This window comes from Rattus rattus, chromosome 18 (assembly GCF_011064425.1).
Source record: "Rattus rattus isolate New Zealand chromosome 18, Rrattus_CSIRO_v1, whole genome shotgun sequence".
Classification (NCBI taxonomy): Eukaryota; Metazoa; Chordata; class Mammalia; order Rodentia; family Muridae; genus Rattus; species Rattus rattus.
This window is the reverse complement of record NC_046171.1, coordinates 5,021,261-5,090,482: the sequence shown is the minus strand read 5'-3', so window position 1 is coordinate 5,090,482 and position 69,222 is coordinate 5,021,261. Positions and strand designations below refer to the sequence as shown.

The following is a 69,222-nucleotide window of genomic DNA, read 5'->3' as shown; positions in this document are numbered from 1 at the left end:
AGAAGGGCTGGGGTCCATTTCAAATAAAGCCTTGTACATTGTGAACCCCCAAATCCTTTCAGACAACCTTTCCTCAGTGGCCCCCAGTTGTCAAGTGGAGGGTGGCTTGCCTCTGGCTCTGTGGCAGGCAAGGACAGACTGACAGATGTAGCTGGGGACCCGGGGTCTAAGGCTGGAGCTGAGGTCCACAGTCCCAAGAACCTGGAAGCTCAAAGGCTTTTCATCCCCTCCCCCCTCTTGACCCTCAAGATTTGTTAGTTGGAAGTGGGTCCGTTCACCCCGAACCCCAAATTTGGGAACAAGCTTACCTTGTTCTCGGTCTGGGTCCCCCCATACTGTTTTCCTGCCAGCTGGGGCCACCTTTTGTAGCAGAGGGTGACCTGGATGGGGGACCTGGGTAACTGAGACCCTGAGGATAGGGAAGAATGGTGGGGACAGTCCAGCCTCACTGGTGACCCTTTCTCCAGGTCATTGGGCTTCTGGATGTCTACACACCGGCCACTTCCGTTCGAAACTTCCAAGATTTGTGAGTCGGGCTGCACTGGGGTTGGGGTATTGGTAGATCTTAATGGTGACTTGGAACTACTTTGGGGCAGAGTATTCCAGGTGGAAAGGGCCCTCCCCCCCCAGCCTGCCCCAGCAGTTCTTGTGCCTCCCTAGAGAGGTACGTCGGCTGGGGATGGAAGGGCTGTAAGGTATCTGCCCAGAGCTGTCTACACTACACAGCTCCTACACTTGTTACCAGACCCTGGCACCAGGAAGAACTGCTGGCCCTCGAAGGGTGTGTACTGACTCCCCTCACAATTCCGGGCAGTCAGGTGTGACTTTGGACCTCATGATACCTAGAGAGTTTGGTTTTGTTTTTCCTAGAAGGAAGTGAGGGCTGGGTAGCTCTGTACCGTCTGGGTGATGTGGTTTGACTGTTACAGACAAGCAGAACATTTAGTTGCAAGTGTCAGGTTTTGCTGGCGAGAGCCTGGATAAGGATGCTTGTTTGGGTGATACTGAGAATTCCAGGTGTGAGTGGCAGCAAAAATGGCTTCCTATAAGTTAAGCTTCTTCTTCTCATCCTACCACAATGCCACTGGGGCTGCGGGAGTGTTTCGGTGTCTTGTCTCTTTAAATTGGACCTCTCATGTAGCCCAGGCTGACCCCCAACTACCTATGTAGCCAAGGATTGCCCTTGAACTTCCCATCCTCCTGTCTCCAATTCCCAAGAGCTTGGTTTCCAGGCCTTGGTGCCGGGAACCGAACTCAGGGTTTTGTGCATGCTAGACAAGAGTTCTACCAGCCTAGCCGCATCCCCAGCCCACAAAGAATGGAAGTCCCAAGCAGGGTGTTGATACTGTCTGTCAGATTTAGAGGACATGGCCAACAGCTCTGAGAAAGGAGCAGAAGTCCCTGGGGAGAAACAACAGTGTTGAGGACCCGGACTTTGATCTACATTACAGTGTGGGATCCCCAGGGTAGACCTGAGGCCAGCTCAAACCAAGCTGACAGGAACTATGCCATCTGTTTGGACGTGGTGGCTGAGGGAGGTTGATACAGGTGACTAGGAATCCCAATCCCTGCCTGGCATTTGAGGAGGAAGAACGGACCTTGAGGAAAAGATAATGAGCTTGACCTCGGGTCCCTGACTCATCCAGAGCCCGTGAAATCACAGGAGAGGGGAACAGGGATGTAAACCAGGCTAGTATCCTCTTTGCGGGTGATAGCTGAACCCCAGGGACAGGACATGATAAGACGGGATACAAGGATGTTGATCCAAAGTCTACATTTGCTAGAAGGCACAAAGGGTGAGCTGGTGGAACCCGGAAGGAGAGGAGGGCTGGCAGGTTACTGTGAGGGAGCTGTCACTCAGCAGGACGACACAGTGGAAGAGTCACTGTGCTTGAGGTGGTGACTGGGACCTTGATCCCAACAGTTTAGGACAAACACAGGTACTAGATTGTGAGAAACAGTGTATGAAGGCAGTGAGGTAAACTCTGTGTGTGTGTGTGTGTGTGTGTGTGTGTGTGTGTGTGTGTGTGTGTGTGTATGCAAGTCCTTGAACGAGCCCCTGAAATCAAAGACAGTTATGAGTTGCCTGATGTGGTTGCTGGGAATTGAACTTGGGTTCCCTAGGAAGACCAGCAGGTGCTCTTAAAAGCTGAGTGATTCTTCTAGCATCCAGCAGTAGCTTTCAGAAGCAAAGTCCATGGAAGGCAAGGTGGTAGAAACATGCAATCCCAGCACTCAAGAGGCAGATGAAGCTCTGTGGGTTCGAGGCCACCCTTGTGTACATTGAGTTCCAGGCCAGGCAGGACCTTATAATGAGGCCCTGCCTCAAAATAAAAGAAAGAAATGTGTGCCTGCGTGCATTCAAGTGTGTGTGAGTGTGCGCTCATGTGCGTGCCTGTGTGCGCCTGTGTGCATGCCTGTGTGTGTGTGTAATTGCATGTGCGTGTGCATGTATGTGTGTAACACACACCTTTTATTACCTATTACCTTTGTTTCTAGCTCTGCTGTTACCTTGAGTCACACTTCCGGGTTGCTGACCCTGGCCAGTTTCTCTTGAGTGCTTAACAGCTGGGGTCTCTTCTCCACCCTCTGAGGATTGTTTCCTGTTTCCTTCCGGGCAGGGCCTCTATACTGTAGTTAGGGGAGCCAGCTGGGGTGGGCGTGGCCCTCTGCAGGAGAAAGTTTTGGATAGAGGTAGGAATGTGGGCAGAGGCTGCAGGCTCACAGCTGGTCGGCTAGAGAGGAGGGCATAGCCAGGGAACCTTTGTATGAATGCAGGCTTGTGTGAAACCCACCCTGAGTTCTACCAACCAGGCTGCTGTGGCAGACGTGCCAGGAGCCCAGGCTGGGCACTGCCGATTCCTCATTATCTTGTTTTGTGTGCGTGTGTTCATATGAATGGAGCTGCATGTGTGTGTACTATACAAGTATGTATGCATTGTATGTGGGTGCTGAGGCCTGAACTTCTGTCCTCTTGTTCTAGTCATACATGTGTGCATATGTGTCCGTTTATCTGGGGGTCAGAGATCAACCTCCTATGTTGTTGTTCCACATGTTCTATCTACCTTGTTGGTTCTTGTGATTGTAGGTGTGTGTGTTTGTGTGTGTGTGTCCACCTGCGCGAGCGCTCTATCCCCTGCACAGTGAGTTTTGCCCACTGCATGCATGCAGTTCCCACAGGGGCCAGAAGAGGGCACCAGATCCTCTGGAACTGGAGTTACAGGTGAGCCTCAGGATTTGGATGCTTGGAACTGAACCTGAGTCCTCTGAAAGATCAAAGCCATCTCTCTCTCTCTCTCTCTCTCTCTCTCTCTCTCTCTCTCTCTCTCTCTCTCTTTCCTAAAGATCTATTAATTTATATGAGTACACTGTCACTTTCTTCAGAAGAGGGCACCAGATCTCATTAGCCACCATGTGGTTGCTGGGAATTGAACTCAGGACTTCTGGAAGAGCAGTCGGTGCTCTTAGCTGCTGAGCCATCTCTCCAGCCCTCAAAGCCATCTCTTTTTTTTTTTTTTTTTTTTTTTTTTTTTTTTTTTCTCGGAGCTGGGGACCGAACCCAGGGCCTTGCGCTTCCTAGGCAAGCGCTCTACCACGGAGCTAAGTCCCCAACCCCTCAAAGCCATCTCTTATCCCCTTCCCTGTTTTCTGAGGCAGAGTCGCTCACTGGCTTGCCAATTAAGCTAGGCTTGCCGGCTAATCTCAGCACTAGGATTAGAACTGAACTCCACTACACCCAGCTTTTATATGTGGGTGCTGAGACCTGAACTCCAGACCTCCTCATGCATCTGAGCACTGTGTCAGCTGCACCATCTCTCCAGCCCCCAGACTCACCATGTAGCCCAGGCTGGACCTTAACATGTGGCAATCCTGCCTTAGCTCTCCAAGTGTCCAGATTACAGGCATGAACTATCACACCTGAGTCTTCTTACGCTTTCTTGCCCGGTGTTGTCTCCCAGGTTCCTGTTGTGCCCTACTTCTGTCCCCACCTCTCTGAGGTCACACCTGGGCCCATGGGAGGCTGGGAACTGTGCTAAAAAAAGCCTCCTGCCTTCCAGCTACCTGGTGATGCCTTTCATGCAGACCGACCTGCAGAAGATAATGGGGATGGAGTTCAGTGAGGAGAAGGTCCAGTATTTGGTGTACCAGATGCTCAAAGGTCTAAAGGTGGGTGGAGCCCGCATGGCAGCCAAAGGCCACCTCGGTGTCAAGAGCCAGCTCACTGCGATGGGGCAGGGGGGGTTCCGAGACGCTGGTGTGGAAGCTGGTGCCTCCCATTCACCTCTCTCTCTTCCTTTCAGTACATCCACTCAGCTGGTATCGTTCACAGGGTGAGTGCTTTCTCTGCCACGGTGGTCCCGGTCCAGGGGGAATGTGTGCTGGGGTGGGAACTGGGTACTCTGGTGGCCAGAGAATTGGGTGCAGCAGAGAGAGTGACAGTTCTCAGGAGACAGAGGCTGTGAGTGTTTCAGGGTTAATGTGGTAGAATGTCTGGGTTGAGAGGTTGGGGGAGACACCTAGGATGGAGGGTGTGTGTGTGTGTGTGTGTGTGTGTGTGTGTGTGTGTGTGTGTGTGTGTGTGTGTGTGCCCCTGAGCCCCTGAGCCAATAGCTGGCGCTTCAAGCTCTGAGGATAGGGGTGGTGGAAAAGGATGTAGAGTCCGATGTCATTTTTACACAGGAAGAAACTGAGGCCTGAAGGAGAAGTGAACTGACCCAACTGTTGTTGCAGTGTAGGGAAGGATGTGTGTGTGCATGCACACATGTGTATGCACTGTGTGTGTGTGTGTGTGTGTGTGTGTGTGTGTGTGTGTATGAGAGACAGACAGACAGACAGACAGACAGACAGACAGATCTGAGGCCACCTGCCGGCTCTGCATCAGTTTGATGTCTCCTCTCTGCCCCCCCTCCCCCAACCCTCCCAGGACCTGAAGCCAGGCAACCTGGCCGTGAATGAAGATTGTGAGCTGAAGGTGGGTCACAGCAGGTCCACCCAGGCTTGGGGAGGTGGATGGAATTTTGGGTGAGGTAGGTTCTGTCCCTCAGAACCCCGTTCCTCAGCCAGCTTGTTATCCCTGTGTCCCTTGAGCCATAGATCCTGGACTTTGGGCTGGCGCGCCACACGGACGCGGAGATGACTGGCTATGTGGTGACCCGCTGGTACCGGGCTCCTGAGGTGATCCTCAGCTGGATGCATTACAACCAGACGGGTCAGTGCCCAGCTGCCCTGCAGGCCCTGGTGACCTACACTGGAGAGCATCAGATGGGCCAGACAACACCCCTCTTTCCTTACAGTGGATATCTGGTCTGTTGGCTGCATCATGGCTGAGATGCTAACCGGAAAGACACTCTTCAAGGGTAAGGACTGTATCCTTTGCTGGAAGTGGATGACGGCTATCTGGGGACCCCCTTCCCTCAGCAACAATATTTAAATGCGTCTCGCTGTGGCAGCCAGACAGGCCCCCTGAAGGATTATTTATTGCCTGTAGTTTTATTTTTCAGACAGCAGACCTGGCTGGCCTAGGACTTGCTATGTAGGTCAAGCTTGCTATGTAGGTCTCTACCTCCCGAGTACCAGGACTAAAGGTGAAACCGTGGTCTCCTGTGTCCCAGCAAACGTCTCAGGCTCATTATGTAGCCAAAGACGACCTTGAACTGCTGCCTCTCTTCCTGTCACCTCCCAAGTGCCGGGGTCACAAACGTGTGTCACTATGCTGGGGATGGAACCCAGGGTTTCATGCTGAAGCCCAGCCCCTAGAATGGTTTTTTTTCTTTTCTTTTTTTTTTTTTTTTTCAGAGCTGGGGACCGAACCCAGGGCCTTTCGCTTGCTAGGCAAACGCTCTACCACTGAGCTAAATCCCCAACCCCCCTAGAATGGTTTTAAAGATTTATTTTTATTTATGTGTACGTCTCTGTGAGTGCAGGGTGTGTGTGTGCAGATACTCTGAGAGACCAGAAGAGGGCGCCAGATCCCCTGGAGCTGGAGTCATGGGGTTTTTGGTTTTTGTTTTTTGTTTTTAAAGTCACGGTGCTGGGAACTGAACTTGGGTCCTCTAGAAAAGCACCAAGCACTCTCCGGCCCCACTAGAATGGTTTAAAATGCAGATATCAAAAGATAAAAATGAGTCTTTCCTGCCCCTACCTCTGCTAAGAAACCGAACATAAGCACGTGGGGGATCCCTCATGAGCCAGGCAGGAGAAGGGACAGGGGCATCCCACTCAGCTCAGAATGAAGAGAGAAAAGGGGAGGGGAATTTGGCGGGCTGGGTCTGGGTAGCCTGGGCAGCCTCCTCCTAACCTGGGCTGTCTGTCGGGAAGCCCTCGGGAGACCTGCTCCAGCCGTGCCAAGAGCCTGCTGTGGTTAGGTGGGACTGGAGCCAGGAGTGTCTTCCAGGCTGCCGGGAACGAGGCTGGAGGTGGGGCGGGCGGGCTCCGAACACCGCAGAGAGCAAGGCTGTGCCTTAACTGAGTGCCAAGACCTGGACCAGCTGACCCAGATCCTGAAAGTGACTGGGGTGCCAGGTGCCGAGTTCGTGCAGAAGCTGAAAGACAAGGCGGTGAGTGGCTCTGACTGACACCTTCCCATGGGGTCCCTCTACACGGCATCGCCTCTTTTCCTCCGACGGGGCCTTCAGCCATACTTTTCTCCCCCTCGGGCCAGTGCCTGAAGATATCCTATGTTTTTCTGTCTTCCAGGCCAAATCCTACATTCAGTCCCTGCCCCAGAGCCCCAAAAAGGATTTCACACAGCTCTTCCCACGCGCCAGCCCACAAGGTGAGACCTGGCTCCGATCCCCAGAGTGCCTGCAGCCCATCCCAACAGTCATCTGTCCCACGCTGGGTGAGGCTCACCTTGTGGTCTGTCCCCGCAGCTGTAGACCTGCTGGACAAGATGCTGGAGCTGGACGTGGACAAGCGTCTGACCGCTGCTCAGGCGCTCGCCCACCCCTTCTTTGAACCCTTCCGGGACCCTGAGGAGGAGACAGAGGCCCAGCAGCCGTTTGATGATGCCTTAGAGCGGGAGAAACTCACCGTGGACGAATGGAAACGTAAGAGATGCCCCCATCCTCCCTCCACCTGCCCACCCTCCGGGCCTGAGGTGACACACCTGTCCCCAATAGCTGTCCATCTCCTGTGGGCTTTTCTCCTTGAGCTGGTTTCCACCGTCTGAGGGTGGGCTCTCCCAGGCGCACCCTAAAGCGCACGCGCTTTCCACAGAACACATCTACAAAGAGATCGCCAACTTCAGTCCCATAGCCCGGAAGGACTCGCGGCGACGAAGTGGGATGAAGCTGCAGTGACTGTCCGATCTAACCTGCGGCTGAGCCCGAGACTGTGACAGGGCCAAACTCCCCCTCAGGACCAATATTATTTTGTCACTACTTCTATCTCAGGGTTTATAGGAATGTAGTGTCCTGAGCCGAGGGAAGAATCTTCCGATGGCCTAGGGTTCAGGCCTGAGGGAGCAGAATTCCAGCCTGCTGTTTGGGGGGTGGGGGTGTGGTGTATTAAAACAAACATGTGGGTGATTGCCTGGCTGTGGGGTCCCTTCCTTCCTGGAGGGTTGGGACCAAGGATATGTCAGTCAGGCTGAGGGCCTTATAGGGAATGGCTGGGGTCTGCTTCTGGGGGGGGGGGTGCAGCACAGACCAGGATGAGGGCTTACAGAGATGACTGCCTTTTATCTTTTTGGAGGTCAGAATATATATATTCACATGTAGCCCAGGCTGGCCTCCATGTAGCCCAGGCTGGCCTCCATGTAGCCCAGGCTGGCCTCCATGTAGCCCAGGCTGGCCTCCATGTAGCCCAGGCTGGCCTTGAGTCTTTCTCTTCTCCTTTTTTTTTTTCTTTTTTCTTTTTTTCGGGGCTGGGGACCGAACCCCGGGCCTTGCGCTTGCTAGGCAAGCGCTCTTCCGCTGAGCTAAATCCCCAACCCCCCTCTTCTCCTTTTTTGAAACAGCATCTCATCTCGCTATGTTGCCCTGGAGCCCTGCCTGGCTTGGAACTCAAGAGCTCTACCTGCCTCTGTTTCTGGGTGGTGGGATTAAAGGCGTGCACCACCAGCCAAATCCCCCTTTTCTGTTTATTTTGAGACAGCATCTCTCTAACTCAGGGTAACCAAATGCTTGAAAGTCTACCTATCCTTGGCAGTTCTCGGCTCGTGCCAGCCTGCCCACCACCACACACACACCTGCCAAGGATGACACTGCTTCCTGTGTACCTTCTCTCAGCTTTTTCTCCGGCTTGGGCTACCCCTGCAATCCCAGCACTTGGGAAGCAGAGGATCTCAAGTTGCAGGTCAGAGCAGCCCGGGTTGCACACTGAGAAAGACCCTGTTTCAAAATGGACCTAAACCGTTTGGAGTTAGGGCTGGGCCAGCACTGTGCAGTCCTACTTAAGTCTGCAGAAACTTTCCAGACAAACTCACATCCTGAGGTCCCAGGGGGTTGTGAACCCTGGGGTCTGGGTGGCGGGGGACAATAGCTTGCTACAGATGGCGCAGGGGAGGTCACTCCTGAGCCCCGTGCTCTGTCCTCTGTCCTGTTGGGAGCCAAGTGTGTTAGGCCACCGAGCCCCAGGAGCTGCAGGCAGCAGGCTGTTGCTGGCAGGGTCTTTTGGGTACCTGATAAGCAATGGAGACTCAAGGAGAAGGGGCGGGAGAGTGAGCGCAGCAGCAGCAGGCAGACATGGGTATTTCTTGGCTGAGATCGCAACGCTCTGTTCCTCCCAAGCTGCTCAGCGCTAGGAAGAAGGATCTCAGTGTCAGACGGCCAGTGACATCGTGATTCCTCCCTCTGCTTTGGTAGAATGAGTTCAAATACGCAGGCCGGTCTGGGTTTCTGCCTTGGGTTTCTGCCGTCTGCCATCCCATGCAAGGAGGAACTGGTTAAAACGCAGACTTCCTGCTCTGAACGTGTGAACTGCCCCCTCACCTTAACCCCAGAACGACTAAGTTGTATTAGTCCGAGCGTAGACGAACCAACCAAGGGAGGGACCTGATTTCAGGAGCACATGGTCTCTCGGGGGCCAAAGTAGAACCCCACTGCTGTGTGTTCCCTCTTCCCTGGGCGGCCTCCCATGGAAACACATTGGTCCTGGGGTCCACTGTGAGGCTGACCTCCAATTAAAGGCAAGTCCTGCAGAAAAGAGCTCTGTTCTGTGCTGTTTATTCCTTCGCTCTCCCCGAGGCTCAGGTGGACCATTTTTAAGGCAGCGGAGGGGACGTCGGGTGTTCTATTAGAATCCGCGCCATTTAAAGTAAACTCGAAGGCGAAGAAGGGTGGGAGGCGAGTTACCCATAATGCACCGGTGTTCGGCCAGCACGTGTAGCTGCGCTCATGCAAGATAGAAGCAAGGGGCTTGCTTACTGTGTTCGCTGTCGGCGGAGAGGCTCTGACAAGTCCTGAAGAAAATAAGTATTTATTCTGAGACAAAATGGCTTCGGATGGCCTGGAACTCCTTGTGGAGACCAGGCTGAGCCGGAACTCACAGGGATCCTCCGGCCTCTGCCTCCCGAGGGCTGGGGTTAAAGGCGTGTACCCCACTCCCTGCTGAACTCTCTATTTAACCCTGACCCTTCCTAAACATACGCCATCACAGGAGCCCATTTTCGTGTGACAGCGCCACACAGCCTCCTGCATGGAGTAGAGGAGCCACTGTCTCCCAGCAGACAATGTATGTGCCTTGGTCTCAACTCTCTGGTGTGAGCTCTGCTGGGAATAAACACCCGTGAGTGAGCGAGCGAGTGAGCAAGTGAGTGAGTGAGTGAATGGAGACATCATGGATTCCCTGTTTAGCCAGTCCTGGGGTGATGAGGACTCCGGAGAGCACAGGAGAGGTGCAGAGGGGGTATCCCCGAGTGCGGCACCCTGGAGAACAACAGTCTCCCCCGCCCCCCCTCAAAAAAACCCCTCAGCTTCGAATATCTAGGCTATTTCTCCAGCAGACAGGGAGGAGATTACAGTCCAAAGGGCTTCATGGCCTTGAGTGTCATCCACTGGGTCCCGGTTGACTGGCCTGAGAGAATAAAGTAAATGCTGGCAGGCCTGGTGACCCTGACCTTGGTGATCTGACCTTGGTGGGTGAGCTAAGTGTTGCCTGGGTGCTGGGTGACTCAGGAAATGAACACAGAGACAAGAAAGCCTCCCTCGGAGCCAGGGACAGGCTCCCAACAACAGTTACATCCTTCCTCCCTATCCTCCTCTCTCAAGCCACTGAAAGGTGTCCTTGGACACTTATCACAGCTCCCCCGACTGGATGGGACTGGATGGACTGCAGGGCCCGAGTCATCCCAGGTCAGGCCTTCCCTGGCTTAGACTGAGTGGATGGACGCTGTCTCTGTCTGTCAGGCAACTATGAGGAGGCCCTGGGGCAGCTGCTGTAGGAGAAAAAAGCCAGAGTTGAACTAAGAGGGGAAATGACCCAGCTGTCACAAGAAGAGAGGGGTCCCAGCAGCCTTGGATAAAAGGAGGAGGCTCTACTCCTCCTCTTGGCCTCTTGTGTCCTAGACACCCCCCAGGGCTCACTCCTTCCACACTTCCTCGGTGAGATTTTCACCTGAGGGGAGGGGGTGTCTCCATCTGAATCTGGATCAAGGAAGAAGCTAGGGACCCCTAACCTCTGCAGTCACCGTGTAGAGGCCCTGGAGCATGGTGGGGTCAGTGAACAAATGCTTTCAATCTAGGCGTCAATGGGAGCTGCTCGCTGAATGTTCTGGACTTTTCTTTGTGTCTATAAATCTCCCTCCCTCTCATTACTGAGACACACAACCACGTCTCTCCCCAGGAGGCCAAATGGTTACAAGGTTACAGCCAAGCGCTAGTCCCTGGGGAGTAGAGGAGCCTCTACCAGATACTTTGGAATTTAAAAGTTTACTTAAGGTTTTTTTTGTTTGTTTGTTTGTTTTGCTTTGCTTTTGTTTGTTCAGACACACCAGAAGAGGGCATCAGATCCCATTACAGGTGGTTGCTGAGATTTGAACTCAGGACCTCTAGACGACCAGTCAGTTCCCTTAACCATTGAGTCATCTCTCCAGCTTCTAAAGGTTTACTTTTTAAAGCCAGGTAGCAGTGGTGGCCCATGCCTTTAATCCCAGAGCTCATGAAGCAGAGGCAGGCGAATCTCTGAGTTTGATGCTGGCCTGGTTTACAGAGTGAGTTCGAGCATAGCCAGGGCTACACAGAGAAACCTGTCATACAACAACAACAACAACAACAACAAAAACAAAAACAAGCCCCACAAATTCCATCTTTTAATCATTACTTCTGTTGGAAGCTTAGCATTTCTGTTCTGAAATAAAACACAGAATGTAATATGTGTATAACGATATGTGTGTATAAAACACATAAATGGGCTGCCAAGATGGCTCGGTAGATAGGAGCTTGCTGCACGTTCAGAGGACCCAAGTTCAGTTCCCAGCGCCCACAGGAGGCAGCTCACAATGGCCTGTAACTCCAGCTGGCCTGCAAGGTCATCCAATGCAGACATATACGCAAAACTAAAAACAATTTTTTGCTTGTTTTTTTTTTTTTTTTCAAGACAGGGTCTCTCTCTGTGTAGCTCTGGGGGTCCTAGAATGAACTCTGGAACCAGGCTGGCTCCAAACCTACCTGCCAGTGCCTCTGGAGTTCTGAGATTAGAGGTGTGCATTGCCACCTCCTGGCTTCCGTTTGTTTGTTGTGTTGTTTTTGGTTGTTGCTTCATCTTGGTTTGGGTAGAAATAGTTTTAAAATGCAAACTACTTGAGCTGGAGAAACTCCTCCATATTAGAAGCACTGGCTGACCCTTCAGAGGGGCCAGGGAAATGGCTCAGTACTTTTTTTTCTTTTCTTTTCTTTTCTTTTCTTTTTTTCGGAGCTGGGGACCGAACCCAGGGCCTTTGCGCTCGCTAGGCAAGTGCTCTACCGCTGAGCTAAATCCCCAACCCCACGGCTCAGTACTTAAGAGCACTGGTTAACCTTTCGGAGGACCCAGATTTGGTTCTCGGCACCCACCCTGTAGCTCCAGTCTCAGAGAATCTGATGCCCTCTTCTTACCTCGGAGGGCATCAGGCACACATGTGGCACGCTTACATACACGCAGGCAAAACACCCTCATACATAAAATAATGAAGATTTTTTTAAAATTATGTGTACACCTGAAGTATCATTCAAACATTCAACCCCCAGAAATTTATCTAGGAAATATACACATGCTTAAAGACTTTCTTCATGCCAGGTCTGGTGATGCATCCCTTTGATACCAGCAGAGGCAGAGAGACTTCTGTGAGTTCAAAACTAGCCTAGTTTGCATACTGAGACCTTGTCTCAAAAATAAAACCTAAAAAAAAAAAAAAAAAAAAAGGTTTTTCCATTCGTCTCCTATTGATTTTTCCTAAATATCTGGTAAATTTTGATTTTATCTGCTCATATTGTAAAACGTAGAGGGGGCTGGAGAGATAGGTCAGTGGTTGGGAGCACTGTCTACTCCAGAGGACTAGGGTTCAATTTCCAGCACCCACGTAGCAGCTCATGGCCGTCTGTAACTCTAGTTCCAGAGGATATGCATTTGCATGCAGGCAAAATACACGTACATAAAATAAAAAAACAAATCTTTTTTTTTTTTTTTTTTTTAAGAAAGAAAAAAAAAAAAATAGAAAAGGTCATTACGGGTCATTACGGAGAGATGGCTCAGTGGTTAAGAGCACCCGACTACTCTTCTAGAAGTCCTGAGTTCAATTCCCAGCAACCACATGGTGGCTCACAACCATCTGTAAAGAGATCTGATGCCCTCTTCTGGGGTGTCTGAAGACAGCTACAGTGTACTTATATATAATAAATGAATAAATCTTAAAAAAAAAAAAAGTATTTAAAAAAAAAAAAGAAAAGGTCATTACGGACCTCGGTAGGTCCGTAAGGGTCCATGATTCATCTAAGAATGATACCCCAGAACTCAGATAATATGTAAATGCAAAAGGTGTTTTATTCTGCGGAAGTCCAGCATGCTGGGGTCTCCCACTACGAGATAAATAGAGATTTAAAGCACATTAGGGAATTTCTGGGGTGGGTGACCTCTATGTTAATCTGTTGGGTTCATCTCTACGACATTCCATTATGTAGTGTCGAGGCTGGAAACTCGTTGGGGAGGTCCGGTAACTGCTGCTGACCCATTGTCTTTGCCTCAGGCCAGGTAGCGGGACAGCTTCTGAGGCCTGGATTTGCCTGGAATCGACCAGTTCTTGGAAAAAGAGATTTAGGCCTAGTCTCCTTAACTACAAATTTGAAGTCTGTCATGGTGTGAGCCCAGCCTTCTCGGGTCTGTATGTCTGGGATAAGGTGAGGATGAAGGACTTTTCAAATCCCAGAGTCTGAAGGTCCTTATTTGAGGTGCCCGATCCACGCCGGCATCTTTCTTTCCTCCAGACTTGTGTTTGGTTCCTTCTAGACTGGAACAGACTGTCATCCTAACCCTGCTCCTGAATTTCAGCTCAATACTACTTCCTCTTCTGGACTTACTACGGAGAGAGAATACCTAGTGTGTTGTATGGATGCACCACCTGTCAATTAAAAAGCCTATGGCCTAAGGCTTAGGCAGGAAATGGGAGGCGGGACATCGGAGAAGCAGAGAATTCTGGGATAGAACCAGGCTGGGGAAGAATCGCCCAGAAGCATGCATGGAAGGAGAGAGACGCCTAGTACCCGAGCACAGGTAATCAGCCACAGGGCAGAACGTAGGTTAAAATAAACGGGCTCTTTTAAGTTATATCTTCTAGCTCTATGGCCAAGGTATTTATAAATATATCTTGAGACTGAGTCTTATTTCTAGGAGCATGGGGCTGGTATGAAGAACCGGACACAGTTTCTACATTTATTATCCCAAGATGCTCTGTCTGAGAACGTGTCTCCCCCACCCTTACTAGAGAAGGTCAATCCTTTACAGCCAAAGGCGCATCCCAGCATGCTTTAAGAAATACAAATTCAAGTAAAATGGAGCAACAGGCTTACATTAAAAGAATAACCAGGGTCTGGAGAGATCAGAGCACTGGCCGTTCTTCCCGTGGACTTGGGTTCAGTTCCCAGCACCCGCATCAGACAGCTTACAACTTCCTGTCAGTCGAGCTCCAGGGGATCTGACCACTTGTTTGGGCCTCTGCGGGCGACTGCCACAAATATGCAGGCACTCACGAATACACACAAGTGAGTTTGGTGCATGACTTGAGTTCCAGAGTAGCCCAGGCTACTCCGTGTTGAGAGTTGGTGCTGATACAAATGCTAAACACTGACCCCTAACCTCTGGTTGTCCCAGGCAAGTAAATGTCTGTGTACAACAGCCTTTGTTATGTATACCTTGCTCCCCCGATTTAAAGGTATTGGGTAAATAAATGTGGCTACAGCCAGTTCCTGGGGAGAATGGAGGTAGGAGTGGTTTCAGTTACTGGGCTGGGGGTTGCCAGTAGGAACCTTGAGGAGAGAGAGAGGAGGAAGAAGGAGGGAGGCGAAGGAGAACAAGGAGCCCACCGGGAGAGCAGGTGGGTGGTGAGCATGTGGCCAGGAGAAGTGGACCCTAAAGAGTGTTGGAAGGAAACAGCCAAGGCGAGAGTTAAACAGCAGGTACTTGGGGAGCGAGCGCATCTGGGAATTAAGTCTAGCATACAGAAAAATAAATTAAGGGTGAGTCAATCACCCAGTAATTGTGCTAGAGCTGCTTAACACATCCTCGGGACTCTGCCTCAATTATTGGGGGGCTGTGCGGGTCCTATTAATAACTGAGTTATTGTATCACAAAATTAGCAGTTACAACTCAGCGAGACTCAAAAAAATTAAGAGGAAGCATATAGTTTTTTTTTTCCCCTAATTTATAGCCAACCAAGGTAGACTTTGTGTCTGCCCACCAAATGAGGAGAAATGTGTCTGGTTTGGAGCTGAGATTTCCCGCGTGGGTGTCCTTGTGGTTTAGAATCTTCGTGCTTGTTGGGGACCCGTTCCAGCTGTCTGCTCAACTGATTAATCACAACGCTGATCACCCGGGGTCTCTCCGATTAACAAGGGACAGACCGTAGTGTGTGTGTGTGTGTGTGTGTGTGTGTGTGTGTGTGTGTGTGTGTGCATGCACTTCCTGTCTCAGTCTCCCAATGCCAGGGCTACATACACTCACACCTGACTTTTTATATGGGTCCTAGGATTTGAACTCAGGTCCTCATACTTATACACCAAGTACTTCTACCTAGTGAACCATCTCCCCAGCCCATGCACCACACTTCTGATGTTCCAGAAGTTTCTTAAAGTAGTGCAGAAGGAATTTTCAAGGAAGGAGCAAACACTGGACGTGTTTCTCCTATGTGTCTGTGTCTGGGCCTCAGACAGCTGGTGCACACTCCCTTCGCCAAGGGCCTGATGGATGAATATCTTTGAATACCACCTCAGTGGCCCAGATGCCTCTGGCACGGGGGACTGGGATAGAATGCCTAAATGTAAGGGGATTGGGCATTTCTGGGGTGGCAGAGACCATGGTATTACGAGAGTCAGTCTTGTTCACTTGACTGGACTTGGGATGACCTAGGAGACACATTCCTAGACATGTCTGTTACGGTGCCCGCCCCCATCCTAATTTTACTGAGGACAGAAGATCTATCCTAATTGTGGGGTCCCATGGGTGGGTCCCAGGCAGGATCAAATACCAGCCGAGAACCAGCATTGATCTCTCTCTGCCCCTAATCACAGTTTGGCCACATAACTTCCCTACCGTGACAATTATCCCTACAAACCACCCACTCAGATCAGCCATTTCCCACTTCAAGTGGCTTTTGCCTGGCTTCTTGTTTGCCACATCCAGGAGAAAAAGCTAACTGTCACTAACATACGTTAGGTGGAGAAATTGGCTCTCCAAGGGTCTCCTTGTTTAAGCGCCTTCTCAAACCTCCATATTGGGGCAGGCTGACCCCCTGGCTCTGAAAACAGAGAGGAAAAAAACAGCAAGCTATAAAAGTATCCCTCCCCACCTCGCCCCCGCCTGAAGTAATTGTCTTCTCCAAGGCTCTGTCTGCTACCCTAGGCCCGGTCCTGGAAGCTTTTAACCTACATACAATCTTATCTAGGCCCAGAGTGTTTTCAGCCTCTGAGACTTGTGGCTGAGTAAACTCACCCTTTCTAGTTCTTTCTGAGCTCTGGCTGGCTGATTCAACTCAGCTGTTCTGACTCAAACGCCTCCAAACTCCTTCAAGCTGACTGATTCAATCTGGCTTCTCTTTTAGCCTCTGACTTTTTTGCTCTGCTTGGCCTCGTACCAACTCTGTCTGCTTCTGTTCTCTCTCTCTCTCTCTCTCTCTCTCTCTCTCTCTCTCTCTCTCTCTCTCTCTCCCTCTCCCTCTCCCTCTCCCTCTCCCTCTCCCTCCCCCCTCTCTCTCTTCCTCCCTCTCTCTCCACTGCTCTTTCCTAAGTTACGTCTCTTTCCTCTCTTCTTGTGAGAGTTGGGCATATCCTTTTCTGTTAACTTTTTCTCTGATTTGTCACTTTGTCGGCCACTCAATTAGACATGACTTTCAAGCACTGGTGCGACGTTATTTCTCTGCTGGTGAAAGGAGCGGGATCCAAGCCAGATTAAATTAAATTAAAGGCAGGACTGAGGCTAGGGAGTCACCCTGGGAAAGGAGAGTGGGGAGAGGGAAGAGAGAATAAGAAAGAGAACTGCAGGGAGAGAGGGGGAAGGGGAGACAGGGAGAGAGAAGGAGAGAGAGAGAGCTAGGGAGATCAAAAGGTCTGGATTATATAAGAGACAATCCCTTGGGGAAGGGCAGCCCAGCCTCTGGGCTGGAAAGTTCAGGGTTGGGGGTAGGGTGTACCATTTAGGGACTGAAGGATGCTGGGAGACCAGGTCCACTTTCATATGTAAAATAAGCACCTGGTTCTGAAACCAAACAATGGGTACTTCCTGTGCAAACTAACTGTCTATTGTTTGGGGTTAAAGGTATGTGCTAAGGCTGAGCCAAACCGCAACCTGGAACAGGGTTTTTAGTAAATAACACAACCTCTGGCTTCACAATGTAATCAAATGCCCTGCAGCAGCAGGCAGCTAAAGAAAACTAGAAGCGGGGTTGGGGATTTAGCTCAGTGGTAGAGCGCTTGCCTAGGAAGCGTAAGGCCCTGGGTTCGGTCCCCAGCTCCGGAAAAAAAAAGAACCAAAAAGAAAAAGAAAACTGGAAGCCCTGCGACCTTGACTAGGATCATTAGGGGCTAGAGACATGGATCGGTGGGTAGGAATACTGGCTGCTCCTCCAGAGGACCCAGATTTGGTTCCCTGCACCTGCACGGAGGTTTGCAACTGTAACCACTCCAGGTCCCAGAAACGGAGTTTTTGCTTCAGGTCTCCACAGGCATTAAATGTTTGCATACAGAAATACACCGGCCAGCAAAACATTCATACACATAAGATGTGTTTATAATTCTTTTCCATTTTATAGCATTTTATTTAGTGTGTGTGCGTGCGTGTGTGTGTGTGTGTGTGTGTGTGTGTGTGTGTGTGTGTGTGTGTGTGTGTGTATGCTGCATGCCGGCATTGTTCCCCTGGAGCTGGGATTTGAACCTGCGTCCTCTGTAAGAGCAGCAAGTGCTCTATCTACCCAACCATCTCTCCATCTTAGATGAAGTCTTTTCTAAGGGAAGTTTTTATAAAGGGATTCCCATTTCCCAAAGAGATCAACTGTAGCCTTTTCCACTGTGTAAAAATGCTGTGTGGGGTGTATGGGGAAATTCATTCACAAACTAACCCCAGCATGATCTCTGGTGCGTCAATGCTAGACATCTGTGAGCCACCCATTGGCGGTCGCTTCATTTGCTCTCTCTCCTGCTTTTTTTTTTTTTTTAAAGATTTATTTATTTATTTTATGTATGTGAGTACACTGTAGCTGTCTTCAGGCACATCAGAAGAGGGCATCAGATCTCATTACAGATGGTTGTGAGCCACCATGTGGTTGCTGGGAATTGAACTCAGGACCTCTGGAAGAGCAGAGCAGCCAGTGCTCTTAACCACTGAACCATCTCTCCAGCCCCTCTCTCCTGCTTTGATGGTCTGTCCATCCATCCGTCCTTCTAACTGCATGAACCCCCAAGGATGGGTCCATCTGGATGATGCTCCTCTTCGTCTAGAAGTATCCAGAGCTGTCGTCACCCTACGGTCCGCAGCTTTCCAAAAGCTCGCAGAATTATTTTATATTTCCAGTTATACTTTCCTGCCGGGTGTTTTTAAGTCTGTGTAAATAATCACAGATTAAAATTTACTCGTTTAAATTTTACTCCATTTCATGTGAACGGCCATTTTGCCTGCAGGTGTGTCTGTGCGACGTTTGTGTGTTCGGTGCCTGCAGAGGCAGAGAGAGGGCATCCCATCCCCGGACACTGGGGTTATGGATGGTCATCAATTGCAGTGTGGGTCTAGGAGATCAATCTCAGGGCTTCTGGAAGACCAGTCCCTGTTGTTAACTGCTGAGTCATCACCCCCGTGTCCAGAAAGTTACATTCCAAGGAGAGCAGGCTGGGACTGGAGAGCTCCTAATGACCTTGAGCTGTAAATTATCTTCTAAACAAGGAGGCTGAATCCTGCCCCTAAGCACTGAGCCTAGGTGTTGAGGTGGTAACTGCAGGTTTAGCCACACCCTCTTCTAACGTCCACCAGTACGCATGAAGGTGGGATGTATGAAGTCTAGGGCCAGGGACTGGGGTGATCAGCCTTTGCGTTAGGACATGATCAAAGGTTGGCTTTCTGTGGTCAGTGTCTCTGTCTCTGTCTCTCTCTCTCTGTTTTAAAGATTTGTTTATTTTATGTACGTGAGTACACTGTTGCCATCTTCAGACACATCAGAAGAGGGCATCAGATCCCATTACAGACGGTTGTGAGCCACCGTGTGGTTGCTGGGAATTGAACTCAGGACCTCTGGAAGAGCAGTCGGTGCTCTAACCACTGAGCCATCTCTCTAGTCCTGGACTCTGAGACAAACAACTGCAAACGAATGGAGATTAAAAACACACACAGTGCTGTGGGGAGTGGCTTCCCCCATGTGTCTCACCTGGGATGAGGGTCGCGGTCGGTCTTTGCTCCTCCGTTGCCTGCTGTAACCACCAGTGGAAGCAACTTGGGAGGAAAGTGTTGACTTTGTCTTATACTTTTATCGTGAAGGGAAGTCGGGGCAGACCTCTAGGCGTGAACTAAAGCAGACGCTATGGAGAGATACTACTTACACATGTGTTTTCCAGGGCTTGCTTTTTTTTTTTTTTTTTTTTTTTAAATCATTTCTTTTTATTTTTTGAGATTATGATATAATTCCATCATCTCCCCCTTCCTACTCCTTTTTTTTTTTGTTATTTTTTTTTTTTTTTTATTAACTTGAATATTTCTTATATACATTTCGAAAGTGTTATTCCCTTTCCGGTTCCGGGCAAACATCCCCTCCCCCTCCCCTTCCTTATGGGTGTTCCTCCCACCTCCCCCCATTGCCGCCCTCCCCCAACAGTCTAGTTCACTGGGGGTTCAGTATTAGCAGGACCCAGGGCTTCCCTTCCACTGGTGCTCTTACTAGGATATTCATTGTTACCTATGAGGTCAGAGTCCAGGGTCAGTCCATGTATAGTCTTTAGGTAGTGGCTTAGTCCCTGAAGCTCTGGTTGCTTGGCAGCTTTTTTTTTTTTTTTTTTTTTTTTTTTTTTTTTTTCTTTTTTTCGAGCTGGGAACCGAACCCAGGGCCTTGTGCTTGCTAGGCAAGCGCTCTACCTCTGAGCTAAATCCCCAACCCCCCAGGGCTTGCTTTCTTATACTCCAGAGGACCACCTGCCCAAGACCAACTGGGCTGGGTCTTCCCACATTGATTATTAATTAAGAAAATAGGGGCGGGGCCTAGAGAGAGGGCTGGCTGGGTGGTTAAGAGCAATAGCTGCTCTTTCAGAGGGTGTGGGTTCAGTTCCCAACACCCACATGGCCGCTCACGACTGCCCATAATTCCAGTTTTAGGGGATCTGATGCCGTTTTCTGGCCTCTGTAGGTACACAGATACCAGTAGGCAAAACAGCCATACCCATAAAACAAAAATAAATAAAAGTCCAGACGTGCTCACGAGCCGATCTGATGAGGGCCGTTCCTCGGCTGAGTTTTTCTCTGCCTTATGCCAAGTTGACCGACGCCAACCAGAGAGTCAACCACAGTTTTCTTCTTTTTCGCCAGTGACTGGCTTTGGAATGATGACCACATCATCAATTCTAGACAGGAAGATTCTTCATGACAGGACTTCTAGAAGCTTCCAGGCCATGCCACCTCGGCCTTAAAACTCCTCACACCGGGTTGGGGATTTAGCTCAGTGGAAGAGCGCTTGCCTAGCAAGCGCAAGGCCCTGGGTTCGGTCCCCAGCTCCGGAAAAAAAGAAAAAAGGAAAAAAAAAAAAAAACTCCTCACACCGTCCCAGGAGCTGAGTAGAAGGAGGAGCCTCTCTTCCTCCGTGTGGTGGCGGTTCCTGGTTTGTCCACTTGACCACATCTGGAATGAACTACAATCCGGAAATGGAGGGGCTCACCTGTGATCTCGATCTTGAAACTGGAAGACACAGGCTTCTGACCCGGATTTTGACATGGAGATCTTGAGGCATGGTGGCTATGAAAAGCTCAGGCCCAGGCAAGGTAGTATAGGCCTTTAATCCCAGGAGGCTGAGGCAAGCGGATCTCTGAGTTCAAGGCCAGTCTGGGACAAAACAAATCCCAGATCCAGGCATGGTGGTGCACACCTTTAATCTGGGCCACACCTTCTGCTGGAGGCCTACATAAGGGTTTTGGAAGAAGGAGACTCTTTTTTTTTTTTTAAAGGTTTATTCATTTATTATATATATAAGCTGTCTTCAGATACACCAGAAAAGGGCATCAGATCTCTTTACAGATGGTTGCGAGCCACCATGTGGTTGCTGGGATTTGAACTCAGGACCTCTGGAAGAGCAGTCAGTGCTCTAACCACTGAGCCATCTCTCCAGCCCGAGACTCCCTCTTGTTCAACTGCTTGCACTTACTTGTCTGCACCTCCGTTGGAACCCACTTCTTCAGGATTCCAGCTTACACAGGAGACCGACTGAAACCACCCAGCCTCTGGGACTGAGCAACTACCAGATACTTGGGGTTGGGGATTTGGGGATTTAGCTCAGTGATAGAGCGCTTGCCTAGGAAGCGCAAGGCCCTGGGTTCGGTCCCCAGCTCCGGAAAACAAAACAAAACAAAACAAAAAACTACCAGATTCTTGGACGTCCCATCCACAGCGGCCCACTGTTGGGTTAGTCAGACTACAGGCTGTCGGTCATCACAATGAATTCCCTCGCCCTAGAGAGACATTCCGTGAGTTCTCTGACTCTAGAGAACCCTGACTAACACACGCTCCTGTAGACATTGCAGTGTTCAGGACACTGAGTGACTGAGGTCATTGTCATCAGTGACTTTGATAGGGTCGTTTGGGACTGAGGGAGGCCACCCAGCACAGAGAGGGGAGAGCAACATAAAGAACCACTTAGATCGACCTGGAGGTTCAATCTCCAGTCCAGAGGGTAAGAGTACTGGGTGCTCCTGCAGAGGACCCGGGTTCAGTTCCCAGTACATATCTGGTAGCTCACTACAGCCACCATTCCCAGGAAACCAGAGTCCCTCTTCTGGCCTCTATTGGGGACTTCTATATGTGACATATAAAAATAACTCTTAAATCAAAAAGCCACTCTCATGACAATACTGACCTCCTGATTATAACGAACCTATAATTCTCTTCTATATTTCCAGTTCACAGTGTTAGAGTTTAAAAGATTATTTTTTTCAAACGTTACTTTTTAAAATTTTATGGGTGAGGGTGTTTTGCTTGCGTGCCTACCTTTACACTGTTTGCACGCAGTACCCTTGTATTTCTCTGTGTAACAAGCCCTGGCTGTCCTGGACTTGCTTTGTAGCCCAGGCTGGCCTTGAACTCACAGAGATCCACCTGCCCCTGCCTCCCCAGTGCTGGGCTTAAAGGCATGCAACACCAGGTCCAGCATCCAAAGATATGTTTTCATTATTTAAAATGATGTGTATGTGTGAGCCTGCCTTAGTGCAAGGGCAGGTGTCCTCCTGGAGACCAGATGTTGCCCGATATCTGTTATTGTGATATTTACTCAAATTGTGATAGTGTGTTATTTATTAAAAAAAAAAAACTTTCTAGTTGTGTGTCTCAGCCCTCAGCACATACATTTAATCTCAAACAATGGAGTTTGTAAAGTGAGTTTGTAGAAGGAAGCACCGGTGGTGTTTGACAGTGATGTCTGAGTGGCAGACAAAGTGACAAATCAGAGAAAGATTTGACAGAATAGGATACGCCCAACTCAGGAGGGGGAAGGGAGGAAGAAGCAGTTTTACTGGGACAGTTACATACAGAGACAGGGTGCAGAGAGAGGACCAGCTACACAGAGGAGAAGTGAAGACAGAGGAGCCGGAGAATGAGAAGGAGCCAGAAGGTTAGGACAGGCTGCCACAGTTACTTTGACTAAGCAGAGCAAAAAGCCAAGAGAGAAGCCAGACTGAAGCAGTCCTCTCGGAGAGGAGTTTGAGTCAGAACAGCTGAGTGGAATCAGCCAGGCAGAGCTCAGACAGAACAGGGAAGGGTGAGTTGATGCAGCAGCCTCAGCCTGAAAACATTCTAGGCCTAGGTAAGATTGTGCAGAGGCTCGCGGCTTCCAGGACGAGACCTAGGTCAGCAGATGAGACCGAGGTTAGCAGACGAGACCGAGGTCAGCAGATGAGACCGAGGTTAGCAGACGATACCGAGGTCAGCAGACGAGACCGAGGTCAGTAGGCGAGACCGAGGTTAGTAGACGAGACCGAGGTTAGTAGGCGAGACCGAGGTTAGTAGACGAGACCGAGGTTAGTAGGCGAGACCGAGGTTAGTAGATGAGACCGAGGTTAGTAGGCGAGACCGAGGTTAGTAGACAAGACTGAGGTTAGTAGACGAGACCAGGTTGTAAGCTAGACCCAGGTTGTAGGCAGACCCAGGTTAGTAGACCAGACCCAGGTTAGTAGGCAGACCCAGGTAAGCAGGCGAGACCCAGGTTAGCAGACGAGACCCAGGTTGTAGGCTAGACCGAGGACCGAGGTTAGCAGACGAGACCGAGGTTAGTAGACGAGACTGAGGTTAGCAGACGAGACCGAGGTTAGTAGGAGAGACCTAGGTTAGTAGGCGAGACCTAGGTTAGTAGGCGAGACCTAGGTTAGTAGGCTAGACCCAGGTTAGTAGATGGAAGGAACCTCTGAGACAATTATATCAGGCAGACAAAAGATACTTTTATAGCCAGGGGCCTTGAGTCCTTTTAGAGCTGGAGTTACAGGCTCCAACTGATGCAGTTACTAGGAACCAAACTCGGTCCTCTGGAAGAGGAGCCATCTCTATAGCCTCAAGGTTTTTAACTTTTCATGTCATTCAGGAGTATTTGAGTGGGGTTTTTCTTCGGTGGCAAAAGCATCCTGTGATCCCAGGATGGGGGACAGTAGAGCTAAATGGCACCTAGAAGCCTGCAGGGGGCCCTTCCACTTGGTCTGTGTAGCCCTGCAGGTCCAGTCATATACCTTGAATGGGTGGCACTGGGACCTCAATGTGGAGTCTGAGGGAGGCCTCACCAGCAGTTACAGACCACAGCAGAGATCCCTGCTGTTGATGGCAAGCCACGGCCTCGCTTGCTTATTACAACACATGGTTACTTTTTTGTCAGGAGAACCTGTTCTAGCCTTGTGTGAAGGTCCTGTGGACACGTTCCAGCCTTGGCAGCCATGTTGCTCTCTGTGATTTTTGTCTGAGCCACTCAGCAAGGAAGCCCGCTGTCAAACTGCAGCCATCCCTAGAAACACAACAGGTTGTAGGAATGAGTTACTCATACCCACTCCCTTGAGTCCAGCCCCTGGCCTCCAAGTAATACAGAGAGCCCTGGTGAGGAGAGCTGGGCTTCCGACAGGGACAACACCTCGTGAGGCTGGGGTGCTGGCATCCAGGGTGCATTCAGTGCTCTGAGTCATAAAGCACTGAGTGAATGATTTTAGCTGCTTGTGTAATTAGAATAGATAGGTATGGCGACAAAGGGGTGGAAATGGGACATCACCTGGCATGACTAAGCCCTAAGGACTTACTCACCAAATTGAGTGCATCTCATCTCTGTGACTTGGGCTCCCCTCCCAGGGATGTGGGGAGCACTGCCCCTGGAGCGGGGAGCACTGCCCCTGGAGCGGGGAGCACTGCCCCTGGAGCGGGGAGCACTGCCCCTGGAGCGGGAAGCACTGTCTCTGGAGCAGGGAGCACTGCCTCTGGAGCGGGGAGCACTACTTCTAGAAAAAGATGCAGCAGTGTTTTCCCCACAAGTCATTTTGAGATTTAAAAAAAAAAAAAAATTGTTTTGTGTGTGTGTAGTATGCACACCATTTGCGCACGGTAGCCAGACATGGGAACTTGATTCCACACCCTCCTGGGACTGGAGTTTCGGGTAGTTTTGAGGAACCCAACATGGCTCCTGCCCGCTGAGCCAAATCTCCAGCTCCAATTTTAAATCCTCTATCACTTGATTAGTGGAAAAAAGAGGATTCCCAATGTTGGCCAGGATGACAGATACTGACTAAACTTGCCTATTAATTAGAAAGTTGCCGGTTTGTTGGATCTTAGCTGACTGGGCTCAGTCACTCTAGTCTTAGTCTGTGAGGTTCAGTGGAAAAAGCTCATGGGACACACCTGGTCCCCTGTGAGGCCAGAGTTACCAAAGGCTAAATCATTTCATTAGAGGATCTACTGTGTTATCTTGTCCTGTAGGGCCCTGTGTGTCCTGACGGTAAAATAAAGGCGGGGTGGGGTGGGGTGGGGTGGGGTGGGGTGGGGCGGGGACCTAAAGTCTGCAAGTCTGGTCCTTACTCGCAATCACGTTGGAGAGTTCAAGGTTTGAATTTGTTTTAGAAGCTCGGTGTGGGGCTGGAGAGATGGCTCAGTGGTTAGGAGCCCCGACTGCTCTTCCAGAGGTCCTGAGTTCAAATCCCAGCAACCACATGGTGGCTCACAACCATCTGTAATGCGACCTGATGCCCTCTTCTGGTGTGTCTGAAGACAGCTACAGTGTCCTTATATATAATAAATAAATAAATAAATAAATAAATAAATAAATATTAAAAAAAAAAAAAAGTTCAGTGTGGTGGCACACACCTTTCATCCCAGCACTCAGGAGGGAGAGGCAGCTGAGTTTCTGTAAGTTGGAGGCCAGCCTGGTCTATATAGTAAATTCGAGGCCACCTAGGGCTGAGTTTTCTTCTCTCCCTCTTTTTATCCATCTCTCTCTATCTTTCATCCATCCGTCTCTCTCTGTCTCTGTCTCTGTCTCTCTATCTGGCTGACTAGAGGGCTTTCCTCTTTCACAGCCTCCATGCTATGTGGCCTGTGAATCTTTAATAAAGCCAGCTGGAAGTCTGAAGCTCTGTGTGTTCTTGCAGGCACATCTCTCTCCGCTCCTGCGGGTGTCATGTCTGGAGCAGGCTCCCTTACTATCCGAAGAGCTGGTGGTCATTCCAAGCTTTAGGATAGCGTTCAGAAGTTCTTTCTGCACAGAGCCTTCCTCCCCTACCTGGATGGGCGCCCTCACTTGCCCCCAGAGCCGGCTAGCATCTCTTGCTCGCATCCTGAGGCATGTTTAAGTTACTAACACAGAAACAAAAAATTTTCCTATTTATCCAGTCTCGTGAATCTTTTTGTTCACTTTAAAATGTGTGTGTATGGGCTGGGTAGATGGCTCAGCGGTTAAGAGCACTGACTGCTCTTCCAGAGGTCCTGAGTTCAATTCCCAGCAACCACATGGTGGCTCACAACCATCTGTAATGGGATCCGATGTCCTCTTCTGGTGTGTTTGAAGGTAGCTACAGTGTACTCATACATAAAATAAATCTAAAACAATAAGTAAAAAATACAAAAATAAAGTGTGTATGTATATGCACATGCACATGTGTGTGTGTGTCCCAACATTCAGGAAGCAGAAGCAGGCCAATCCCCATGAGTTGGAGGCCAGCCTGGTCCAAATAGCAAGTTCCAGGCCAATCAAAGTTATATAGTGAGTCCATATTTCCAAAACCAAAACAATAATAAAATAAAATACTTATTTACTTTGCTTGTGGGGGACATGTGGAAGTCAGCTTGTGCCAGTTGGTTTTCTCTTTCTAGGATGTGGGTCCTGGGTATTGAAATCAGATTTGGCAGTAAAAAACTTGAAGTTCATGCACTAAACCATCCCACCAGTTTTGGTTGCTTTGTATTTATGCTATGAACCGTAATTACCCCCAAGGCTAGAAATATATCCTTTTCCATTTTGTGGCATTTAGAGGCATAAGATAGAACCTGGCTATCTTGTCCCAAGTTATTAGTGACCAGGTAGCTCCAGTGAACCTGATCAAAGTTTCCCCATTGTAGCCCAGGTTAGCCTCTAGCTGGTGCTCATCCTAGAAAAGAGGTGAGCTGGTACAACAGAATCTTCAGTAGCCCTTTGCCACATTTTAATTTGCTGTGTTTGGACAAGCATTCTAAAAAGATTTACTTTTTTAAAAGGTTTATTTAATTAATGTACCTGAGTACATTGTAACTGTCTTCAGCCGCACCAGAAGAGGGCATCAGATCCCATGACAGATGGTTGTGAGCCACTATGTGGTTGCTGGGATTTGAACTCAGGACCTCTGGAAGAGCAGTCAGTGCTCTTTTAGTCCCTATTTTTGTTATTTTTAATTGTGTATCTGTGCGTTCTTATGTGCACACATATGCAGGTGCTGTCAGTGACCAGAAGAGGGCAGCAGATCCCTTGGATCGATCGTTACAGGTGGTTGTGAGTCACCTCATGTGGTGCTGGGATCTGAACTTGGGTCCTTTGTTATGCTGAGACGTATCTCCACTCCCCTACCAGAATTTGAAAACCAACCTCCCATTTGAACTTAGGCTCAGCCTTCTCACTAGAGAGCCGTGAATTGGACATGGGCAGACCTTGTCAAATTCTCATGATTCTTTTCATTATAGCTGATTATCTGTGTGTGAGCGTATTCACAGCAGCTATGTGGAGGTCAAAGGATACCTTTCGGAACCCAGTTCTTCCCTTTCACCATGTCCGGCCCACGGAATCAGCATCTGAATAGGCAGTACACAAAACCAACAGATCTCTGGGACCTTGAGGCTGGCCTGTTGACTCGTAACTATACACTATCTTGAAATAAAGTAACAGTAACAACCAGGAACACACACACACAAACCCAAAGCCAAAACTAGTTGGAGTTGGTTTAAGAATCTTTGCATCTGAGGGTTGGGGATTTAGCTCAGGGGGAGAGTGTTTGCCTAGCGAGCGGGGGGCCCGGGGTTCGGCCCCAAGCCCCAAAAAAAAGAAAAAAAAAAAAAAAAAAAAAAAAAAAAAAAGAATCTTTGCATCTGGGGTTGGGGATTTAGCTCAGTGGTAGAGCGCTTGCCTAGCAAGCGCAAGGCCCTGGGTTGGGTCCCCAGCTCGAAAAAAAAAAAAAAAAAAGAATCTTTGCATCCCTAAAGTGAGAAAGAATTGTTCTTTTCTCTAGTCCCTTAACATCTGCCCACACAGACTAGCTAGGACAATTTCCTAGAAATACTATTCCTTTGACCGAGTTGCTGTCACCAACCTCTCATCCCACTTTGGTCCTCACCAAATCAGTTTATACTCGGTTTTCTAGACTTTATTTTTATTCGTGTGTGTGTGTGTGTGTGTGTGTGTGTGTGTGTGTGTGTGTGCACGCGCGCGCTCGCCTTCCTGTGTGTCAATGCACATGTCTGGTGCCTGCAGAGGCCAGGAGAGAGCGTCAGATCCCAAGGAACTGGGGTTACACAGTTGTGAGCTGCAGAACAGGAGAGCAGGAAGGGCTCTACCAACTGAACCATCTCTCCATCCCCAGGATCCCGCTCTCGATCCAGCCAACCTCAGATCATTTCCCTTGCAACCCGAGAGTATGATTTTCACCTCTTGACACTCTTCCCTTCGTGTCCAGACTTCTTTCAGCCAAGTGTTTAAGGAAGGGGTATTTATTAGAAATAATCTAACAGGGAGTCGGGGCCCATTTTTCTTATTCAGTGCATTTTATTAATCCAGGGGTGCAACACTGAACCATTCAGAGGCCTCCCCATGGTAAGCTAAAGACATTGGTACAGTAACTGGGATTATGAGCTGCTCCTGGGGTGCAGGGTGGGGCCCAGTGTGTAGGGGAAGGGGACTTGCTTCTCTTGCCGGTTAGTTTTAAATAGTAAAACGCCCTCCTTTATAAACAAGTTAAGTTTCTCCGGAGTCTTAAACAAGTCTCCGTGGGGGTGGTGAGATGGCTCGATGGGTAGAGGATCCCAAGGCCTGAAGCCCTGAGACAACTGACACCTCTAGCTTGCCCTTTGACCTCCGCCTCACTGTTGAGTGAGCTCAGTAAATAAATACAATTAAAGAATACAAAATATAAAGTAAAAATCTACAGTTTTTAAAAACGGGGGGGGGGACTTAGAATGTTTAGTAAGGGAGCTCACAGTCGTAGGGGGAAAAAAGAATTTGTTTCCTCCAAGATTCTGACCCCAGCCCTACCGTGAGTGCTCATAGGTAAACAACCGTGGGTTCCCATGGTTATAGGCTAAGGAGCAGAAAGGGCATGGGGAAGGCTAAACATTCTGTGCCCAAGAAAGACCAGACACAATTAATTGCTTTTCAGCTCTTTTAAGTATTTTTCCTTTTTCTTGTGGAAAAATATAATTGACCCGATCGTGTAAAAGGCAATGTGAAGCCCTATAGCTCCGGGATAGCTATTCTACTTTTGAGTGTTAGTCCGCCATTTCAGTGAACTTTGGGTCTGGTTAATTTTGAGGGGTGTGTGTGTGAGCGCGCTCGAGTATCCCAAGTTCTTCACAATGAAGTTTTGTTTGTTTTATTGAGACAGCCTCTCACCATGTGGTCCTGGATGGCCTGGAATTTGCTATGCACACCAAGGTGGCCTGGATCTCACAGAGATCTGTCCCCCGTGTGCTAGGATTAAAGTCGTGGGCAGAGCTCACGAGAGTTTTAATGAAAAAGAAGAGAAATAATAAGACAAATATTTAGAGTCAAAGGCGGAGTTCTTGTTTTGTTGACTTAATTTAGCGCTGTTTAATGGACAGGCCAGGGAGGGATGACTTCAAACTCTTTAAAACAGCTGAAGATTAAGGAGAATTAAACGCAGTGCCTCTGGGATGTCTGAACCAAATTTGTTTTTAATGACATAATTGTCGCATGTTACATCTGAGATTACATCCCAGCGAACTGGCTACGTGTGAGGTTATGCTACAGAAAACTAATTTCCTGTGTCAAAAGGGAAAATAAGGGTGGCTTTAATGTTTTAAGGGTGAGGAAGAGGGGGAGAGAAACGGGAGTTGAAATTGCTCTCATGAAAATGACCAGGAAAGGCTGGTGACTGCGTGAGGAGGCTGCCATGTGCTTTCAGTGGCTGTTAAAATCACTTTAGGGACAAGCTGGGACATCTTCTGAGTGTATTCATCTGCCCATTTTAGAGGGTAAGGGTCCCTCCCAATCATGCAAACCAGGTCATGCTAAATGAACTTTGAGAACATTGGGGTCAGGAAGCAAGTGTGTGATGCCCAGGTGCAACTGTGCAGAATAAAAGGTAAGAGGGAAACAAAGTGCCCTATGTAAATATTTATGTTTCTTATTGTAAAAGAACAAGAAGCTCCTATGTTTCTCAATTAAAAAAAAAAAAAAGTAAAAATAATTGCAATATTCTCTTCCTCTAGGGCCTTCCCTTCCACAATTAATCTTTCCACACCTTCCCTCCCGTGATTATTCCCCCAAGCTTCAAAACAGTTGAGTAATTCACAGTATTTCTGCTTCAAAGCTTTCAAAGCACTTGGTGGGGGGGGCTTACTGGGCTCAAGCCACGCCCTTCCCTTCTTAAAAATTGGTTATTTTTTGCAGTACGTTAATACCATCTATCAAGAAAGCACTGTAAGGAAACCTAACTTCCTTGCTTCACTCAACTGGTAAATTCTTAACTATTTACTTAGGATGCCGATGTAAATAAAAAACACAAAAGTTTGGACCCTGAGGGTTTATTTTCTATCCTTTCGACTGTTGTTAACACTCAGGTCCTGGGTACCAGAGCCAATCGAGCAATCGAAAGTCTCACCAGCCGTTCGGGCAGAGGAAACGCTTTCAAAATATGTCATTCATCTTCATCCTCGATGGCATACATCCTTTATATGCATCATTAAGGACTGGTGCTTAAGATCTCAGTCTCGAGAGGTAAGCTTTCAGATTTTATAGGTACACGGCGCGCGTGGAGGGGCAAAGGAATCTTTCCTCCTATTTATTTATTTTTCCTTTTATTAGAACAAAAGCCAGCTTGAGTACACTTCAAAGTCTGGGAGTTGCTGTTTGACAGGCTGGCAGTCTTTGAGAAAGCCGCTTAGTGCATTAAATTAACCGACTCCTGGCCAAATCGGATTCTAGGAGAAAAGTATTTTTCCCATGCCTAGAGTGACAAACGGCATTACGAGGCAGGCTTAGACAGACTGTCAAACTTTTATGTTTACTTTAAAAAAAAAAAAAACACGGATGGAAGTCTGGTCTGTGGCAGCCTTGTGTGCAAGGAGAGTCTCACCTGTACACACCACAGGCGTAGGTCTTCCCCGGGCTGTCCGAGCTCCGGGAGGGAGGGGATGGATGGACCTGGCTAGACCTTTGTCCTGGGGGGGCCTGGGGAGGGACGAGGTTTCTGGCAGCCGCGCAGCCACCTGCGCTCCGGGAAGCCACACACTGTGACCCTCGGGGGTCGCCCTGGGGCGAGCCTGGTGGTGGGGGTTGGTAGGGGGGACAGGGCGGTTCCACCTCGGGGGCGGCGAGTGTCCCCACACTCTGCGTCCGGGATGGGGGGAAAAGCCATGGCTCTGCGGATTCAGAGTGGGAACCGCGACTAGATCAGCTCTGGGGCAGGAGGCCCGGGGTGAAGCGGAGCCGCCTGCGCTCGGCCCCGCCGCGTCCGCACCGCCACCGTGAGGCCGAGCCGGGGACGGTGCCCCGTGGAGGTGGCGCCGCCGCTTCGCGCTCCGTCTCCCCGCCGCCGCGGCCGCCGCCGCGCCGGGCTCGGGCGGGGGCATCCGCTCCGGTCTCCCCGCGCTTTCGCGCTCCCGCTTCGCGTGCGGCGGCTCGAGCCGGGGAGGGAGCGAGGGAAGGGGTGGAGGTGGCGGGGGGAGGCCGAGGGGCGGATCCTGCCTGGGGGCTGATCCCTCCCTCCCCTCGGCCGGGCTCCGTGGCGGCAGCGGTGGCGGCGGCGGTGGCTCCATTCCCCCTCCTCCCCCGGGAGCGGCGGCCGGGCCGGGGGAGACGGAGCGAAGGGCCGGAGCGGGAGGAGGCCGCGCTCCCTCAGCGGGGCCGCGCAAGGAGCTGCTCGCTGGTCCGGCCCGCCCGCGCTCAGGGGGCCCCCCGAAGCGAGGGGCCCGGCCGGCGGCTGAGGTAAAATGGGGGCGGCGGCGGGGCCAGAGAGAGCGGGGGCGGCGGGGGCCGACTGGGAGCGAGCGCTGCGTGCGAGGGGGCAGCCGGGGCGCACAGGGGTGTCCCGATGGGGCGCGGGGGTGACGCGCGAGCTCTCCCCTGGAGCGAGGGCGGCGACGAGGCCAGGGAAAGCGCGCGAGAGGGAGCTGCAAAGCGCGGACCCCCTCCCGCACCCGCCATCTTGTTTCTCTCCGGTCCTGGCAGCGGAGCGGCTAAGCCCCGCCCTCCCCGTGCTCTCCTATTGGCTAGGCCCGACTAGAGTTCCGCCCTCAAGGGGCCGCCCTTGGCGCACGGGTTCCCCCTTGACGGGCAGGCCGGGCGGCCAATAAGTGCTCGTATCTCTGCGTCCCTCCCCTCCTCCCCCTCCCCCTCGTTCGCTGGCGCTCGCTTTCCCTGTGAGAAAGGGTCGGACTTCGCGTCTGTCTGTGGTGCGCCTACCCTCTGGGATTTTCTGGGAGAGGTCTCTCTCTTTTCTCCTTCGAGGGGCGTCGTGAAGGTTCCACTGGAAGAGGTGTCCCTTTAAAGGGGCAGGGACGTTGTCTGGAGTCTCCCCTGGTCTCTTGGGTCTCTTGTGTGGCGTGCAGGGCGGGTTCCGTCCAATTGTTGAAACTCCTCATTCGGGGGCCAGGGTGAGGTGGGCGAGTTGGGGCTCACGGGCCGCTAAGAACGTCTCTGGAGGCGGGTGTTGGGGATACTCGGCAGTGTGTATGTGGGAAGAGTTGTGTACGTGAGGAAACTCCCGCCAAAAAAAAAAATACCAACCCTGGTCTAGTTGTTGGCTCCAGGGCGGCGAAACTCTTCGTTTCCCACAGCCCGATCCGACGGGTTTGCTCCCCTTGACCGCGGGAGCCCCGAGTGGGGATGGAGACGATCAGAATGGGGCTCTTGTAGACTCTCCAAAATTGAGACTGAAGTGTGTGTTTCCTCTCCAGAGGCTGCTTGCCTTTGGAGGGTTGGGGAAATCGAGTCTGTTGGCCCGGACCACTTCTGAGACCTTGAGGTTTGTGCGCGATCTAGTGGCCCCCAGGGCTTCGGGAAGTAGAGCAGAAGTATGGTAAAGGTTCTGTGTCCCTTTGCTCCAGAGGATCCTGTATGCCTGCCTCACAGTTGCTCCTCAGACAGGTTAGCTTAAGTCACACCTCGGGACTGAAAGAGCCCTTCACACTGTGGTTGCCAATGATAACTTAGGGATCATCCTTAAGGAGTAGATACTTTTGCCCTTGCTTTTTATTAATTTGACATTTGAATTTTTTTTTTATGCTCATGGGGTATGTTGCCTGATACATGGGAATCCAGAAAAGGGCTTCCAATACCCTGGAACTGGAGTTACAGATAGTTGTGATCCATGGTGTGGGTGTTGGGCACCAAACCTAGGTCCTCTTCAGTGCCAAGTTATTTTATTTATAAAAATGTATGCACATTGATGTTTTGCCTGCATGTATGTTAGGGTGTTGGCTCCCCCGAAACTGCAGTCATATAAGGGCTAGAAATTGAACCTGGGTCCTCTGGAAGAACAGCCAGTGCTCTCAACTGCTCTGAGCCCTCCTCTCTCCAGACCTATGAACATTTTACTTTTTTTTTTTTTTTTTTTTTTTTTTTTTTTCTTTTTTCTTTTTTCTTTTTCGGAGCTGGGGACCAACCCAGGGCCTTGTGCTTGCTAGGCAAGCGCTCTACCACTGAGCTAAATCCCCAACCCAACATTTTACTTTTTTAAAGGGAGAGAGTTTCCCTATGTGCCACAGTAGTCTGAAAAACTAGATCTGGTTAGCCTCAAATTCCACAGAGAGAGGCCCACCTCTGCCTCCCAAGGACTGCAATGGAATGTGTGCCATTGTGCCCAGCTCTGTTTCATCCATGCAGTTCAGAGGCAGAGAAACTCAACATTGTCCAGGTTACGTAGGAGCAAGATTGGAACCTAGACGCCTGCAGAATGTCTTTGAGAGATCACGCTGTCCCCCTGATGTTTGTGGTCTCCCAGCTTGGTAGATCTGGAGTCACATCAGCTTTGCTGGAGTCACCGTTTTCTGAGCTTCTGTTTTCTCATGACTGAAATGGAGATGTCTGCGCAGTCTCTCCTGAGGCCGTTGTGAGAAATACTAAGTTTGTTAAAGTAAGCTGAAGTGTCATGGCTTAAGTCTTCCTGGTGAGAATGGCCTTGGTGACTGCCTGCCACTGCTCCTTAGGGGCAGAGAATGCTGGGGGAAGCACAGCAGGGTAGATTAGATACAAGTGTCGTGGGAGAGAAGTTTCTGAGGTAAATTGTGCATTGAGAATTCATCTCAGATACCGCCCCAATCAACTTGTCCTTGAGTCCAGTGAAGATCTCAGACAGGCTACTTAAAATGTAAAAGATCTCTTAGAGGCATTCCCAGAGCTTGCAAGGTTTGTGGTTGGAAATGCCCTAAGCAGTTGCCTTCTGCAGGAAGTACCTGTATATTATATTATATTATATTATATTATATTATATTATATTATATGTAGTATGAAGCATTTCTTTTTTTTTAAGATTTATTTATTTACTTTATGTATGTGAGTACACTGTCACTGTCTTCAGACACACCAGAAGAGGGCATCAGATCTCATTACAGATGGTTGTGAGCCACCATGTGGTTGCTGGGAATTGAACTCAGGACCTCTGGAAGAGCAGTCAGTGCTCTAACCGCTGAGCCATCTCTCCAGCCTGTATGAAGCGTTTCTGATTGTCTTTACTCTGGACAGGGCCAAGAGATGGGCCTTCTAGCTATGATATGTCTTGGGAGACGCTTTAGACCTGTGACCTTAGTTAGTTAGTTAGTTAGTTAGTTAGTTAGTTAGTTAGTTAGTTAGATACAGGTTCTCACTGTGTAGCCCTGCCTGGCCTGGAACTCACTGAAGTAAGCACACCTACCTGACTCTGCCTCCCAAGTGCTGGGATTAAAGATGCGCACCACTAAAGCCAACACTACACTCACTGCTTCTGATCCTCTGATAGAACTCACCGTGTTTATAAAGCTTGAAAGTGGATAATATTAACCGTCACCATTGTTGTCTTTGCCTCCCCATTGTAAAAAACAAAAGAAAAACAAAAACCCATGAGGTTAGCTAGGCATAGTAGCCTGCGTCCCGAGTTCATTCTGACCTAGCATCTTGTCTTCTGAAGGAAGCCTTAGCATGATCTTTCCCATAATTACCTGGTTCATTCAATGATCACTGCAATATTAGACCTTACCTTGTGTCATATTATACAGATCTGGGTGCATTTCTGTCCCCTTAGTGGTATAGGAGTCGTTGAGGACAGGATCATAATGCTCTCCCTCAAGGCTGGGGAAATGGCCCAGCAGGTACAGGGCTTACTGTGTAAGCCTGAAGAGCTGAGTTTGAGCCTCAGCACCCACTAAAAGTCAAATGCAAAGTGGGCCTCTAACTCGAGTGCAGTGGGCTGGCCTCAGGCTCTCCAGGAGCCTAACCTTGTTTTCATCTCCTAAGCATTGACATCAAAGCCTGGCCATGCATCCTTAGAAATATTTATATCAGTTTTTAATCTCTTTCTCCCCTGGGAGAGAGAGAAAAAGGTAAAAGGAGGGAGACGCCACGTTAGGAGTCAAGAAAGCATGGCCCCGAGGGCTGGCAATTAGAGTTAAGAGCAGCCCAGATAAAACAAAGTAATAACTTGAGGTTGTTGATTAAAAAATAGATTTTAACAACATAGAGGGTAGATATCTGCTGAGCTCCAGTGCTAACTACGGCTTATTGTAAAGAACGTTGTGTGCTTTTTACCCAAAAACCAAATGATCAAAGGCGGGGTAGAAACCCCAAACTGAACTTAAGTAAGCCCTACAACAGTTGGGGGACAGAGACACATAGCTCTGGGTGTTCATTGACCAGCCAATCTAACTGAACCCCAAACTCCAGATTCAGCGAGAGATTTCATCCCAAACAAAATGAGGTGGCTCATGATTGAGGAAGACACCTGCCGTGAGTTTCTGGCTTCCACGTGCAGACACCGCGTAGACACCACACACCACACACCACACACACACACACAAACACACACGTGCAGACACCGCATAGATACACCACACACCACACACACACGTGCAGACACCGCGTAGACACACCACACACCACACACACAAACACACACGTGCAGACACCGCATAGACACACCACACACCACACACACACACACACGTGCAGACACTGCGTAGACACACCACACACCACACACACACGTGCAGACACCGCGTATACACACCACACACCACACACACAAGCGCAGAGGTATGTGGTTTCAGTCACCTAGCACTTGCGAGCGCTCGCTTTTCTAGGCATCTTTTCAGACACTTCCCAGGGAATAAGATGGATAACTCCTTCCTCTGTGTAGTTCACACTCAGCTAGAAGAAGTAGAGTAACAAGCATAGTAAACTTACCAGCTTACGTAGCTTAGAAGATGGTGTTACCAAAAACTAAAATAGGAAATAGGATGAACAGCCCATTGCTGGGTGAGGTAAGGGATTTGCTGTTGTTTTCCTCCCAAGACAGGGTTTCTCTGTGTAGCCCTGGGTGTTCTGGACTCCGTTTTGTAGACCAGGCTGGCCTGGAACTTAGAGATCCACTTGCCTCTTGAGAGCTAGGATTTAAAGATGTGCACCACCACTGCCCAACTGAGATTTGCAATTTTAAAGTGACCAGAGAAAACGTTTCACCGATGTGATGCTGGTAAAGAGATTTAAGAGTGAGAGGCCTTTAAATCAGCAGTTCTCAACCTGTGGGTCTTGACCCCTTTAGCAGGGGTCAAACCACTGTTTTCATAGGGATGGCCTAAGACAATTGGAAAACAGATATTTACATTACGACTCATAACAATAGCAAGATTACAGTTATGAAATAGTAATGAACATAACTGTGTTTGGGGGAGGGGTCACCACAACATGGGGAACTGCATTCCAGGGTAAGAAAGTTGAGAACCACTGCTTTAGAGGGGTATTGTTTAGACAGGAAACAGACCTTTTGGTGTCCATTTGAATGGATGGAGGGTGAATGAGGGCATGCAGCAAGGGACATCCAGCTCACACTCCCGTGGCCTTCTCTCCTTAGGCTTGTCTTCGTCCTTTCCAGTTGCCATGAGGAAGCCTCGCCGAAAGTCACGGCAGAATGCCGAGGGCCGGAGATCCCCATCCCCATACAGTCTTAAATGCTCGCCCACACGGGAGACCTTGACCTACGCCCAAGCCCAGAGGATCGTGGAGGTCGATATGGACGGCCGCCTGCACCGTATCAGCATTTATGACCCGCTTAAGATCATCACCGAGGATGAGCTGACGGCTCAGGATATCACCGAATGCAACAGCAACAAGGAGAACAGCGAGCAGCCCCAGTTCCCCGCCAAGTCCAAGAAACCCTCATCCAAGGGCAAGAAGAAGGAGTCCTGTTCCAAGCATGCACCCGGCACTTCCTTCCATCTCCCGCAGCCCAGCTTTCGAGTGGTGGACACAGGGAGCCAGCCGGAAGCACCCCCATTGCCCGCTGCTTACTACCGCTACATCGAGAAGCCTCCAGAAGATCTGGATGCAGAGGTGGAGTATGACATGGATGAGGAGGACATGGCCTGGCTCGACATGGTCAACGAGAAGCGCCGAGCAGACGGGCACAACTCCGTGTCGGCGGACACCTTCGAGCTGCTGGTGGACCGGCTTGAGAAGGAGTCGTACCTGGAGAGCCGCAGCAGTGGGGCTCAGCAGTCACTGATCGACGAGGACGCCTTCTGCTGCGTGTGCCTGGATGATGAGTGCCACAACAGCAACGTCATCCTCTTCTGCGACATCTGCAACTTAGCTGTGCACCAGGAGTGCTACGGCGTTCCCTACATCCCAGAGGGCCAGTGGCTCTGCCGCTGCTGCCTGCAGTCTCCCTCTCGGCCTGTGGATTGCGTCCTGTGCCCCAATAAAGGGGGGGCCTTCAAACAGACCAGTGATGGCCACTGGGCCCATGTAGTCTGCGCCATCTGGATCCCTGAAGTCTGCTTCGCCAATACAGTGTTCCTGGAGCCCATTGAGGGCATCGACAGCATCCCGCCTGCCCGCTGGAAGCTAACCTGCTACATCTGCAAGCAGAAGGGGCTGGGCGCGGCCATCCAGTGCCATAAAGTGAACTGCTACACCGCCTTCCACGTGACGTGCGCGCAGCGGGCCGGGCTGTTCATGAAGATTGAACCCATGAGAGAAACCAGTCTCAATGGCACCATCTTCACCGTGCGCAAGACCGCCTACTGCGAGGCCCACTCCCCAAGCGTTGCCACTGCCAGGAGGAAGGGTGACTCACCGAGGAGCCTCAGTGAAGTCGGGGATGAGGATGGGCTGAAAGAGGGTGGCGGGGAGGAGGAACAGGAAGAAGGAGAGGAGGAGGGCCAGGAAGGCCAAGGTGGGGTGGGCAGCCCCCTCAAGGGGGCGTCCAAGAAGAGTAAGATGACTTCAAAGCAGAAGATCAAGAAGGAGCCGGAGGAAGCTGGCCGAGAGACACCCTCCATCACTGTCCCCATGGTCACTGTCCCACAGATACCCTCTTACAGGTGAGCCTCATGAGACGGTCTCCTGCGGGACTCTTGGTTTGTTCTTCACAGTAGCCCAGGTCTTCACCAACACCGTGGCTGGATGCCTGGTCTCCTCCGTGCTCCCTGACGGGCCTGTCACTAACTGACGGGTTCTGTCCGTGCCCTCGAAGCAATGTGCTTCCTTTGGTTCAGAGTGACATAAACCCTGGTGACAGTGTAAGTGACGAGGTAGCTTTCACAGTGACACTGAGTGACATTGTGGACAGGGTAATTCTCCACTGTTAATTATCCCAGGGATTGCTAGATGGTTATCATCTCTGGTCTTTGCAGAGATGATTAGTATGTGCAGGCTGTGTCCTTAAACTCATCTCTGTGACAACCCCAAGGGCCCTCACGCAGGCTCCCCAAAACTCAATTCCAAGTGAGGAGCCCTAAGTGTGTAACACCTGCCTTCTGAAAATCTCTCATCCGGGAAAGACCGGGAACTTGTTTATGAGGGATGTGTGTGGGTGGGGCAGCCCTCCTCTTGAGAAGCTTTACATTTTGGGGAAAGTAGAGCTTTATAACCAAGCCTCCCGGCCCCCGTCCTCAGAGTCCTCAGAGAGAGCACTGCACCTGTGTTAAACTATCTGTTCAGTAGCTGGGGATGCTGGTGGGTTCCAGCAGAGCCCACCTCGAGGCTGATTCCTTTAAAACATACACAGTGGAAGCTGGGTGTGGTGGTGTACACCTTTAACCCCAGCGCTTGGGAGGCAGAGTCAGGTGAGTTTCTGGAAGTTCAAGTCTAGCCTGCTGTAAGTCATGAGTTCTAGGCCAGTAAGGGCTGCACGGCGAGCCCGTGTCCAGAAAAAGAAAAGGAAAGGAGACAAGCTGTAGAGGAGGAGGGAATCTCGGAGACTATTCATCTAATGTAGTCCTTGCACCTTCTCCCACATTCCCAGATGAAGAAACCACAGCCACGGGAGGTAAAGTTGTTCTCTCCTTTGTTCGTTCAATGAGGTATTTATTGAGCACTTACTACATGCCACGTCCTGTTCTAAGGGGTGGGGTCAGGTGGGAAAGGTCAGGCGCTGGGCTGTAGGCGCTGGGCTGTCTTGAGTAGAAGGCTATGATAAAGGAGCATCTGGCAGGGTGCAGGAAATTGGCACTAGGAGAGGAACAGGCAGCCAGATCTGCCATGCTGGGAAGGTACCAGAACAAGATCAGGACAGGGAGGCTCTTATTTCGAGAACTTCAGCAACTCTGTGTCTTCCAGGCACAGAGATGGTCTTGGTTACCTCTTTCTTGAAGTAACTGTGTCAGTGCTCGGTCCCCATTTGTAGGGTGACCGTGCCCTGGGGCTAGCTTTTGGTTGTCATGGCTGTTTGAGGTGCCTTTCCCAGGAGCCAGATTTGCCGGGTAAGAAGAAACACATGAATACTTGTGTGCCCTTTGTAAGTTACCCAATTAATGGCTCTAAGCCTGGTTTTGTGAGCAAACTCACCAGATAGAGTTGTGAGAAATCTGAGTCAAATCCTTAGCACAGACCTGGCAGGTAGTAAGCGCTCAATAAATGGTGGCTACTGCTGCTGCTGCTATGTTATTTTATCCCCGCCCCACCCGCACAAACGCTGTTGACCCCACCATGGCCAGGAGGCAGAGGGAGGGGGCTGGCCTGCAAGTGGGCAGGTGTGCTTGGCATGGGTGCTGGTGGGGGAAGGCCTAGGTGAGCTTGGCTCTGGGGTAGGGACATCTGAGTGGAGACGGAGAAGGCGTTGAGTGGCAGTGCCCGCCCTTCCCGCCCCATCTTTCTTAAGTTTCATCTCGATTAGCTACAGTTAGCTCTCCTCCAGTGGAGTGGGGCAAAGAGATAAAGCAGAGGAAGGTGGAGGGCACCGGGGCCTTGCTGACCTTGGGCGTGGACGTTGGGCGTGGGCAGTAGCAGGGAAGAGGTCATGGAGTCGGGGCCCACGTGGGGCCACCGTCTTCTTAGCTGTGTCAGGAGTGTTGATCTACCCAACCTGTGCTCCTCAGATGCCGGTCCCTACTTTGTGAGGAGGGGACAGTGCTGCTGTCCTTGGAGGTGTTCATTCCATCCTTTCTTGTCTGGTCCCATAGCTGTTACTACTTTAAGCCCACATCACAAGACCTCACTTTGCTGCTCCTCTTTTAGGGTTTCTATCCTCTCTGTTTACCTATGTTTAGATTTTTGTTGTTTTCTCCTTTTTCCAAACTTTGATTCAAAATTTAGGCATTTGTAGTGTGCTAAGAGTTTTTACATGGACAATCAGATGTCAGCTGGCTGTGGTGTTAGACGCCCATAGTCCCAGTCACTTGGGAGGTTGAGCAGGAGGATCGTAAGGACCAGGCCAGCATGGTGAGGCCCCATCTCTCACGAACGTGCATGCACACACAAAGGCCCCCAGAGGTCAGGGTACAGAAAGCAGTAACCTGGCATATTTTCTTGGTTGTGGGCTACCCCAGTCTGGTGAGCTCTTCCCACAAGGATCTTGTGCTGTTATAAGAGGAGGCTGTGGGGTCAGGAGCACACACCCGGACCACAGGCGTCTTAACGGCAGGCAGAGGGCCGAGAGGGTTCCTTCAGATCACTTCTGCAAGGCAGGATGAGAAGCAGGCGAAACACGCCTCATTCAGTCTGAGCTGCCTAACTCTGCTGTCTTTTCTCAGCCCTCCCCTGAGGCGAGGCGATGGGTCGCTTCAGTCTGTTTGCCTCTGTCCGGTTCAGAAATGAACTGAGATCTGAATGGGATGTACAGCTGCGTGTAGCCCGAGCCCCCCACTGATCTGTCTCTCACTCCCCTGTGCCTCTACCCAAGGTTGAACAAGATCTGTAGTGGTCTCTCCTTTCAGAGGAAAAACCAGTTCATGCAGCGGCTTCACAACTACTGGCTATTGAAGCGGCAGGCTCGGAACGGTGTCCCTCTCATCAGGCGCCTGCACTCCCACTTACAGTCGCAGAGAAATGCTGAACAGGTGGGTACTGTGACTGTTGGCAGCTCATGGAGGAAGCTGGGGGAAGGAGAAGATGGTGGAGGTAGGATGCTGCTGCTGCTGCTGCTGCTGCGGCTGCTCCTCCTCCTCCTCCTCCTCTAGCCTCTCAGGTAGCCTTTGGCAATAGCAGGTCACCCTCTGTGTGACTTGCCCAGCAACAATTTATCAGCACCACAGAGACCTTCAGACCTGGCAGGGCCCCTTCTGAAGGGAGATGTTTTGGATGGTCCATGAACTGCAGATAACGTCAGCAAATTCTAAACTGCACTATGTGCCATTCAGGAATGAAAACAGAGCAAACTTCAGTTCTTTACTTCCCTCCCGTGTCTTCCATCTGTCTGGCCTAGCTGTAGTCTGTCTGTTGTCTGGTGTGTGTGTGTGTGTTTTCTCTGTCATGCCTGTAAGTTACGCCTGTATCTGATGAGTGGTCTTTCCTCTGTATTAATTGTTTTTTTTTTCTTTTTTTTTTTTTTCGGAGCTGGGGACCGAACCCAGGGCCTTGTGCTTGCTAGGCAAGCGCTCTACCACTGAGCTAAATCCCCAACCCTCCTCTGTATTAATTGAACGCCACAGAACCAGTGGGGTGGGGACGGGATGAGAGGTCCTGGTCGTTTGTTTCGGATTTATTTTGTGTGTATGAGTATTTGACCTGCATGAATGTCTGCATACCATGTAGGTGTCTGTTGCTCACAGAGACCAGAAGAAGGTGTTGGCTGACCTGGGGCTGAAGTTACAAATGGTGGTTGTTAACCACCATGTAGGTGTTGGGAGCAGAACCCTGCTTGTGTGCAAGGGCAGCCAATGCGCTTACATGCTCTGCCATCTCCCAGCCCAGATGAGGGCTCCTTACAGGAGAACTTGACAGTTTTATAAGGAAGAAGACATTGGACCCTGACCTCAACAGTGCAGTTAGACCTCAACAAACTGTATCCACATGTCGTTTTTAGAATTTATGGTGGATATCTAAGGTCACTTCTAACCTGTTGACTGCTTTCAGCAAATGATTATCACAGCGCACACACACGCGCACACACACACACGACTGTCCAAAGGCATGGGAGAGAACACAACAAGAAGAAAACTAGGCTTCGGTTGTAAAAGTTGATTGCGAAGGAAATCCGGGTCCAACAGAGAAGTCTTATCCTCTTAAAAAGACAGGTTAAATGTAAGCAGGCGGGTACATAGTAGGACAGCAGGCTGAGTATGTGATCTTACGTGAACTCACAGCATGTTATTAACTGGGCTGTGGCATTTACCAAGAGTTTGATCTCTTTGAGGCCAAGAGATATTTTTTGTTAAAGAATGCATTTTCACAAGGCTTGACTAGAGGATAAACCAGGACAGAGTGCACAGCCAGCCCAGGGACATGTTTATACACACAAAGCCCTCCAGGTGTCATAGAAGAGGTGGGCTGAGTGAGAGCAGAGTGGCCCAATTGCATGACATAAGAAAAGGCACCCTTTGCCCTTCAGCATTTCATAGTAAATGTGCAGTTGACGGGCTAACCGGTAGTCTGCAGCCTGTCCCGTGGCGGCAGCCCCTAGGAGCTTAGTGTTTTCTGCTCTTTCTTAGTCCCTTCCCGTTGCCCACAGCATCAGTTACTCCTTCCTCACCTGTTCCATCCCATCGGCCTTCGGATCCTCCCACGCAGCCACTGCAGAGAAGCCAAAGTTCACGTGACGCATGCCTTGAACGTCCTGTTTGCACGCTGTCTGACCCTCTGAGTCACAGGTCTCTCTGCTCTCTTGAACCCCTGCTTCCCTGAAGGCCCTCCAGCACTAGCCAGCTCCTCCCAGCAAGCCTTCCTCAGACAGTCCACTGTCCCACAGTGACATCGTGTGTCTGTGTGGGTTCTATGCACCTTTACAGCCTTTTTTGACTTCTTGTGTGTGTGCGTGCATATGCACATGCATTTTGTGTGCATGATGATATGCCAATCCCAGGCGTCTTCCAGGCTCTGTTACTGAACTTTGAACTCAAGTGATTGGCTGACTGGCTGGCCAGCAAGCTGTAGGCTTGTCCATGTCTCCTCCTGTATTCATTCACAGCTCTTAGGAGGCTGCTTACCCTCGAAGCCCTCCCCAACCAACCCTCCCCCATCCACACACCTCTCAGCAATGAGAAAGGTTTAGCTGGGGTGGTGGTGGTGCACACTGTTAATCCTATCACTGGAGGCAGAGGCAGGCGATCTCTGTGACTTCCGGGCTACCCTGGTTTACAGAGCGAGTTCCAGGATAGCCAGGGCTGTTACACAGAGAAACTCGGTCTCAACAACAGCAACAAAAAACCAAAAAGGTTTATTTTAATTTGTGTGTGTATTGTGTATGTGTGGGGAGTGTATGTGCCTGACAGCAGGTTCCTCAGAGGCTGCAGGGAGTCTCTCAGGTTCTCTCAGGTTCTCTCTTCCATTTATGGGCCAGGCTTTGGTTTCTTTAAGCCGTCGCATTCCTTTGTTACAAATGCTGAGCTCCTGCCCTCCCTCAGCGACAGGTGACCTCTTCTGGGATAGCATTCACTGGTTTCTTTTTCTTTAGATCTGTGTTATTTGTGTTTTTACTTCTCAAGTGTGTGTCAGTGTGCGTGTGTTTACAGGAGAGAGGGTGCTTGTAGAGACCAGAGGCTGATTTCCCCAGGAGCTGGAGTTAGGGGAGGTTGTAAACCAGTCTCTGCGAGAGTGGTGCCCACTCCTAACCACTGAGCCATCTCTCCAGCCCTGCATCCGCTGATTTTCACTGTTTGACCAAACTATTTTACACCACCATCTACTAGTAAGAGCTCCAGCGTTTTCCAGCCAAGGCAAAGCTCTAGGATGAGATTCTTACAACCCCTTAGTCTTCCTGGGCTTCTTCAGAAATGCTTCCCAGCTGCAAGGGCCATATCCAGTCAGCAGCGTCCCTGGGCTGGGGAAGCAGTCTGATGGGTGGCCTTTACTCTTCACGGTTTGTCCTTGCACAGCGCTGAAGAAGCACCATAGCACCCTAGCACCAGGAAGCCTGGGCAAAGGCCCTGGTGGTGCTGGGGGAAGGGCCCTCCCACCTCAGGGCTGGCGGGAGGCAGGGGTCCCCATTGCTGAAGCTCCCCGAGGCTGAGACCACAGCCCCCTTGTTCTTGCCTTGCCCAGCGGGAGCATGATGAGAAGACGAGCGCGGTGAAGGAAGAGCTGAAATACTGGCAGAAGCTCCGGCATGACCTGGAGCGGGCGCGGCTGCTGATCGAGCTCATCCGCAAAAGGGAGAAGCTGAAGCGGGAGCAGGTGAGCAGAGCCCACCAGGCCCTCCCTGGGGCCCCTTCCTTCTCTTGGTGGCATCGGAGGGCGCGGGGTGCCTCTGTGGTGCCAGTATGCTCTGTCCCTCTTGTGCCGAGCACCATGGAGAGCTGCTGGACGCATCTGTGTTTCATGGTCAGCTCACTCGGGCCGGGTCCTGTGCTCTGTCACCGCCTGAGCCCTTGACTGGAGTTTCTGGTTTAGAAGGTTTTGGGGGGAAACCGACCTGGATGCTTTGCTTAAGATTTCCAGTCTCAGTTCAAGGTATTCACGGTCCCCAGCACGGGGAGTGAGGTCGGTGGCACAGTGTGGTTAAGGAGCAGGATGTGTGTTATTGCTGGGACTAAAGCCTGGCTGTGTTACTTTCTGTTTCCATAACACTAAACCGACTGTTTGCTCTCCGTACACCTCTGTTTTCTCGTCCTTAGTACAGAGATAACAGCAGAGCTGCTGTCCTAGAGACAGATGAGCTCATGCTGGTCAGAGGTGAGAAGCCTGCCTGGCCACAGTCAGGGCCGAGAAGGGGTAGCTGCTGCTTTTATTCATGGTCAAGCCAGTCCTCTGCCCCGCTGGAGTGTCTGCGCGAGTGTTCCCCACATGGCACAGTGCAAATATTATTAATTGAACGGATGACAAGTCCAAACTGTTCTCTCTGGTCCAAGAATAGCAGCTGCTACTCCGAATGCTTTCGAGGCGTGGGTTAAATCCTTCCTCCTCCCGTATGCGGTTCAGTAAGCACACAGCCTCTCTGCCCGGTGAGCGCTCAGGCTCCACTGCCTGTCCTGGGCAGCTCTCACTGCGTGGGAGGGAGGAGATCCCAAGACCTTCACAGGTCCTGTAGCCTAGATTGTCTTCCTCCCTCGGGTTCATAAAAATGAGAGGAGGAGGAGGAAGAAGAGGAGGAGGAGGAGGAGGAAGAAGAAGAGGAGGAGGAGGAAGAGGAGGAGGAGGCCCTAGCTCTGGTTTATGTTGATGGGGACAAGAGCAGGAGCTTGTCTGCCGTACTCATGGCTGTGTGGTACTTCCTACCAGGGTACCCATGTAAGATAACATTGGACAGGGACCACTGGAGCGATGCTGAGCATGGACTCCCCGGTCACCCTGGGCCCACACATGCTCTGAGCGAGAGCTCTCCGAGCTCATGGGATACACATGCTCACATTCGGTTTCTTCAGTGCACTTGGACTAAGTAAGGCCTGAGCTCCAACATTTCTCGGTTTGTTTTCCAACCAGATAACTGTGGTAACGCAATCATGTCACCAAACTTCATGTACCAGATTCCAAAGTGGGGGCATCAGTCTCTGCCTTAGTTGCTCTGTCGTTAATTGAGATAATACAAGGAGAAGAGCAGTGTGGCTCAATGGTCAGGAGAACTGCGGAAGCTGACTGGCGTCCTCTGCTAACTGCCCTGTTAGCTCTGTGACCTGGGGCCAGCCTCTTGGTCTCTCTGACTCCACTTTCTCTGTGTGAAATACCTGTCCGTATCGACCTTGATACTCAGAGTTACAGAAGATGCTCAGAATGGCCCCACACATCCACCCCCAGATACACATCTACACAAGTTTTTAAAAGTTACTTGAGACCTAGCGTGGATTAGTGTTAGTCACTACAATGGATAATTGTTTTACTTCTGTAAGTTTTGGTCTGGTTCTTGATGCATAGAGAACATTTGTGAAGTAGCTGTTCTAGGCTAGTGGCTGCCACTAGAGTGGATTATCACAGGCGGGGCCATTTGCACAGAAAAACTGACTTGGCTCTCAGGTCTGGAGGCTGGGAGTAAGGGCGTGGCAGCAGGCCTGTGAGAAGCTCCAGCCCGTGGTATGCTGAGGTGGGGAAGCAGATGAGAGCAAATGCGGGAGTTTGCCTTACAGCAGTCGCTCCTGTGAGAGTTCACTCACACCCGGGCTTCCTGATCCATCCTGAGGGTGAAGCCCACACGATGCCAGCACCTCTCCTCCCCTCCCACTGGGAGTGAAGACTGACATGTGAATTTGGGGAGACCTTCGGGTCCTAACACTGTTTGTGTCAGCCTTGGGTGGGGTGGGCAGCTTCATCCCTCTGCTGAGGCACTCCGACCACTACACTTTCCTCACAGGTCAAAGTGCAGCAGGCAGCCATGGAGCTGGAGCTGATGCCGTTCACCGTTCTGCTGAGGACGACTCTGGACCTGCTGCAGGAGAAGGACCCTGCACACATCTTCGCTGAACCCGTCAACCTCAGTGAGGCAAGTCACCCTCTAGACAGGAAGTCTGCCCTGCCTTCCAGTAGAGCAAGGAGGGGTTGGGCTGCAGGCCATCCAGAATTGAGAGTGGGGTGCTGTCTGGCTGGCTAGGAGACTTGCTCAGGGTGAGGGGTCTGTAGGAGGTCTGGGTGGACCAGGCGCTGAGGCTCGCGGCGAGCCCCGACATGGCCACAGCAGAGAGTTGGGAGGCTACGAGTAGCAGTGAAGGGTGCGCCCGTGTGGCTCATAAATAGTTGTTGTAATTGTACAGGTTTTATATGTTTAGGTTCCAGATTACCTGGAATTCATATCCAAGCCAATGGATTTTTCTACTATGAGGCGGAAGCTGGAATCTCACCTGTACCACACCTTGGAGGAGTTTGAGGAGGACTTTAACCTTATAGTTACCAACTGCATGAAGTATAATGCTAAAGACACAATTTTCCACCGAGCAGCTGTCCGCCTGCGGGACCTGGGAGGGGCCATCCTGCGGCATGCCCGGCGGCAGGCAGAGAACATCGGCTATGATCCCGAGAGGGGCACCCACTTGCCCGAGTCACCCAAATTGGAAGACTTTTACCGATTCTCCTGGGAGGATGGTGAGGAGCCTGGCTGGGTGGGGAGAAGGAGCTGGAGGAGAGGCACAAGGACAGGGCCCAGGGCTTTGGAGGAGCAAGGCTGAGGCCGGGAGCAGACCAGTGTGGTCTGAGGGCTAAGTGGCAGACTCAGTGCTGTAGGGAAGGGGTAGCCATCTGTCTGGAAAGCCAAGGCCTCTCCAGAAGGCTTCTCTTGGGTCCCTGTAGTGTGGCTGTGGAACATGGGGCGGGAGGACCAGAGAGTGGAGTGCTCTGAGCACCTCACTCTGCATGCCCTGCTCACTGCCTCATCACTCAGGCCAGGGATTGATAAGCTGCTCATGCCTGCAGCATGGCTGTAGGCGTAACTGGGACTTGCTTCCTGCAGATGTTTCCCACATTTTGTTCTGTCCCTTCTGGGCAGCAGTGTTGTAGGGCCAAGGCCCACACTGACCCTGCTGGAAGTCACCGGCCTAGCACTTCCAGGAGCATAGTTTGCATCCAAAAGATGTCAGCCCTTTTCTCTCACCCTGCGCTGGGCCGGTCCTTCAGCCTGTTTTGTCCCCCATCTCCCTGGCAGTGGACAACATCCTCATCCCAGAGAACCGTGCCCATCTCAGCCCAGAGGCACAGCTGAAGGAACTGCTGGAGAAACTGGATCTGGTGAGCGCCATGCGATCCAGCGGGGCCCGCACCCGTCGTGTCCGCATGCTGCGCAGGGAGATCAATGCCCTTCGGCAAAAGTTAGCACAGCCACCGCCACCACAGCTCCTGTCACTGACCAAGACTGTGCCCAACGGGGAGCTGCCAGCAGGATCTCGGGGGGATGCAGCTGGGCTGGAGCAGACCCTGCAGGAGGAGCCAGAAGATGAAGGGGACCGAGGTAAGAGAGTCACAAGCAGGCAGGGAGTCAGGAGGGGTAAGAGGTTAAAACCTCCTGAGAGTATCCTCCCCTGAGCAGGTCTGGCCCTGCGGAGAGGCAAAGCCCTCGGAAGTGATGGGGTAGGGGGTCTCTCTTCATACAATATCTGGGATGCTATTACAAATATTTATCGATCAAACACAGAACAAAATTTATTGTCAGAGCAGACATCAGCTCTTGCACTGGTTTGTGTTCCCGGGGACCCAGATGCTCCAGAATGGTGAGTTTAGTGGCAGGGCTGTGGAGAGGTTCAAAGAGGTCAGGGTGCTGGAACCCAGCAGCTCTGCAGCAGGCAGTTACGTCTGAAGCCTCTTTGCACCCATGCAGAGGCATCGTGTGCTCCAGCCAAGTCAGCGTGCTCTCTCTCTACCACTGCGCAGAAGCTCTGAGGGCAGCTTACCCTGGGCTGTGGAGGACAGGCAGAGAAGTGAGGCCTTTCTTAGAGCCTAGGCTCGTGGTTTGGGTCTCAGCTGGCCAGGGCTGTAGGCCCAACCCAGCAGAGAAGTTGACTACCAAAGCCACACTGACTGAACGAAGCGGGTGGTTTTCTCAAGGAAAAGTGTCGTGGCAGCCAACAGTTTAGAGTCTGTTGCTTACCTTAACGATTTCAGGAAGTGACTCAAAACCCAGGAGCTGTCTATGAGCCAGGCTGCTTCCCACTGGTGCCTGCCCTTGCCTCAGCCCAAGGTTTGAGACCTGTCTCTCACAGAGCCCAAACGTGAGGCTCAAATAGCAGAGATTGGCCTGTCGTATTGTAGGTCAGAGACACGATAGAGAAGCCACGTGATGTCAGAAGGCTCTGTGACCATTAACTCTTATGTGGCAGTCAGCATGTCACTTGAATTCCACTGCTTGACCAGGGCAGGGCAGGGTTATGTGCAGTGAGCCAATCGTCCTAGCATCACCCAGAGGGTTTCTTGGTCAAGTCTCAGAGGTTCGTATGGGGACGTCTGGGCTGTGGCTTGTCAAATTTCAAACGGAGCAGACTTGTCTGAGAGCTGCTGAATTCTGTGTCTGCAAACACACTTTCTGCCTGCTGGATGCCCTCAAAGCAGAACTGAGGACAGGTGAGAAAACCCCGTGTCAGTGAGAATTTAATCCTCCAGTCTGGCAAGCTGAAGCCACACTTACAGTTGGCTGTGCCAGTGGCTTTCTCAGGCACGAGTGACGTTTGAAACACAAACCATTAGGCTCACTCTGTAAGCCATCTTCCCTTTGTGATTTGCCTTCATTTGGTCTGGAGTGTGACCTAGGCTTAGAATTCTTACAAAACTTCCTAGTCCAGTGCCTAGTCCAGTGTGTCTCCACCCCTTTAGCAAATCTCTGTCTACAAAGATATTTACATTATGATCAAAGCAGCAGCAGAATTACAGTTATGAAGTAGCAACAAAAATAACTTTATGGTTCGGGTGACCACAAGAGGAACTGTATTAAAGGATCGCTGACTAAGTCAGCTCAGTCAGCCAACAGGGTCTTGAGGGAGGGAGTGAGGATTAAAGAAAAAAAGAGAGGGGTTGGGGATTTAGCTCAGTGGTAGAGCGCTTGCCTAGGAAGCGCAAGGCCCTGGGTTCGGTCCCCAGCTCCGAAAAAAAGAAGAAAAAAAAAGAGAGAGAGAGACTTATTAGACAGCATTATAGAATGACCCCAGCAAGTGCTGTGCTGGGGTTTTTTTCCCCAGTCTGTTTCTGTACCACTGGAGGTACATACAAGGAATAGCGTCAGTCTAGGTCAAAGACTAAGTAGTCAAGGAGTAAACACAGCATAAACAAAGGTCCCATGATTACTGTATTCAGGGACTTAACAAGCCAATTGAGATACCACAAACACGTTCCTCAGCTGTACTCATCTCCAGCCTTGTCCTAGCCCAGTGTCGAGTTCGTGCCCAAGCCTACTTCTGTCTCAGCCCGTTGTCCTTACCTCCCTCCTTTCTATTTCATAAACAAGACTGTATCTATCTTAGGCTGTTCTCACAAGAATGCCTGCCTTCCTTACCCACCATTGAAAGTGCATTATCCAAAGCAGTGCACTTATGTCTTAGGTTGGTAGGGCTCTGCGCAGAATCTTAACCTTCATTACCAGCCAGCCGGTTAAATTAGTGGCACTGTCTGGGGATCCATTTTTAGTGTCAAGCCATGTATTTTGGCCGCCAACGTGTTGATGTTGTTAAAGGCAAGTTGTAAATACTCAGAGTTGGGGAGGCTGAGAACTGCTGTCCTGGTCGATTCCGACACAGCGGGGATTAAGAGTGTGAACAGAGCTCTCGCCTCCTTTCATCTTTGCTCAGCTCTGAGGCCTAAGAGGAGTCAAAGCATGGTCCTTGCTCATCAGAGATGGTGTCTGACTGGTAGGAGCAGACTGTTTCTAGAATGTTCAAGCAGGTTCTCTTTTTCTCTAACAGATGATTCACAGTTGCCTGCCCCACCAACTTTGGAGCCTACCGGGCCCGCGCCTTCCTTGTCAGAGCAGGAATCCCCTCCTGACCCCCCAACCCTGAAACCCATCAGCGACAGCAAGCCCTCAGGCCGCCTCCCAAAGCCCCGGAAGGTGGACGATGAGGAGCTGTTGGGAGATTCAGCCCTGCAGCTGGGGAGTGAGCCCTTACAATGCTTGCTTAGTGACAATGGCACCGACAGACTGCCTCTCACAAACCCTGACAGCCCTCCCGGCACCCCCCTCGGCAATGTGGGCCGCCGAACGTCAGTCCTCTTCAAGAAGGCCAAGAATGGAGTTAAGCTACAGAGGGGTCCAGATGGGACCCTGGAGAACGGCGAGGACGATCCTGCTTCTCCAGCCAGCATGGAGGAGGAGCACTGTTCCCGGAAGCGGCCACGGAGCCAGAGCTGTAGTGACAGTGAAGGGGAGAGATCCCCTCAGCAGGACGAAGAGACAGGTGACCTTGCCTGCCACTCGGTTCCCCATTTCCCATCTGCTTTGCTGCTTTGCCTTGACAGGGAACACCTTCCCCTGCCAGCCATCCCCAGGGGCCTTTGTGGGGAGACAAGCTGAGGGCAGTCGTTTTCAGATTGTGTCTTGGGCTGTCCCTGGCCTTAAGGGGAATGTTGTAAGACTATGTGGTCACAGGGTCTCTCTCTAGCTTCCCTTTAGCTCACTCTTGACGCTCGTTTTCTCAGACACTGTCTTAGGCACTGAGAGGAAAATTAGTGAACAAACCATAAAACTCTCTTGTAGGAGAAAAAGACCGCCGGCAAATGAGGGCTCTCGTATTTGAAGCTCAGTAACAGTCACCAACAAAAACACTGGTCACGGGGTTGGGGATTTAGCTCAGTGGTAGAGCGCTTGCCTAGCATGCGCAAGGCCCTGGGTTCTGGGTTTGGTCCCCAGCTCCGGAAAAAAAAAAACAAAACACTGGTCACACCATCAGAGAAGAGGACACAGAGAGTGCTGGGTGGCATGAGACAGAGTGGCCAGGGAAGGGACATTTGGGTGAAGATCTGAAGTATGAGCTGTTTGCGTATCCAGGGGAAGGATATTCTAAGGATAGAGGAGCAAATACCTTGGAGGTGGCCACACACTTGCTGTCCTAGAGCAGAAAGGAGTCAGCCGCAGCCATGCGGCAGGCGGGAGAGGAGGTCACAGAGTGGATCGTAGGGCCAGGTCCCTGGAGTCCTGACTGCATGCCCAGAAGGCGCTGGTCTCAGGTGGGGAGAGGGTAATAAGGCAGACCCAGCCCCGGCTCACCGGAGCCCCAGTGCAGCAGAAAGCAGAACGCACACAGAGAGCTCCTCCAAGTCACCAAGAAGTCACCAGCCCAGTGTGGGCCCAGGTGCGCTGACAGCACCAGAGCCGCTCAGGGAACTTGACCCATGGTGGGGAAGGCTTCACTTGAAGGTGGCACCTGAAGCTGAGGGCAGCGGGAAAGGGGGAGCTGGTGTGGGGGCCCCAGCATGCCAGGCAGGCAGGTTTGGTCGTGGTGAGGTCGGAAGGCTCCTCTTGACCACTGCTCTTACATATCCCTCATCTGGTAGCTGTCATTCTGTGGCCAGCGCTTGGCTTTTTCCTCTTTTTTTCCAGCACAACCTTTCCCTCCATCAGCCATACTTCTCTGTGTTAGGCTAGCCATTTAGGATGTCAGAGCCAACCCTGATTACCATTGCTGTACTGGAGGGAAGTGCCCTGTCTGAGCCGCTTTCCTTCTTACAGACGTAGAGCTGGGGATCCCTACGTTGCAGGGCTGGGGTTAGAGTAGATTACAGGGAGCACTGCCAACGTCATCTTTCCCGTTGTGTGCGTCTCCCCAGACAGCTGAAGATGATCGAACTAAAGATGGAGGCCCCACCAACCTGGGCCCCATTGCTTGGGGATCTCCCACAGTGCTGCTTTCCTAGTCGCCTGCCTGGCACTCAGAACACCACTTAGCTGGAGCTCAGAAGGCAGGGCTTTGACTCCCACTGAGGGCCTTAGGTTAGAGGAAGCGCCAGCCAGGAGAGGGACATCCCGCCTCCAGCATCTGCTCTCACAGTGTGGCTGGCCTTGCCGTCTCCTAGCCAGGGTGTCTGATCTACCATTAGCCCTGGTTCAGCAGTCAGAGCTGTGGGACTCTGGAGTTAGAAATTCAACAGACAAGCAGAGGAAGCCTCCAGGGCAAGGTGACCCCAGGACAATGACACTCACTCCACTGGAGGCTCCTTGCAGAAGGAATTGCACTGAACAGCTTCTCTGCCTCACAGAGGAAGGGCCAGGGTTTCAGAGCCTTGCCTAGAGCCAGGGCGCCACGCTGCTCTGAGTCTGTGCTGGTGTGGCTGACCCTAAGCCCTTTCCTGTCTTAGCGTCGACGTCTTCCCGGGAGAGGGACGCTCTCTTGCTGGCTGGGACAGGGAGGGCTTGTGAGTGGTTATTAAGAGGTGAGGCTGTGGCTCTTCAAGAGGCAGAGGACCTCCCTGATAATTGAAGTTGAAATTAGAGCAGAACCAGGGACTTGCGAGCCCACCCGAGTGGAGAAGCCATAGTTTCCCCGGGGCGTCAGGGAAACTTCATCTCTTATGTGGAGAGAGTGAGAAGGTACAGTCTGCTCCCTGGCTAACATTCTCTCTGTGAGGGTCCCTCTGCCACCTACGATGCACTCCCTACAGGGACAGCCACCCACCCACTCTAGTCCTCTGAGGTATGCGTCAGGGAAGGGAGCTTCTGCACTCAGGGCTCACTCTGTGTGTCCTCGGCAGGCGTGACTAACGGCTTTGGAAAACACACCGAAAGCGGGTCTGACTCGGAATGTAGTTTGGGTCTCAGTGGAGGACTGGCGTTTGAAGCTGGCAGGTAAGAGTGCTCATCCCCCAAGCCGGGCAGCCTTGAGGCCTCTCTTCCTTTGTCCTCATTCAGTGACAGGTTGGGCTTTCTTCTTACTTCTCACTACTGCCATTTCCTCGGGTCCTGGCCTATCTCTAACTGGGAGCCCTGAGGGAAAGGGATCGCCCTTGATTCTCAGCTCTATTCTAATGGAAGAGCGGTTGGTGTTGATGAGTTTGTGGAGCTCCATCTCCTGCTGCCCAGAGAAGTTGCCGTTTGAGACGCACACTCAGTGCGCCTGTGCATAACCCAGCTTGCAGTGGACATAGTTCCACAGGATTGGTCTCTGGTTTGTTCTGGCTTCTGTTCTGTGAGGGTTGAACCCTGGGCCACACACCTGCTAGGCAAGGGCTCTACCAGTAAGTTACACCAAAACTTTTTTTTTTTTTTTTGGTTTTTTTTTTTTTTTTTTTTTTTTTTTGTTCTTTTTTTCGAGCTGGGGACCGAACCCAGGGCCTTGCGCTCCTAGCAAGTGCTCTACCACTGAGCTAAATCCCCAACCCTTTTGTTTCTTGATATAAGATCTCGTTATGTAGACTTGGATGGACTGGAATTCAAAGCATTTCCACTGCCTTGGTCTCCCAGGTGCTGAGATTATGGGCATATACCATTAGGCCTGGATTTGGCCCTCGGTTTTGGAAATAGGATGTAAAACTAAATAGCTCAAGGTAGGCCTCCCGCTCAGCCCTGGTCCCTGGCTCAGGTGCCGGGATCACAGGCAGCAGCTGCAGCCAGTGCCCGCCCACAGCTGTGGCTCTGCAGAGGCACTGGTAGGGATGAGGGGAACAAGTATGAACTTCTAAAGGCCCCTTTTCAACGGCTCCAGGTGCCTGCCATTGCTGAGAAGGGATGGCTTCTGTTCTTTAACCTGAAGGGAGGATTTCTGAACCAGAACCTTCATTTCCCAAATCTAAGAGTATACTGAGCTCATTGCCCTGTTTTCTGTTCTTCCAGACTCTGGATAGAGGGGGTGGGTGTGTGTGTGTGCACGTGTGTGTGTGTGTGTGTGCACGTGTGTGTGCGCATTCCTGCGTGAAAGCCCCGGCACCACTGTGGAAGGTGACTGCTGAGAGGAACGCACCGAAAAGGCTGGCCTGTGTCTGAAGGCTTCTGTCTAAAGCAGGCCTCGCTGGCCTGTGTGCTTTGAGAGTCGCTTACCTGCCGAGCTTCCAGGTGCACGCCAGCCTGGGCTGGCTTCCTGCATCACTTCCTCCCCATGAAACCTCAGAACTGCCTGGGCTCTCCCTGTCTGGCAAAGCCTCCAGAGACACAAAGGCAGTGGACGCAGGTAGAGGGTTTATTAGGGATAGAAAGCACAGGTTTCAAATTATTAGAAAGTGCTTCTTGCTTGCTCTCAGGTTGGGTTCTGGCTTCCTTCGTGGCCCCTGCCTATAACCACAGCACTTAGGTGACTGAGATAGGAGGATCGTGAGCTGGAGACCAGCTTGGGCTTCGTAGTAAAGCCTGCTAAAAACAAAACAAAGATCCAGTAAAGCTAAGCACGTATGTAAGTGCCTGGAAGGTCAGTCTGCTGGAGTAGGGGGAAGACTGAGGCCAGCCATCTGTGACCTTCCAGCCCTTGGCTGAAGGCTTCCTTCCCACCTGTGAGTCACAGCAAGGTTCACGTGACACTTGCCTTTGTGAAGAACTCCCGTCGGCTGCTACTTCTTGTCTTCCCTAGGATTTCTGCTGGGTAGAAGAGCCATGGCCTTGAAAGGCCTTTCCTCTTTCAGTCTGGTGTCAGAGTTTAAGCCTGAGAGACTGGGACCTAGCAGGTTCTGTCCCTGGAATCACAGGGTGGAAGGAGAAAACCGCTCCCTGCACAGGCTGCCCTCAGACCTCCACACACAGAGGTGCATGCCAGTGCCTTCATGCACACATGTGTACACACACCCACACATACACTCACACACACACACACACACACTCACACACACTCACACTCACACACACGATAATAAAAAATGTAAAAGTAAGTAAAATGGAGGTCCCAAGTTCTGGCCACAGTGCTCTCCCTCCCTCCTGTACCCTCCCTCCTCTCCAGTTCTCCAGCAAGAGCAGAAAGGAAGCTCTTAGCTGTTAGACTGAAGCCATGTTGTCTCTCCTTGTTCTGGTTTGTTGTTGTTTTGAGGCAGGGTCTCTTCCTGGAACTCACTGTGTAGATCGGACTGGCTGGCCTTGAACTCACAGACATCCGCCTGTCTCCTTGCACTGATCACTGACCTCTTGCCCATCTGCCCTGTGGTTGGTCTTTCCAGATGGCTCTTCTGAGTGCCTTTCCAGTGGTTGTTATGCTCCATGACAGTCTCCTACACCCCAGATTGTGGACTCGGTGTGACTGAGTGCTAGGGTGACAGTTCTGCCCCACCACGCCCAGCTGTGTCCTCCCGCAGCTGCTGAGGTGCAGTGGGTGTCACCGTTGTGAAGCTCCCCGTCTGTTCCCAGAGCTTACCTTGTAGAGGAGGTAGACGGGAATTATCCTCTGAACCTTACATACGCTGGCTACCCTGGGTTGGCCTGGGTCTGTGGGGAAGTCTGCAGAGCAAGCCTCGGCGGCATCCATCTGCCTCCTCAGAACCACACAGAACTTGTTCTGCTGCTGCAGCCTAGTGTCCAAGGCCCCTCCCGCCTGTGCCGCCACTCTGGAGTAGAAAACTAGTAGTCTGTGATACTTTACGTCTGAAAACAAAACTATCCACAAGAACGCATGGTTGTGTGAATGTGGATTTTCCACAGCAGCACGTGATCACCGCTCAGGGTCACAGAAGGTCTCGGGTGGAGATAAGGTGCCTGGGCTTGTCTGTTAGTTGCCTCATCCTCTCCTCTGCTGTGTCCTAAGACATCTCCAGGTTCATGGAGAGAGGCGTCCTAGTGAAGTGACTGGCATCTTCCATCTACAGTCAGGCTCTGAGGTGCATGGGCAGGTTCTGTAGGCCAAGTGGACTGGGTCCTCCGTATGAATTGGGCTTTGCTGGGGTTGCTTCCCACCTAGGTACCAACTGCCTTTCCTGAGAGAATGGGAGTTCCCTGAGGGAATGGGAGGCGTGGTCTTGGCTAAGCCAAGTTTTAGCATAAATTCAGTTCTGACTCAGTGAAACTTGGTTCCACACTCTAGCCATTCCCACCCCTTTCTGCGGCTTGGCTTTTCTGTAAAAATTTGACTCATCTTTTAACCACTTTTTCTGTTTGAAAAATTAGAGATCAGCAATTTTATTTTTGAGACCGTCTTACTGTGTAGCTCAGCTAGGACTCACTGCTCTAGCCTCAAAAATCACAGAGACCCACCTGCCTCTGCCTCCCTGGTCTACAATTACAAGTGCGTGCCCATGGCCAGTCACAGTAGTATTTTTTAAAGTTTGATGACTGTGGCGGTTCCCAGTCACATAATTGTTGCCCAGAAATTCGCAGCTGTGGTTGTGCATTAAAACTGCATGAGGAACTATTTTTTTAAAGATTTATTTATTTATTTATTTATTTATTTATTTATTTATTTATTTATTATGAGTGCACTGTAGCTGATTTCAGACACACTATAAGAAGGCATCAGATCTCATTACAGATGGTCGTGAGCCCCCATGGGGTTGCTAGGATTTGAACTCAGGACCTCTGGAAGAGCAGTTAGTGCTCTTAACCACTGAGCCATCTCTCCAGTGCATGAGGAACTATTAAAATGCCAGCACTTCAGTAGCCTTAGTTCAGCACTTCTCTTTGTCTAATATTAGCTTCCCTTCCCTTTCCTCTTCCCTTCTTTTCTCGTTCCTCTTCCTCCTCCTCTTCCTCCTCTCTCTCTCTCTCTCTCTCTCTCTCTCTCTCTCTCTCTCTCTCTCTCTCTCTCTTTCATGAGACAAGGACTCATTTATGTATTCCTGGCTGTCCTGGAACTTGCTCTGTAGATCAGGTCGGCCTCAAACTCATAGAGATCTGCTTGCCTCTGCTTCTGCCTCCCAACTGCTGGGATTAAAGACATGTGCCACCATGCCTAGCACTTCCCTTTTGAAAGTATTTTATTGCATTTGCATGTGTGCTCATGCATGCCACTGTGTTTGTGGAAGTCAGAGGACAATGTGGAGGAGTTGGCACTCTCCCACCATGCAGGTCTGGGGATCAGACTCACTCTTCCCATCAGGGCACCCACTGACCCGCCTCAGCCTCCAGACCTTACCTCTTCAGTAGCTTTGTTTAAAGAAAGAGGCTGCTTTCCTTTTTAGTTGGAAAAAAATCATCCCTACCCAAGAAAACCTTCACTCACAAACCATTTGGAAGTGAGAAGTGGGTCTATTTTTCAATTTTAAAATGTCTTTGCTAATTCTGGAAAGAAGATGTGCCTCTTATAGAATATTTGGAAAAGAGGCAAATTTTCAGATCTCAGAAATAAAGCGGCTTCTCTAGAAATGTGAAGCACAGAATGTGATTCGGACAGACAGAGGCGAGAGGGCCTCCTGGTGGCCAGACTGTCCTGAGAGCTGAGGGAGACCGGGTGACTGACCTTCCTTGTGTTGCTGTTGTTCTTGTGGGTCTCATGGTGTTGAGAGGCTCTCCTAGAACTCACAAGAGATCTGTGCGACACCACGCCCAGCCCGTGGTCTTCGCTCTGGGTGAAGCAGTCCTTCCATGGTATAGAGTATTTTCTGGTGGGAACTCCCAGGGTTGATGTTGGCCCGTAGAGGAAATGGAGACGCTGCCTCTGCCTTTGTGCTCTCGAAGCTCTGTTACAATTAAAAACTGCTCATTTCGCCCCTCTGCTCTGTGCAGTGGCCTGACGCCTCCCAAACGCAGCCGTGGGAAGCCAGCCCTGTCTCGAGTGCCCTTCCTGGAAGGTGTGAATGGAGACTCTGACCACAGTGGCTCAGGTGAGGAGGTTATGGAGGCAGAGCTGGGAAAACAAGTGCTGAGGAGTGAGCTGCCGAGCGTCCCGTGCGGGGCTCACAACCTGGCCGCCAGTCTGTGAGGGCCACAGCCACAGACACTGAGGAGAATTGGCCTTACTCTGGGGCCAGGAACACTTGGGTTTTGTTTTGGTTTTAAGTATCTTTAGTTTATGTTGTGTTTTGAGTTTATGTTGCTGTGATTATGATCATGATAAAAGCAACCCAAGGGGAAGGGGTTCTCCTCACTTACAGCCTACACAGTCCATTATGAAGCAGAGGCCGTGAAGGAGCACTGCTTACTGCCTTGCTCCCCACGGCGCTCTCAGGTGCTCTCTTATATGGCCAGGACCACCAGCCCAGGGGTCGTATCAGCCACAGTAGGCTGCGCCCTCCTTCATCAATTTAAAAAATGCCCTCAGACTTGCCCATAGGCCAGTGTGATAGAAACATCTTCTCAGTCGAGAGTCCCTCTGCCCAGACAGAAACCAAATCAGAACAAAAACACTAGCTAGAAGTTTGAACAGTTATCACTTGCCCATGGTGGTCGAACATCCAGACGCACTAAGGAAAGCCGCACTCCCCTCGGGACGCTTGGCTGCTAGTTTTGTGGTGTTTTGTTTTCAGAACTACTTAATCTATATTCAGGCTGAGACCGGTGTGTGTTTGAGAGCAGTGTAGAGGGCCCCCATTCCTTTCTTCTAGTCATGGTATACCCGGGAATCCTTTGCTTTCTCCGGACTGCCCAACAGCCTGTTGTATGGGAGGACCCTTCACTGGCTTCACTAAAGCCTCCACAGGTGGACATTAACGTGTCTTCATCAGCACTGCGTTGGGCGACCTCTGTAGGCACAGGTCATTCCATCCGTGGAGTGTTAGGCTGGAAGACGCGTGTGTTTGTAATTCTGCTTGGTGTGGCTGAGCCTTTCTCTCTAGCGTCTTCGGTGGTAACGTGTCACTAATGACCCTGGCTCTGTCGACCCTGTCTGTTTCACCTGATAGGAATGAAGGCAAGGCAGGGCCCCAGGAAAGCCTGGGTGGCTCCCAGATGGTGCGGTCAAGAGCAGCCGCTTCTTAACCCGCAGTTGTCTGCCACATGCATTCTGGACGGCCGCCCTCCTCCCTGGTCCCTGCTCCCTGGTCCAGCTGCTTCCTTCTGCCTTTCCCGGTGTCTGTTGGCAGACGCATGCCACTGGGTTCCATTTCTTTGTGTGTGCACTCAGACGTCAGTCAGGTCTCCTGTCCAGATGAATCTGTGCGTCTAAGTGTGAAGTCAGGAAGTGGATCTGACACACTTTGTGCGTCTGGTGGTGACACTTTTTCCCTTACTCTTTAAACCCACATACTAAAAACATTGCCAAAGGATATTTAAAAGACTGCAGTCCCAAAGCCCACCGTTGAGCACAGCTGTCTCCTTTCTGGGTTGCTTCCGAGTCTCTTGGGCACATTTTGACAAGTGTAGATCCGACACACACACTCTTGTACTCAGTTTTTGCTCGTATATTCCCCCGTTGAGGTGGTTCTGTGCGCTGTATTCCTGGAACCTTCTCTCTGACAAGTACTGCTTTGTGGTTGAGTTGAGTGGACAGTGGGTTAACCCTAGCTTTTAACACAGGATGCACATTTTTGCCTGAAATCCTATTATTACCTTTCTTATAATAAATTTCCTAAGAAGTTTACTGGAGCAGATACTACAAACGTTTATTTTAGTGCTCCTGGGACATTGAATAGAATTGCATTCCAAAAGATCCGGACTGGTCTGTAGTCTCTGGCGTGGTCTCGGTGCTGGCTCATACTGGTTCATTACCAGTGTTCTTCACTCACTGGCGTCAAAACGTCATCTTTCTCTTCCATCTCAGTTGAGAACTGCACATCACTGCTCTCATCTGAGCTCTCGTCCTTAGCTGGGTGAAGGTCACCTCCTGTTCACAGTGTGTAGGTGTCGGGGAAGGAACACGGTTTCCGCGGTGCTCAGAGCATTAGTGAGGCTGACGAGGCGCAGCCTGTCCCAGGCTGGATACCTAGGGTCAGGCCATACCTGCCGTCGGCTTGGCTTTGCTGGTTTGTGGTGGAGCCAGGTGCTTGGCTGAGCCATCGTGGCCTGGTCAGAGCAGTGCTCAAGCTCTACTGAGATGTTCCTCTCAGCATTTCCCTCTTGAAGAAAGCCTCCGTGAGGACTCCCAGTGTGGAGTGGGATAGTGCTGTCTCTGCTCAAGTCGAGGCTTGCCCCTTCTCCTTCCCTCTAAGAGGCCCTGGAGGTGAAGCCATTATTTCCCCTCCTTCCCTCCCTCCCCAGGAAGCTGTCCGGAATTCAGGGTCAGAGGTTGGTAAACTGTAGCCTGTTGTCTGTTTTATGTGGCTCATGAACTAAAAATAAAAATGGTTCTACATTTCAGATTACGAAAGAGATGGTATTTTATAATGTGAAAGATGTATGAAATTAAAACTTCAGTGTCAGAATCTTGAGTCTTACTGCAGAAGAGATATGCTCATCTGTTTAGACTCTGCTATTTCCATGCTGCAGCCACAGAGACCATGTGGCTCCTAAAGGATGAAATGTGTACTAGTCGGCCATCTATAGGGTTACTTTGCTGACCCCTGACCCAGTCTTAGAATCCCTGAGGAAAGGGTGGAGGGGGTTGCTGACTCGATCCTGGGTTGCCCCAGTCAGATGGAAGCCACAGGCAGGGCTTGGGGCATCATGCCAAGTCCCCTTTGGGCGCTGTCTCCTCCCCTCCCCCACCCCCCAGGCAGAAGCCTCCTGATGCCCTTTGAAGACCGCGGAGACCTGGAGCCCCTGGAGCTGGTGTGGGCCAAGTGCCGAGGCTACCCCTCCTACCCTGCCTTGGTGAGTCTGCCCCAGACGACACCCTCCTGTTCCCTCTCCCCCGGCGGCTCTGGCCCCTGCCTTGCCTTGGGGGACTCTCTGATTGGATGAGTGTGGTGGGAGTCAGGGCCTTTAGCTGCAGAGGGGAGGGGGATCTTTACCCTGGCTTCCCTGGGGCAAACCCGCCACCCTCCCTCCCCACACACAGAAGGCTCCAGGTGTTCAGAGACCGCTGCTTAGGGCTTCCGTAGCATTGCTCATTTGTCCTGTGTAGGAGGGACATTGCTTAGTGTGGTTTAAATGCTAATAATGCTTATGGTGTTATTAAACACGGGCCAGACTAAGTCCTTAAAATGCCAGGGACAGTATGGTTGGTCTTGTTTTGTCGGAAAGAGAGGGTCTGTTAGCTACTGTCAGTCTGCTAGCAAGCACTGGGGTTGGAATTTGATTTCGGGGCTCATGATATGATGGAAAGAAAGCCTTTGTTTTGAGGCAGTGCATTAGGAGTCTTTCCCAGTCCTGCCCCTCTCCCCATGCATACGTATGCGTGTGCCAACGAGGCAGTGCGCCTTTAACCTTTCCCTTCCCAGAGTACCGCGAACATGTCCCTCTCACATGATGAACACTGTCATCGGGCCTTGTTAACGATGACATCATCATGTCCTTGTTAATGATGACATCATCACGCCCTTGTCAATGATGATATCATCTTTCAGTTGCTCTCACGTATCACGCTTTGATCATTTTCCAGTCCCGTCCTCCCCTCACGTGTAGACGCACTCTTTCACTGTGGTCAGCAGTTGTCAGTGAACGTCTTAGTTGCCTTGGTGCACAATTGCAGTTATTTCTCAGGAGTGCCCACCGGGGTGACATCTGTACAGGATTCTGGCACGAAGTTGCCAAGTTGCCTGGAAGTTAGTTCTGGTTTACACTCCCACTGGTGGTGGCTAATAATTCTATCTACCTCCTTACTCGATCTTTGTCTTAGTTAGGGTTTCATTGCTGTGATGGGACACCATGGCCGTGGCAGCTCTTATGAAGTCAAACATGTAACTGAGGCAGGTTTACAGTTCAGAGGTGCAGCCACTGTCAAGGCGGGAACATGGCAGCGTGCAGGCAGGCACGGTGCTGGAGGAGCCAAGACTTCTACATCTTCATCTGAAGGCAGCTGGGAGGAGACTCTGATTCCACACTGTGTGGAGCTTGAGCACGAGAGACCTCACATCTGCCTTCACAGTGACACACTTTCCTCCAACAAGGCCATACCTTCTAATAGTGCCACTCCTTGTGGCCAAGCATTGAAGTACATGACTCTCGGAGGGGGTGGGGTGTGAATCTATTCAGACCAGCACAGCCTCCTAAAGCTGTCTCAGGTGGGCAGGAACTAGCACAGGCTCTGGGAGATACTGCAGCAGCTGGAAACCTTTGGACCTCGTGAGAGCCATCTGGGGGGATTTTAAAGATGTGCTGAGTCAGTTCCACCCTAGGACACCAAAGCAGCCTTCCAGGGGTCAAGTTCAGGCATCGGGGTTTTCTAAGGTGTTTCTTGGGGTCTGGAGCGCTGGAGGGAGCCACCCAGGACCTCTCATATGCACAGCTCTGGGCTTTTTCCAGCCCTGCCTCTTCGTAACTCTTGAGCCTGACAGCAGCCTCCCAAGATAAAGAAGACAGGATCCTGTGTGTGACGATGAGGAAACCCTGGTGCAATGATACTGTACCACTTCCTGGAGCCATATTTGTTCGTTTAGCCTTTGTCCCCTCCTGAGCTATGGCAGGTGTGGAAAATTCACACTTAGCCAGTAGCTGGAGACACTGAACTGGGAGCTCTGTAAAAAAAAAAAAGATCACTGACCTAGTTTAGTCATTAAGGAAGTAACAGTGCTGGCAGGTTTGGAGGACTGGTTTTGGGGTTTTTGTTTGTTTGTTTGTTTTTAATTATCATTTTCAAGCCTTACAATGACTAGCCTTTAAAATGCAAACAAACAAAACACTGGGACCTGGTGGCACACACCATTTATCTCAGCCTAGGCAGGTGGATATCACTGAGTTCGAGGCCAGTGTGGTCTGTAGAGTCCCTGGACAGCTAGGGCTACACAGCGAGACCCTGTCTCATACCAAACCAAACCAAAGACTGCAAAGAAGAAGTTGAATCACCACCTGAACACAAGCTGTGCTTTTTTATTTTGGTGCATGGCCTGCATCCTCCTTCCTGTGCATGTCCATTGTGCATGTTGTGCCCGGGGTGTTGTGAGTTTCGTTTTGCTTCTGCAAAAGCAATGTGCACGTTACAGGAGATTTGGAAAAACGGAAGAGGGGAGTGTCGGGGATGGGGGAAGCGGTGTGACCATCCGTCTGTAGCATATGGACTAATGTTTGTACTGTTCCCTTTTGTGTGCACGTAGTGCAGTTGTGACAGTGTGTATGCACATTTGCTGCATGTTATGTGGAACCTTGCCACGAGCTTCCTATCACGCTCTGTAAACAGCAGTGCTCACTGGGTGAAGGGCCGTGTGCAGCTGTCCTCAGACCACCCGCCCTCCAGGTCTTCCCAGTCTCTACCTGAAGCCAGGCAGGTGCCCGCACGGACAGCGAGCAGCCCCACCCCACCCCCTTTCCCTTCGAGGCTGGGAGGCTTAGGACCTTTCTGTTGTCTCATTTCAGCTTCCGTCCCTGGAAGAGTAACAGGCAACCTGCGAGACAGTTTGAACCACTACGTAGCTCGTGGGTGGGCTAGAAGTCATTCTTTCTTAGGGTCTTTAAGAAATTTGTTTAGATTTATTGATTTAATGTGTATGTATCTGAGTATCTGAGTATCTTTTTTTTTTTTTTCCTTTTCTTTTTTTCGGAGCTGGGGACCGAACCCAGGGCCTTGCGCTTGCTAGGGCAAGCGCTCTACCACTGAGCTAAATCCCCAACCCCTCTGAGTATCTTGCTTACATGTCTGTATGTTTGTACACCACACGCATGTCTGGTGCCCGGGAGTAGGGGTCAGAGAGGGTCAGAGTCCCCTGGAACTCTAGTTGCAGAAGGGTGTGAGCCGCCCTCTGGGTACCAGGAGCTGAACTTGGGTCTCCGGGACAGCAGCTGTGCTTGCTTTCTGCTGAGCCACCCCTCAGTCCCTAGAGGAAACTCTAGCAGCACCCCTTTGAGCACTTACCTTGGAAGGACGTGGAGATGGCTGGAGATGAGCAGTTTCTTATGAGCAGAGGTCCCTGGGGCCAGACTTGGATCAAGGTTGCGCTGTCTCTGGAGGAGGCTCTTCCTCAGTCAGTTTCCACGTCTCTCTGGCCTTTGTGCACAGAGGTCATGAGCCTGGAAGAGGGGCTGGAATGGAGGCTGCCTGCAGCGTAGGCCCAGAGCCAGGTCACAGGGCAGCTGGTTTCAGTCCCAGCCACAATCTCCACAATTCCCATCCTCCTGTGCGGTGTTTCCCTGTTTGCTAACACCTGTCAGGCTTCCGGCCTCAGCAGGAGATTGAGGCGAGGCGTCCGAGCCTTGTGAACAGAAAGGGCTGCACATGCACAGAGCTGTCTTTCTGCCTCCTCTCCAATCTCACCACAGAGGTATCTGGCCCTCTGGCCTTGGGAAAGTGGCAGGTAGCAAGGCCTGTTACACAAAACTAAAGGTGGTGTCTCTGTTCCTGGCCGAGCTCTCTCTGTGGTCACAGCCTAGGTGCCCGGCTGAGCAAGGCCCTGCACACTGAAGTGTGAACTGCAGAGGTGGTGAGAGAACGCTCAGGGAAATGGCCTTGGTCCTTTTCTAGCAGACACTGTAAGGAAGAGTTTGCTTCTCTGGCTCCCACGTCCGAATCACCTGCTCAGTTCTCCTCAGTCTTAAGCATCAGGTCCTTTCGTCCGAAGGATTAGGTGCACAGGGCTGGGAAGGGCAGCCCTGTTGACTGGGAGAGCAAAGTCGAGATTTCTGCTCTGGGCACTGGTGATCCATGCAGCCTCTCCATCACTGCTTGTGTGGAGAACTGAACCCTGGAGTGCTAAGCCGTCTGACGCCTTGATGGTTGGGCCTGGAGCTCCCCCATCCTCCCCTGCTCAGGGCCTGTCTCCTCTTCTACCTCCAGATCATCGATCCCAAGATGCCCCGGGAGGGCCTCCTACACAACGGTGTCCCCATCCCTGTCCCTCCACTGGACGTGCTGAGGCTGGGGGAGCAGAAACAGGCAGAGGCTGGAGAGAGGCTCTTTCTTGTCCTCTTCTTTGACAACAAGAGGACCTGGTGAGTGACAGCCGTTGCAGGGCCCTGGCCAGGGCGGGTGCAGGGTCAGCCTTCGTGAGAAGAGGCTTCTGCTTGTGGCTGTTCCTAAGGACTCAGCTAACAGTGCTTAGAAGAAGGGTGGAGTGGGCCTCCGTGGAGAGCTTTTTGGGAGGAGACTTTCATCCGAAAGCCATAAGGGCTACAGCCTAGGGCACAGGGAGAAGTCCAGCCGTAGCACACACACTGAGTTGAGGCCTCAGCTTTCCTCTGTAGAGCTCAGGAGAGGTCCTGGGAATTGTGGATCTCTGCACCCTTAAGCCACCAGTCACTGAATGTCACCTGATCCTGGGGATGGGCATGACCTTGGGTAGGCAGCTCTAATACTAGCTAGTTACAGGAGAGATTAAGCTGAAAGCCCAGCGGGGCACTCCCAGCAGCTGAGGGAAGGATGCCCAGTCCTGAGGGAGCCTGGCCAGTATGGTGTCCTTTATGAGGGGCTTGGAGGCCTGTGGCTAGTAAAGCATTGCGCCCGTCTCTGTAGGAGGAGGCAGAGTTGCTGGTGATAGAAATGTCAGACACTGAGGCTCAGCCTCCACCAGCCCTCCACGCCTCCCTCCCTGAGCTCACGTGTCCTGGAGCCGGGTCCAGAGGAGCCCTGCAGCACCTACTGCAGCTGCATCTCAGCTCTGCTTGCATTTCAGGCAGTGGCTTCCAAGGGACAAAGTTCTGCCCCTGGGTGTAGAGGACACTGTGGACAAGCTCAAGATGCTCGAAGGCCGCAAGACCAGCATCCGGAAGTCAGTACAAGTGGCCTATGACCGCGCTATGATCCACCTGAGCCGGGTCCGTGGGTCCCACTCCTTCGTCACTTCTAGCTACCTGTAAGAGTGGAGCTGGGCCTGTGTCTGCCTTCTGTGCCTCTCTCTGGCCCTGAGGCACGAGAAGCCTCTTCTGCCCCTGCCATGTTATGGCTGGCAGCTTCGTTCCAATGGCAAGCCCTGACTGGACTGGGTCTCCAAGGGCAAGGCCCAATATTGACCAATCACGTGGTTCCCCTGGAGGGCTGCTGTGTGCCAAAAACTCCCACCCAAGGTCCCTGGGGATGTTCCACTGAAGAACCACTCAGAAGTAGAAACAGCTGAGATTTAGCCAGCCAGGGAGATAGGCCTGGCGCACCAGGCAAAAGTACTTTTGTGGGGCCAGCTGGCTCACTCCATGCCTCTCCCACTTAACCATACCTCAGGGCAGGCAAGGTTCTGACACTGATCCCAGAGATGTGCCAGGGTCCCTCGGGAACCCTCAGAGCTCCCTCCCCCCACATCGCCCGTGCTCGCACCCCCTGTCTCTCTCACCTCCCTCACCTAGCCCAGGCTCTCCCTCCCGTCATTGCTCTCCTCTCTCCCTTGTGCCAAACTGACAGCAACATCACCAAATGGATCTTTTTCTTTGATGCCCATTTCCTTCCTGCCAGCTGCTACATTGGATGGATGTCTGCCAGGCGCTTGAGCCCCAGGTAGACGCTCTCCCACTTGTAAGGACCTTTCCCCACACCCACAGACGCCCACTTCTACAGGCCAAGCCCAGCTGCATGCACTCGTCCTGTGGATGGAGCCGGCATCCTGCCCTTCCCCTCACTCTGAGGAGTGCTGAGGGCAACCCTTGTCCACGCACAGGCTGGATGGAGATGGGGTGGCACACCATGCCGACGCCCCTCCTCCCCTCTCGTGGGCTTTTCTCTTCCTGCAGCAGCCTTAAGCCTTACTGCATCAGCACGTCACCGCAGGTCACCGCAGGCGGCATGGCGCATGGCGGCTGCCCTCCAGCACCCTCCCCCTGTTTTGCTGCTCCTCCCTCCCAGAGCAGGGAGCACAGCTTTTTTCTTTCATCCCCTGCCTTCAACCTCTTCTCCACCTTCACCTCCTCAACTTCTCCCCTCAACAAGGAAGGAAAAAAAAAAAAACTGTGAATGAGGAAAGCTGACTGACCAAGCAGCGCGGTCTCGGAGGCTCTGCTCTTGACCTTTCTTTCACCTCTTCAGCACCAAAGCCGTGGCCGGTTTGCAGACCGCCCCTTGCCATTTGATTTCTACCTTGCTGTTCTCTTTAATTGTTTTACATTTTTTCATGGGGGAGTTTTGGGCAAAGACGAAGTTCCTGGGGAGGTCACTGCCATTTTTACATTCTCAAACTTTGTAAAAATTACAACCAACCACCAACTTCTTACACATTTGGGACATGAGCCACAGTTTAAAAGGGAACCAACAAAACTCACCGAGAGGGCCAGATTCTGTCCAGTGAACAGCGCAGCAACAGCGGACAGGACGTGGTGTACATAACTGTAAGATACCGCCATGAGTTACCGCCGTGAGTTACTCAGACGCTCTCCGTTACCGGAACCCGCCATTCATTGTGCAGCCATGCAGTGCAGTCTAGCCGAAGGAGCCGCCGCGCCCCTCTCTCTCCCCAGGTAGCTGGTCAGCCGTGGACTCTGACCAAACCTCATCCAAACCTGTGTGAAGATCTCGGGGCTTCCTCCCTCTCTGTCCCCTTCCCCCACACTCTCTGCTCCATTTTTCAGCCTCTGAATCCTTCCCACTCTCCGAGTCCCACTTAAAAACTGCTCTTTAGGACAGGATGCGGCTCAGATCCTGCTGAGGCTTGGGGCCTCGTGTCTCTGTCTGGTCTGCTGTGAAGCACACGATGCTCTATTTATTGTAGAAAGTGACTTTATTTGCCTTCTAGAATTGTTTATAACAGATGGTTATAAGAGAGGTAATAAACAGAAAAACCTATGCCTGTAAAGAAGACAAGAGTTAATTTTACCTACATAATATGACGTCTTATTTTCTCTCTGAGAAATAAATGTTCTATGGGCAGTGGCTTGTGGTGCTGTGTTTGGTGTCCTTGGCGGGGCTTCCTATCCTAACTCCACCCACTTCTCTGAAGGCAGTCATTAAGAATGGACTGCTCTGTCCTTTAGGTCTCAGACTGGGGACTGAGGAGGGTCCTGCCAGGTTTCTGCGCGTCAGCTGCATTCTCTCCGGCCAAGGTCCTGTAGGAGCTGCGCTGGAGAGGTGGGTCCACGGGCATCCTGGCCCCTCCAGCACATTCACCAGACTGCAAACAAGGACGATCCAGCCTCCTTTGACCTTCCTTCTGTAGGTGGGCAGCTGGGACACAGAGGTTGGTGTCACCTGCCTAGAACTGGAAGGATCGTATCAAATGGCCTGGCCTCCAGACCATAAGATTAAAAGGCATGGGTTGGAGAGATGGCTCAGTGGTTAAGAGCACTGACTGCTCTTCCAGAGGTCCTGAGTTCAAATCCCAGCAACCACATGGTGGCTCACAACCATCTGTAATGGGATCTGATGCCCTCTTCTGGTGTGTCTGAAGACAGCTACAGTGTACTTATATATAATAAATAAATAAAATATTTAAAAAAAAAATTAAGGGGGCTGGAGAGATGGCTCAGCAGTTAAGAGCACCCGACTGCTCTTCCAGAGGTCCTGAGTTCAATTCCCAGCAACCACATGGTGGCTCACAACCATCTGTAAAGAGATCCAATGCCCTCTTCTGGTGTATCTGAAGACAGCTACAGTGTACTTATATATAATAAATAAATAAATCTTTAAAAAAAAAAATTTAAGAAGTGTGCAGCAGAGCCCTAGGCAAGGGCGTGGCCTAGCCAGCTTGGACACCACGGTCCTCAGGGCTACAGCACATGCACATGCCCATCTCTATACACATATTTAAAAGCAATAAACACACCTTTTAAAATGCACGTAGAAGACAGTGGCCAAGTTCCAATCACCTAAGAATAAGTATTTCCTCCACTTTAGTATTATTACTAAAAGCTGTTGTTAATAACAACAACGACAACAATAATAATAAAACTATTAGTTTACTTTTTAACTGCCAAGTCATCCGTCCAGTCCCATTTTTACTTATTTCTGTGTGGGAATTAGAGGACA

General features: G+C 51.1%; 2 protein-coding genes across 6 annotated transcripts in view; both read left to right on the top strand.

The window, feature by feature from the left end:
* Nucleotides 1–7,632, top strand: part of Mapk13 (mitogen-activated protein kinase 13) — an 8,964-nt gene extending 1,332 nt beyond the window's left edge. Inside the window, exons 3-12 of the mRNA XM_032889169.1 lie at nucleotides 468–526; nucleotides 4,059–4,167; nucleotides 4,302–4,331; nucleotides 4,925–4,972; nucleotides 5,095–5,209; nucleotides 5,295–5,366; nucleotides 6,478–6,557; nucleotides 6,697–6,775; nucleotides 6,873–7,049; nucleotides 7,219–7,632. Coding sequence (XP_032745060.1) covers nucleotides 468–526; nucleotides 4,059–4,167; nucleotides 4,302–4,331; nucleotides 4,925–4,972; nucleotides 5,095–5,209; nucleotides 5,295–5,366; nucleotides 6,478–6,557; nucleotides 6,697–6,775; nucleotides 6,873–7,049; nucleotides 7,219–7,301 — 852 coding nt within the window. The 3' untranslated portion in view covers nucleotides 7,302–7,632. The remainder of the gene's footprint in view (nucleotides 1–467; nucleotides 527–4,058; nucleotides 4,168–4,301; nucleotides 4,332–4,924; nucleotides 4,973–5,094; nucleotides 5,210–5,294; nucleotides 5,367–6,477; nucleotides 6,558–6,696; nucleotides 6,776–6,872; nucleotides 7,050–7,218) is intronic.
* Nucleotides 7,633–31,400: 23,768 nt separating this feature from the next.
* On the top strand, nucleotides 31,401–68,130 carry Brpf3 (bromodomain and PHD finger containing 3). Of its 5 annotated transcripts, none has more exons than XM_032888377.1 (13): nucleotides 31,401–31,504; nucleotides 36,621–38,091; nucleotides 40,890–41,046; nucleotides 44,186–44,317; nucleotides 46,425–46,553; nucleotides 46,837–47,149; nucleotides 47,706–48,008; nucleotides 50,446–50,937; nucleotides 53,228–53,321; nucleotides 58,104–58,201; nucleotides 60,967–61,064; nucleotides 65,119–65,273; nucleotides 65,954–68,130. In XM_032888377.1, the coding sequence occupies exons 2-13, from the start codon at nucleotides 36,647–36,649 to the stop codon at nucleotides 66,135–66,137; spliced, it is 3,600 nt and encodes a 1,199-aa protein (XP_032744268.1). In that variant the 5' UTR covers nucleotides 31,401–31,504; nucleotides 36,621–36,646; the 3' UTR covers nucleotides 66,138–68,130. The 5 variants fall into 5 exon arrangements, with proteins under 5 accessions (XP_032744268.1, XP_032744271.1, XP_032744270.1 ...); XM_032888378.1 differs by lacking the exon at nucleotides 31,401–31,504 and adding an exon at nucleotides 31,881–31,971; XM_032888380.1 differs by lacking the exon at nucleotides 60,967–61,064 and having other exon boundaries at nucleotides 65,954–66,049.
* The last annotated feature ends 1,092 nt before the right edge of the window (nucleotides 68,131–69,222 follow it).

Bases quoted from the DNA above. Each gene is read 5' to 3' on its own strand.
- Brpf3 (XM_032888377.1), top strand. From the start codon at position 36,647: ATGAGGAAGCCTCGCCGAAAGTCACGGCAGAATGCCGAGGGCCGGAGA. The intron at 46,554-46,836 runs GCAAGTCACCCT...TTATATGTTTAG, and splicing joins AACCCGTCAACCTCAGTGAG to GTTCCAGATTACCTGGAATT. The intron at 47,150-47,705 runs GTGAGGAGCCTG...TCTCCCTGGCAG, and splicing joins CCGATTCTCCTGGGAGGATG to TGGACAACATCCTCATCCCA.